This window comes from Notolepis coatsorum, assembly GCF_963971535.1.
Source record: "Notolepis coatsorum genome assembly, chromosome: 9".
Classification (NCBI taxonomy): Eukaryota; Metazoa; Chordata; class Actinopteri; order Aulopiformes; family Paralepididae; genus Notolepis; species Notolepis coatsorum.
In genome coordinates, this window is record NC_140173.1 from 64,298,592 (window position 1) to 64,359,539 (window position 60,948).

A 60,948-nucleotide genomic window follows, 5' to 3' on the forward strand; every position below is an offset into this window, starting at 1 on the left:
GTAAGCTAAGCAGCTATCACCTGAACTTGTACACAATGATATAACACTCACCCAGACAGGCCGCCGTTCTGAAACCCTCCTCACTTTTTAAGAGAAAAGAGAAACAAGATGTTAACACAGTTTTACAACGGTGATTTTACCAACACCCGACGGAGCCAGCACAATACCCAACTGGCCTGTGTAGCTGACTTTGAACACAGATCTTCCGCTAAAGAACATCTATGCCCATATCTCCTCGTGAGGGAATACTCTCATTTGGCTATGAAAGATGGGGCCTTAACACGGTGACAGAGAGATATCCACTCGTCCAGAAAACACAGGGATCACCAGTGTTAATGGTCGTGGCCCACTAGTCAAACTATAATGGGCTTCAGATCAAGGTCTTCCGCTGCTGCCCAAGAGGCTGAACCAAAAGACCTTAAACTGGGGCCGGTGTTCGTAAACATTGTCAGTTAGCCCCCATAGCACTAACAGACAAGTGGAGCCGCAAGCAAACAGTACTCACCCAACCTGAAACCCACCGCTTCTCACAACAGCGGCGCGTCCTACAGTTCAGCTGTGTCCTGAAAGGTTTCACCCCAACCAACACAGCAAGGAACTGCAGTTGAGAGGCATGCAGCGGCGTGCTCCCAATACGAAAACCGGTGGAGGATTTTTAGAATGATCACCATCTTCCAGACACTCCAGTGACGAAGACAATATCGCCGTATTTTCTCGAAAATAGTGAGAGAGAAAATAAAGATATGATGTCAACGTATCTCCTTGTTCTTCCTTTCCTCGTAAACATTGCTTTTCCAGCTAATATTTTTCTCCACGTCAAGTGGGCATATAGCAACACGTTGCTTGTGATGAAATTTGAGAAGAAGATGAGTGTGTGGCACCACCCCTGCTTATATAGGTAAGCGGATGGGGGTGTGGCCAGATGAATGCTGGCATTTAAAGGTACATTTTGAAATTTATTCAGTGTATATATGCTGAAGCGAGATATATGCATGAGACGCTGAGCATGAGCTAGTGTGATACAGAACGTTAGTTCGGCCAGAGAAACATATATACGAATTAAAATAGTTGGACCTGCAAGATTTGTACTTTGTAGGTCTGCATTTTAAATGTAAGGAGTAAAAAGTATGTTTTTTTTCTATGAAATGTAATTGAGTAAAAGTACAAGTATACAAACCTAATAATACTTTAGTTAAGTACAAACCCCCCAAAACAGTACATAAGTAATAATAATAATACAATTTATAGTGCACTCTACATTTGGAAACCAAATCTCAGAGTGCTTAACGTGTTGTAACGAAGTACAATTACTCAAGCACTTTACACCTGTTGAAGTTAGATGTTATGTATGATTGCATGTAACTGTCTAACTGTTTCCACAAGAGGGCGCTATAGGCGGAGCTATTAATGCTGGCGCCAGGTAAGAGGTATAAAAGGAGATGTTAACTCCCCCTCTGTCTCTTCCTCCGTCGCTCTCACAAGAGTAGGACTCTCATGTACTGTTGGGTGCAATGTGATAATAAACCACACCGTTTAATGGCTAAGTGAGAAGACCTTGTCGCCATGACCAACTTATTGTCGCCCCATAAGTGACTCTGTCAACAGGTTATGGGCCCAGATCACGCAGGGGCGAAATAATAAGGGTAGCAAGTTTAGCTGAAGTATAGGCTAGGTTAGCACCGGGAGCACCGCGTGGCTAAAGGCTAGGCCAACAGGAGCTAAAGCTACGCCTACCGTCAAAAAGAGGATGGCGACTAAAGGAAAGAGCAAATGGCCCTCGTTCAACGGAAGAGCAGAGGACTATGAGCTCTGGGAAGAGCGCATGTTGTGCTGCATGCACGGTGTGGGACTGAAGACGGAGCTGGCGTGTTGGCGATGCAGAGAAAAAGGGCATCGGAAAGATAACTGCACAAAGACTGTTTGGTGTAGCTTCTGCAAATCCACGGGGCACACAGACAAAGTGTGCAGAAAGAAACACGACCAGAGCGCACGGTACGCGCATGGACAAGATGGCGGCTGTGGACAAGATGGCGACGACGGTGGGCGTGAGACGAGTCGAGACGACGCCCGGAGAGTAGCGGGACAAGAGGACTTCATCTTCGGGGCGCAGACAGCGTACGTCACCCGGCCAACGCAGCTGCAGCAGGCCCAAAGGAAGGGACTGATCGTGGACACAGGTGCGTCGTCCCACGTCATCAACGACAGGAATCGATTCAAGAACTTTGACAACACCTTCGACCCGGAGAGACACAGCATGGAGCTGGCAGACGGGAAGCGCACCTACGGGTTGGCGCAAGGGAGAGGAGACACACAGGTATGCCTCACGCCACGCTTCCGTGAGTCTGCCTCAGGGCAGCTCTGGCTGCAATTGTAGCTTACCACCACCGGTATGACTGTGTATATGAACGAATAATGGACTCTGTAAGCGCTCTGGGGTCTCTGGGGTGTCACAAAGAGCGCTATATAAATCCAATCCATTATTATTATTATTATTATAGACAGTGAGGGGCGCCGGTGTACAGTGACGTTAAAGAATGCTCTCTACATACCCTCGTTCCCACAATAACTATTCTCTATAAAATCTGCTACTGCGAACGGTGCCAAAGTGTTCTTCAATGAAGGTAAACATTTTCTTGTAGAGCCTGACGGTACGCGATTTAACATAGAGGTGTACAAGAGAATGTATTATCTACAAACAGAGTGTAATGACAACGACAAGTGTAATAATAATGATATGTGTAATGTGACTGTCAGTCACGAATCACGATATTCAGACATGGCATGAGATCATGGGTCATTGTAATTACGAGGATTTACTGAAACTGCAAGCAGTGACAGAAGGCATGCAAATTGAAGGTGAAAAGCGTAGACCTGACAAAGAATGTGTAGTGTGCATAAAGGGGAAGTTCACTCAATCGAGAAACAGAAATCCCACAGAAAAAGTAAAGGTACCACTTGCGCTAGTTAACACAGATCTAGCCGGTCCAGTAAGCAACGAGTCCATAGGAGGCTTTAGAGATAAAAGGAGATGTTAACTCCCCCTCTGTCTCTTCCTCCGTCACTCTCACAAGAGTAGGACTCTCATGTACTGTTGGGTGCAATGTGATAATAAACCACACCGTTTAATGGCTAAGTGAGAAGACCTTGTCGTCATGACCAACTTATTGTCGCCCCATAAGTGACTCTGTCAACAACACCCCTGAGCATTAGTCATATAAAGGTCAAATAAAAAAAGTTGATAAGTATAAAAAATAATCACTATGTACATATATACTGTGGTGTATAGTGTCCACCAGGAGAGGTCCTCTGTGATGTGTAGTGTCCAGGAGAGGTCCTCCGTGATGTGTGTAGTAGGAGAGGTCCTCTGTGATGTGTAGTGTCCAGGAGAGGTCCTCGTGATGTGTAGTGTCCAGGAGGCGTAAAGATTTTCCCTAACGCACTTTCAGTTCCACGTTCGGGTTCCGCGATCTGATTGGCCACTGACGTTTCTCTCAGTGCCAATTGCGTTACGCCTAGTTCTGGCTCTAACAGCCTGCTAGCTAGCTAACGCCTAGTTCTATCACTGGTTAAGCTTGGCGACTCTTTCGAAGTTGGTTATGGTTAGAGTTTGGAATCAGGGCTGGTGGTCTATCGCCCTGCTCTAAACTCTAACCTTAACCAATTTCGAAAGAGTCGCCAAGCTTAACCAGTGATAGAACTAGGCTTAACGCAATTGGCGCTGAGAGAAACGTCAGTGGCCAATCAGATTGCGGAACCCGAACGTGGAACTGAAAGTGCATTAGGGAAAATCTTTACGCGTCCAGGAGGCGTCTATTCGAATACCAACCGTTTTGTGCGTTTTGCTAATCTGATTGGCCACTGACGTTTCTGGTCATGTGACATGTGCGCCCAATCGCGTGACGAGCTGTATCTTTGCCCATTTCCGCATCGAACAGCCTGCAAACTACCTAACGCCTAGTTTATCACTGGTTAAGCTTAGGCGACTCTTTCGAAGTTGGTTAAGGTTAGAGTTTGGAATCAGGGCTGGCGTTCTATCGCCATGCTCTAAGCCAAACTCTAAACTTAACCAATTTCGAAAGAGTGCCTAAGCTTAACCTTCGAAAGAACTTGCCATCACACGATTGGTGCACATGTCACATGACCAGAAACGTCAGTGGCCAATCAGATTCGCAAAACGCACAAAACGGTTGGTATTCGAATATAGGCGTCCAGGAGAGGTCCTCTGTGATGTGCACACAGAGGAACTTGAAGCTGCTGACCCTTTCGACCTCAGCCTCACCAATGTAGATGGGGAGGTGTCCACCGCCCCCTGCTGTCTCCTAGTCCACGATCATCTCTTTAGTTTTACATGATGTTGAGAGAGAGCTTGTTGTCCTGGTACCAGCTGGTTAGTGTCTTCACCTCATCTCATCATTGTCCGTGAACTTGTACCAAAAAATATCTGGTTAATACTGTGGGTGATGATATTCAACAAAGGTACAAAGAAAGACTGATTTGTCCCCTCACTTTATCTAAATATTGGCATATTGACATATACTCAATATTTTCTACTGTACTATAATTGTATCTGTATTATGACTTCTACTATTACCATGTACCTGTACCACCCCCCCCCCCCCCCCCACCCCCCACCCCCCCACACTGCTATGATACCTGAATTTCCCCAAGGGGATCAATAAAGGAATATTATCTTATCTTATATACAATTCAGTATTATGAATAGACCACATCCACCTCTGTCTGTTTATATCTTGTATGCTGTGTTATTGTGTTTTGCTTTTTATCTGCAAGGCAAATAATAATCATGAACTGTACTCTATATACAGCAAGTGTGTGTGTGTGTGTGTGTGTGTGTGTGTGTGTGTGTGTGTGTGTGTGTGTGTGTGTGTGTGTGTGTGTGTGTGTGTGTGTGTGTGTGTGTGTGTGTGTGTGTGTGTGTGTGTGTGTGTGTGTGTGTGTGTGTGTGTGTGTGTGTGTGTGCGTGTGTGTGTGTGCGTGTGTGTGTGCGTGCGATGACCTCGCGAGATTGTGTCCAGGTCGACGAGATAAACGTACTACGTGAGTGTTCGCGACGGTGCTCGAGGAAACATGGATGATGATGATGATGATGACTATGACTGCTATGATCCTTTTCCGAGGTCGGGAGCCAGAAGTAGGAGTAGGAGTGAACGAAGTATGGCGCCATTTTCGGGCCCTAGTTCCCCCCAGGGTTCGACGTCGGGAGCCAGGCGCGGTGGAGCAAGTGGTGGCCGTGATGAAGGAGAGGGGATGGATAGTGATATGGAGTGTAGAGTAGGTGAGGAAAACGGGGGAGAGGTGTGGGAAAAGGTGGGGAAAAAGAGCAGGGAAAGTGGGGGGAAGGGGAGTAAGAGGAAGAAAGAGGGGGGTGATAGCTTGAGTGGGTCAGAGGATGAGGGTAGAGAGAAGGATTTTTTTTTTTTTTTTTTTTTTTTATTGCAAAACAAAATGATTAAAAGTCAGTACTCAACACATAATGCATAATGAAACTAACAGTCAAGGTGGTTAAAATTACATGCAAGTACAGAAACAAGACAAAAAAAAAGTCTATAATAATATTTTACCGTATACAGTGTATATCCAGCGAAATTAACAATTATACAAATGCTTATATAGGACATACCCCTAATACCTATTTTAAAACCCTACACACATATGCTCCAGCTCGAACCCCCCCCTCCCGGACCCCTCCTTGGATAGTACCTCTATTATCCCTCACTCCTAACCAGACACTACCATTATAAGCTAGCTTTTATTCTCTCCACCACTTCTACCCACATTGACATTTTGGATTCGTTGAGACCCAGAATTCTTGCTGTAGATATTTCTTGATATATCACATCGAGATATGTAAGAGACCAAACTTCCCGGCAAATTTTTTCCGGTTGAAACCAGCGTGATGCGATCAGTTTTTTAGCTACTGTGATACCCGATAAAACCAATCTCTTTAGCTGTGGATTTACTGCAAACTCAAAAACATCATTCAAAAGCAATACAGAGGGGTGTACTGGTATATTCCAAGATACGAGTTTTGATAATTGATGGGTCACATCTTTCCAGAATGCCTTAACTGGTGGGCAGTCCCAATACATGTGCATAAATGTCCCTTCGTCTCCATTTGTACATTGGGAGCATTTTGAGTCTTGTTTCAGGCCCATTCTGTTCAGTCTTATAGGAGTCAAGTATGTCCTGTGAATATAGTTCTGTATCGTTAGTGGCTTAGCTTGGCATCACACTGCACTATCTCGCGTACGTGCACGCGTACTGAATAAACCACAAATGTACCTCTAATACCAGTATTAGTCTGACCACACCCCTCATCAGCTTACCTTCATAAGCAGGTGTGTGGTCACCTGCTCTCCTCCTTCTCGCTTTCACCACAAGGAAGAAGTGCCTCGGTAGATCCCCACACTTGACACCATGATGGAAGAAATTGGATTAGGAACAGCTTTGGGAAACAAGGATACGTTGACATCATATCTTTATTTTCTCTCTCACTATTTTTCGAGAAAATACGGCGATATTGTCTTCGTACTGGAGTGTCTAGAAGATGATGATCATTCTAAAAACCCTCCACCGGTTTTCGTATTGGGAGCACGCCGCTGCATGCTTCTCAACTGCAGTTCCTTGCTGTGTTTGTTGGGGTGAAACCTGTCAGGCCACAGCTGAACTGTCGGACATGCCGCTGTTGTGAGGAGCGGTGCGTTCCAGGTTGGGTGAGTAGTGTTTGCTGGCGGGCTCCACTTGTCTGTTAGTGCTATGGGGGCTACTTGACAAAGTTTATGGAAACCGGCCCCAGGCTAGGGTCCTTTGTTCAGCCACCTAGGCGACAGAAGGCCTTGGTCTGGAGACCATTATAGTTTTAACTAGTGGGCCGCAACCATTGACACTGGTGATCCCTGTGTGTTCTGGACGAGTGGATTCTCTCTGTCACCGTGTTAAGGCCCCATCTTTCATATCCAAATGAGAGTATTCCTTCACGAGGGGATATGTGCATGTAATGTGCGATAGCGGCAGATTCATGTTCAAAGTCAGCTACACAGGCCAGTTGGTACTGTGCTGATTTCCGTCGGATGTGGTAAAGTCACCGTTGTGAAGCGGTGTTGACATCTTGTTTTCTCTTTTCTCTTAAAAAGTGAGGAGAGGTTCAGAACGGCGGCCTGTCTGGGTGAGTGTTATGTCATTGTTTACATGTTCATAGCTTACGGTTAGCCAGTCAGCTGTTAACTGCTGCGTTAGCCTGCTGGATCGCTGCATGGCCTGCTTAGGGCCTACCATTAGCCAGTCAGCTGTTAGCTGCGGGGCTAGCATGTCGTGGTCGCTAGGTAACGTTAGCTTGCTGCTATGGCCATGGCCTGGCGCGGGGTAGCTTAGCTTCTCGCGCGCCGTCGTGAGCTCGCTTCTGATCGTTAGCTTGATGATATTCTGTTGAACGTGCTTTGATTTTAACATGTTTTACACTCTTGACCACGACGTCATCCTTGACAGGGGATGTTTTCGTCGACCCTGCCCTGAGCCAGGACGGCAAGGATTGCATCAACAAAGGGACCGTTGCGACGGGTAGAGCGGCGACGCTGCCCGGATCGAACAACACAGGACGGCTGTGTTTCTACGGTGTCTTGAGACTGCACTTCGCTGATCTGCGTTCCGGGTAGGAACGGGGTTGACCAGACCTCATAACACGTCTTCTGGTTTTACTTTGCTAAATGTATTGTGAATAACGGTGTTTTTCCCAAAACGTGTGTTGCTACAATGCATTTAGGATACGTTGCGGGTTATGTGTGAGCTGTTTTTGTCACTGGCAGTTAGCTTCTCCGTGCAAACGGGATGTAATGATCTGGTTGTTGTGTGAGAAACACGGCCGTGTACTCACAACTAAGGTAACTAACCTATGAAGCTATGCTTGGTGACAAGTGAGTAAGAGAATGTTCTTTCTCAGACTGTAATGACAATGAACAGTGTGTTCACACATTAACAGGTTTTCCTGTTTTAACTGGCCGTATTGAGGGTAAAATAGGAGGATTGTGTTTTCCCCCCCGGTTCCCTGGGGACTTTATCACCTCCTATCAGACATGTTGTGCATTAATTGTGTCTTTTGTGTGGTAGGGATACGATGTAACTCTTAGCTTGATTGCTGAGGTTGTGCTAAATCTGCTGGAGAAACTTATTTCCTAAAGGGAAATTGGTTTGGTTGCTGTCATGTGTGCTTAGCAAGGCCTGTGGTCGATACTAATCAAGAATGATGTATTCTCTCATTGTGAAAAAAACGGCGTTCCTCTGTTGAGTGTTTTTGCCATTTTTTGTAGGTGATGATGGGTTGTGTGTGTCATGTGACCTACAACTGGGTTGTACTGGCCACAGAAGCACATGTGTATGTTGGACCGGGGTTCTTAGAGCCCTCTCTATTCTGTGTTTTTCCTTAGTAAAAATCAGATAGCAGGTTAGCTCATGCGCTGTGTGGAGCTGTGAAACGCTTCATGGAGCTGACTATGACTGTGTCATATTCTCTTTTTGTCGTTACGTCGTATCATGGGTGTGGGGTCGTAAAGGGGTGAACTGGTAACCTTTCCTCTCCCCATTGTTCTGTCGGTCAGGGGTACACCCCCTGTCCTTCAAGGTTCCCGTCACGTGGCGGTTCGGCACGTTACGGGGGGGGGGGGGGGGGGGGAGGGAGTTCCTGGTCCCACGGCCTGGTATATTGGGCGTGTGCACCGCAGGAATTCCCCCGCCATAGAGTACGTCACCGGGGGGATGAGGACTTCCGTGTGCTGTTCAGGTCCATGTGATGGATCTGTTTTCAGGGGGGGTGGTCAGGGCTCCTCCTCACCAAGCGCCTATTCAGGCCTTCTGTGAGTTCGGACTCCTTCTTCCATGTGAGGAAGCCTCCATCAGAGTACAGAGCCTTCCTCCTCAGATTGTCAAAGTGAGTGGACCCTCTAGAAGGGTCCTTTTCTATTGTATGTATATTCGATTCAATTCGTTTATTGAGTGTGTATGGGTTCAGTGCCTCTTCCCCGGAGGCCCTAAAACCAGTTTTTTACATGGCTCAAGGTGCAATATATTCTTTTCAATCTGTACAGCTCGCGTGGGAAGTCTCTCTGGGGATCCCCGTCTCTTTCCTATGGGAGGGTGGTGGGATGTAAAAATGTGAAAATTTTTTACCCCGGCTGTGTAGACTGGGATACATACTGTTGATGCTTCCTTCTTTCTATTCCAGAAGTGTTGGAGTTAGGGAGTGTCACACCCCTCTTGTCGTTCCCCTGGGCGCCTTGGGGATTCAATGACAGGTCTAAATAGCCTGTTCATTGATGGGGGTGTGTCCCGACGCACGTATAGTGCTAGCTCGCTGTAAACAGGCGATTGACTGGCACGCCTTGGTTGCTTGTGGTTGAAACAGCGTTTTTATAAAGCAACTGAGAGGGGGGTTTTTCCTCTTCCGACGACCACATCCCATGACCTGGGTGGGTTGTCGACGGATTCTCGTTCATGTCTGGGGGATGATGACGGGATGGATCTGAACATATGTGGTGGGGTCTCACGCCCTTGGGGTGGGCCACCAGGCGCGGTTCGTCCGAACGTCTGGGTGGCGCCTTCTTTTCATGTTAAGATCAACACGCATATCTGCCCTTCTCCTGGAGTAGGCATGTCGGCGTGGTTAGGGCACGGGACTGGTTCTGGTCACGCTGGTCCAGATCAGTTGAACCCGTTGTCCGCCGGGGATGCAGATCTGCTGTTCTGGTACCCTGAGGGACTTGGGCTTTTTTCAGGGGGAAAAATGCCAGGTCGGTCTGGGTGTCACAGGGTTAAGCGCTATGGAGACCCTGGTTGGGTATGTTTTTACTCAGCACTGTCGTCATGGCTTACAGCCATGCCATTCTGTACGCGCTCGATCTCGTCGGATCTCGGCCGCTACACAGGTTGGTCCTGGTTAGTACTTGGTTGGGAGACCGCCGGGGAATACCAGGTACGGTGTGCTTAGGGGCTGGTTCTCCATTATTTTTCGCTCCTCTCTTACGCATGGCGAAGAGGGGCCTGTGGGGGTGGTTTTTTGACCTCCTCTGGTGACCCTGTGCTTCCCGTACCGCCAGGCCCGGTCCGAAGTGATGTTTGCGACCCGTAGGCCTGGGTTAACCCTTTTTGGAAACTGAAACACTTGTACTGCGGTATAGCCGGTGTATACCCGCAGGTGTGTTTTGGAGTTTTTTCTTGAGGGGTTATAGGAACAACCACCGCATTGGGTAACACCGAGGTGGTTGATTCCCTGGTGTGTTGGAGCAGTGTCAACTCCCGGGTTCACCGTTTGAGGGTGCCCCTGCACGTTCATGACGTCTGCCAATCGTGTCAGCCTTCTCTGCCTCGACCCCTCTGGGTGGGGGTTTTTAAATGGAGGCTTGGTCATGCAACACCGCCAGCTTACGCTCCTTCCGCCGGGGCGGCTGTGTTCAGCTGTCCCCTCTGGCGCCTGTCTCGTCCGCAGTCTCCAGGCTAGGGTTAACAGCCTGTTGCCTGGTTTTTCCCCGGTGCGCTGCCTGCTTCCGTTGGTTAACCTTTTTTGTGTGCTTACGGCCATGCTGACTGTCTGTTCTGCAGGGTTAGTGTGCCAGGCGGTGTACTGTTGGGGGGACGGGGCCCGCTCGGCTTACGGCCATACCGACCTGAACACGCCCGATCTCGTCCGATCTCGGAAGCTAAGCAGGTTCTGGCCTGGTTAGTACTTGGTTGGGATACCGCCTGGGATTACCAGGTGCAGTAACTGGGGGGCCTTTGTCCGAATACGCTGGCGATGTGGGGGGCGGGGCACTACGTGCCCACCTGGTGGGGTCTTGATGCTGGCATCATGGACTTCTCCGGGCCCCCATTCCAGGGAGTCCAGTCCTTTTGGTGGGTCTGGGTCTTCCTTCACGCTCCGCTGCTACGGCCTTGCCACGGGGTTGGGTTTGCCCTTGACCCCGTGATTCTGGGGGCAGTAACGAGGTTGTTCCTCCGTTCGTTCCCGGGTGGCATGCGGGTTGTGCGTGTGTGTAGTCGTGGGGTCAAGCCACGGTCTGCTCACCCTGTGCGTTAAGTTGCTTGAGTGCCTCTTCGCACGGTCGGGTCCGTCGCCTTCCCGTGAAGCCTCTAATAGGGGGGATACCCTCCATTAGGGGGGGTCGGGGGGGCTCGGCCCTCCCTGTTCTGATGGTTTTGGGGGGCTGTCAGCGGGGTGTATTTGTCAGCCAGTGGCTCCGCTTGGCCTCCCTTGTGCAGTGTGATGCCAAGCTAAGCCACTAACGATACAGAACGATTCTGTTCTGTTAGTTAGGGGCGATGCTTGGCATCAGACGGCCGCTGCAGCCCTTGACCTCACCTTGTGGTGAAAGCTTGGGAAGGAGGAGAGCAGGTGACCACACACCTGCTTATGAAGGTAAGCTGATGAGGGGTGTGGTCAGACTAATACTGGTATTAGAGGTACATTTGTGGTTTATTCAGTACGCGTGCACGTACGCGAGATAGTGCAGTGTGATGCCAAGCATCGCCCCTAACTAACAGAACTTGGTTATAGTCATAACCTATCGTTAAGATTGATTTGTTGATGGTCCGGGTTCCTTGATGTAAGACGGACATTTGCCCATGCTTCTTGCCAATCAAAGTCACTTTCCAGGTCTGGAATATCCCTCCTCCAGACAGTGTCTAGTTGAAGGGTTTCATACGAGGACGTTAGTAATTGATAATAAAAACCTGATACAAAACCTCCCAATGTTTCTCTTTCATAGAAGAATTTGTGGTATCTGTGGTGTTCAACTGGTATGTCTAATGGAACACCGTGAGACCTCAAACATAGGCGTAACTGTAACTGAGGGGTACAATTCCCTGACTGTATTGTTAGATATGATACTTACTACCACTACCTCTTGTACTTTAGACTCTGGCCACCCAGTACTAGGTATAAATAATTATGATAAACACTCCCACCTGATGAAACGGATCCAACACAAATGTACCAAGTCGAAAGTCTGCGTTTATTAATAATACATAGCAAAAGGTATGTACAACGATCACTTAATTACATTTATGATTTGAAATAGTATGCACTTTTATGGCAAATGAGTATTCGTAGGTAGATCAATATCGAATGTCCAATCTCTGATTGCGCAGGAAGCAAATATACAACCTGGAATATTTAGGGAACAATAGCAATGATACTTGAATGATTATATAGCTGGATACACTAGGGGGAGGTTCCGACTGCTTGTAGGACAGCTGGAGGGGGGGGGGGGGGTAGAGTCTGGCTGTATCCCGTCTGGCCGAGGGTATCCTGGGAGAGCCCACAGTCGTGCGACCCGGTGCCCAGCGATCCTCGATCCACAGATGAAAGCAGTTGGACTCTCTGTGGCCGGCGTCCTCCGGTCCACGATGGAGAGACGTGAGGCGACCTCGTCGTGTAGAGCGTCTTCTCACCTGTCGTCCTCTCCGGGGGGGGTATTTCCAACACACCGCAGTGTTGGCCTTTATCCATAGAATAATCAAAGTACTCAAAGCATAATCCAAGCCGGGGAAGGCTAGCCGTCGTCGGTAGAATAATCCAATATACAGGTCCACTCGCTCTTTGGCCTGGAGCTCCTCGGGTGCAGCTTCACGTGGGGTCAACCACCCTGGATAAGCGTCCAGCTGATGCCCGAAACGATGGGGGTGCTGATTACTATAGAACTCTTACCGCACGAGGCACTACATATGAATAGACTATTATTAGCTTAATAGAATACGTCCAACTCGACGATATAGTGCCAAATATGACTATTCAAATATTAATATACACGATGTCTCAATGCCGATACTGGGCCGAATTGGCCTTACTGCCCACACGTGGTTCGCGGGGAGGCTTTTGCGTCTGTCACTCTGTTGGAGGGTAAGGAACTGGACTAAAAGAAAGCTCTACTTTAATAGCGCAGTATATATACGCACTATGAACAAATAGTACCATTAGTGGTGCGGTAGACATATTCCTACGCGGAACTAGGACTTGTCCATACATGTTGAGCGGTACGATTGAACCTGGTCTGAGGGGTATGGCGACCTGGCACCAAGGTCTCGTCCAATGGTAGAATGGAGACTATTATGGGATGTTCAGTAGACTAGAAGGGATATTCAATGCATATTGTACAAGGAATATACAAGGGATATCAGGGGATATACAAATACAATTAAATATATATATATAAATAAATATATATATTCGGTTTAATCTGATCCTTCAGAACAGCCGCCCCCTAATTGGTCCCAACCCAATTAGTTAAGCAGAGACAGATTAACCGCACTGTCTACCACTCAAGGGTTCGCTGTAAGGGTCAGTCAACTCACAAAGTCATAGGGTCATGGTCATCATCGATTGTGTCTGGGAGTCGGGGCAGTTCTATGAGCCTCGCCACAGGACGGGTGTAAATGCGCCCCTGGACGAGTACTTCAGCTGCTCGGACCTTGCCATCGGCACCGGTGATCACTTTGCTTACTCGGCCAGCCGGCCACATAGCTCTGGGTAGTGACTGGTCAATAATCATGACGACTGTTCCTTCCGTCAAATTGTCTCTCTCTTTTACCCACTTCTGGCGGGTCTGTAGAGACGGTAGGTAGTGCAGTAGGGAACTGCTCCAAAACTTGTCGGCTAATACTTGGCTGTACCTCCACATTCGTCGGCCGTTCGCTTCTTCAGGCCGGTACATTGTCTGGGGTAACGCGGGATCTAGCCGCGCCATCAGGAGGGTGTTGGGGGTGACTGGGTCGACATCTGCTACATCACTGGAGACGTAACCGAGGGGCTTTGAGTTCAATACTCCCTCAATCTCCGTGAGGACTGTCATTAGGACTTCTTCCGCCACAGTCTGGGCCCCAAGTACTGCGTACAGGGCTGTCTTTATAGAACGTACTTCTCGTTCCCAAGTTCCACCGAAGTGGGGTGCGTTTGGGGGGTTGAATTGGAAGTCAATCTGGGCTGGAGCGAGGTGGGTCTTAAGTTCTGGGCCCATAGCTTGGAAGCTCTCCCTCAGCTCTCTTTCTCCGCCTTTGAAGTTTGTCCCGTGATCGGACAATAATGTAGACGGTTTTCCTTTCCGTGATGTGAATCTTCGGAAGGCCATAAGGAATGAGTCTGCGCTCATGGTCGGAAGGAGCTCGATATGTATCGCTCTGGTGGTCATGCATTTGAATACAATACCCCACCGCTTCTCGGTGCCTCTTCCCCTCTTTATGTGCAGCGGGCCAAAACAGTCCATGCCTGTTGAGTGGAATGGCTTGTCGCCGAGTCGGAGGCGACATGGAGGTAGGTCAGCCATCCGTGGTATGCTGGGCTGCGCGCGCCACTTTCGGCAGTCTAGACAGGTTCGCTGGAAGCGTCGCACCGCCTCTCTTCCTTGAAGTATCCAGTAACGACGTCTGATTTCCGCGAAGACTCTCTCTGCTCCTGCGTGGTGTACATCCTCGTCGTATTTCTTTATAATCAGCTCTGTGACCTTGTGTCGGCTGTTCAATACGATCGGGTACTTAATGTCATCCGGTAAATTGGGGGCTCTCCGCAGGCGACCACCCACTCTGATGAGGGTATGTGTGTCACTCTCGGGGGCCAGATGAATCAATCTGCTGTCTGATGGGACGGGCTTTCCTCCCTGTAGACAGTCTAGTTCATCGGGGAACGAGTCTCTCTGGGCTCGTTGCAGTAGAAGCAGTTCTGCTTCCTCGTAGTCAGCTGCTGACATATCAGCGGGGGACTTAATCTCTGGGTGGTGCCGCAGGAATGTCCGTTGCTGCGCACTCTCTATGGTAATGCAATCGTCTATGTTGGGGTCTGCGGAGACAACAGTGCTCAATCCACAGAACATGGGTTTCTTATTCTCAGCCTCCTCGTCACTTGCTTCCCTCGGGGTGGGCGTGGGCCATTCTCCTTCCGGGAGCTTGAGGAATGCTGGTCCGTCACTGTAGATGTTATGACGGGTTAAGTCATCTAGGGACATTCCCCGGGTGATGACGTCAGCTGGGTTGTGTTTTGTATCAACATAGCGCCAGTTTGCTTCTCCGGTTAACTCTCCGGTTAACTCTTGAATCTCAGTGACTCTGACTCCCACGAAGACTTTGTATTTGCATGAATCTGATTTGATCCAGGCGAGTACTGTCGTGGAATCTGACCACAGGATTGTTCTATGCACCGGAATGGTGAGCTCACGTTGGATGAGCGTGGCTAGATGCGCTCCTGCGAGGGCTGCGCAGAGCTCTAGACGTGGGATAGACTGTTGCTTGCGTGGGGCTATTCTCGAGCGGGCGAGGATGAATGCTGTGTAGATCTCTCCCCCCTCTTCTTGGGCCCGCAAGTAGGCTACTGATCCGTAGGCGACCTCGGAGGCGTCACTGAAGACGTGTAGATCCATTTTACATGTCTCTGGCCTCACCGTGGGTGGGAAGTAGCTTCGGCGTATATTAACGCCTGGGAGTGAGTGGAGTTCCATCTCCCACTCTCTCCAGGTGGATGCAAGGTGTGCGGGAATGGGGTCGTCCCAGCCCTGGTCCTTGTCCCACAATGCTCGTACAATCATCTTTGCCCTGGTGGTGTACGGTAGTATACATCCTAACGGGTCATATTGTCGGGCGAGTGTTCTGTACACACTCCGTCTGGTGGTCGGCACTGCCGTCGACCTTCCCTGCTCCGTGGTCAGGGGTTTGTGTCTATAGTGGAGCGAATCTGTTTTGAAGCGCCACACTAGTCCTAGTGTCATCTCTTGGGCCTCTCCTGGGATTGTGGCCATCCAGGTCTCGCTGCTCGCTGCCTTGTCCTCGGAGGAGAGGCTGCGCAGTACGTGCGGATCGCTGCTGGCCCACTGCCTGAGATCAAAGCCGCCTTTGATCAGAGAGGCGCGGAGTTTAAGTAGGAGAGCCTCGGCTTCTTCCTGGGTCGAAACGCTTTGTAGACAGTTATCCACGTAGAAGCTGTTCTTCACACTGTGTCGGACCTCTTCGTCCGCTGCTGGGTCCTCTGCGACATGTCTCTGCAGTGCAAATGCAGCACAGCATGGGCTGCATGTAGTTCCGAAAGGGAGGACTTCCCACTGGTAGATGGCTGGGTGCTCATCTCCTGGCCTCTCTCTCCATAGGAACCGCAACAGGGGCTTGTCCTCCTCTACTAATCTCACCTGCAGGAACATCCCTTTGATATCCCCGCTGATAGCCACCTTGTCCTGGCGGAAGCGGAGTAGTACGCCTAGTAGGGAGGGGCCGAGTGTAGGACCGGGCAATAGCTCTTTATTCAGATTTTGGGATCCGATCTGGTAGCTGCAGTTAAACACGATGCGGTCTTTGCCGTTGTGATGAACCTTGTGGTGGGGCACGTACCACGATTCAGTCGTCCGGTCGGCCTCTTTAATGTCAATCTTTGTGACGTGTCCCGCTGTGATGAGCTTCTCAATCTCAGCGCGGTATACACTTTCTTGGGCGGGGTCCTTGGCTAAGCGCCGCTCTGTGTTTAGTAGGTACCGCTCTGTGGCGTCTTTCTTTGCGTGAAAGGTAGGCATCCCTTCCCGCCGCAGGAGTGGCGTGGCGTATCTCAACACGCCGCTGACTGGGACTCTCTTTGTTCCCGTCTCGAGGAGGTTAATGGCGTAGATGTCGTCTTTAGAGCGAATGTCTTTCTTTTCGTTCTTAAAGGGCATTTGTTCTAAGGTCCATAGCCTCTCTACATGCTGCAGGAGTGCGGTGTCTCCCTCTGTGACTCGGGAGTGGAGACAGCTAGTGGCTGTGGTTCGGTTGAGAGATTTGGCAAGTGGGCCTTGGAGAGTCCATCCTAGGCGGGTCTCGACTGCTGCAGGACAGCCTCTGGGTCCGGTATGAACCCGGTCTATCGGGACAATGAGGTCTGCATGGTCGGAGCCTATCAACAGTGTCGGGGTAGCACCGTCTATGAGTGGGATCGGTAGCTTGCGTAGATGTACATATTTCTCCATCAGCTTGGCTACGGGGTATGTGTACCGCGAGAGTCCTATTTCTTGGCTGGTGAAAGCGTCTGTAATCCTGTACCGTCGCTCGGGCTGGCCGCTTGCTGCGATAGAGAATGAGACATTCTCGCCCTTTATCGTTTTCAAATCTCTTCTTATTGTCCGAATTGTCATTTGGTTTTCGCTCCCCCGCAGCCCTAGCTGGGCCGCAGCGGACGCGAGCAGAAGGGTCTTCTCTGACCCGTCATCAAGGACGGCGTAAGTGTCCATGACTTTATTCTGGTAGCTCAATGTCACACGGACTACCTTTAAGAGCACTCTGGCTCCGCTGCTGCTGGCGGGGTCGATGTACATGACGCTTGCTTTGCTGCTGGATGGTGCGGGTGGAGGCCGCCGTCTGTTACTGTCGTGGAGTATGTCCAGATGGGCTCCATCGCACCGACTGCACTTTTTCTTTAAGCGGCATTCGGCTGCCATGTGTGATCGCGCACAGCGAAAACAGCGTCTGTTGGACTTTATCCATTGACTCGCTTCCTCCGCATTCATCTTGGGGAATGAGTCACATTGTGACAGCCAGTGTTCTTTCTCACAGTAGGGGCACACTATCTTCCACTTCTCCTTTCTTGAGGGGGTACTGTGGCTCCTACTGCTTGGCACTGACTCCGATTGGTGCATGACAGTCACCGATCTTCTTCCATCATTTAGTCTCCTGGTTCCTTCTCTGGAGCCAGGGGTGCTCCGTCCGAATGTATCTAGCCGTAAGCTGCTGACTTCTCTCGCCAGGAAGTCGGCTAGATCGAGGAGGTTCGGTTCGGGGCCATTAGGGTCTCGGTGGTCTCTCTGCCGCCTAAAGCGCTCCTGTCGGGCGGGCGGTAGCTTCTCCAAGATCCTCTCTACATTTGAGTTGGCGTATAGTTCATGCCTACCCTTTTCCCTCTGCGCTCCCAGCATCCCTACTAGGGACTGCACTCTGATGGACAGGTCGTCCAGTGCTCGATTGTCTGTTGCTGGGGGTAGGCGGTCGATGTGCCTGATCTCCTGGATCACGTAATCCCATATACGTCCATATCTCTGGTCCAACGCTACCAGCGCTGCGGTGTATGGGGTCGTGGAAGTGGCGTAGGCGAGCGCTATGTTGTGCGCGCGGGGTACCTTTAAATGCTTCAATAGTATCGCGTATTTATGGCGTTCATCAATGACATCCACCAACATTGTCTCCAGACACATGCGGAGCTCCGTATACTGGGCCCGGTTCTCCTGGGTGAAGTCTGGTACCATAGGTGTGCCAATGTATGACGCGGATTGTTGATACATCGGCGAGCGTTGGGGGAGAGGCCTCCTAGGCGAGTCTCCTCCTGCTCCTTGGCGTGGGCTGGTACCGGCTGTGTACCATGGCCCGCTGGTCCAGGTGCTGTTCCTCGGTGCGGGTCGTGCGTCGTGCTCACCCGTGAATAGCGTCGGGGATCTGTAGCGCAGCTCCGCGGGGTATAGCCTGGGCTGTACTGGACCTCCTGGTCCGGTAGAGTACTGTGCTGTCGTCGGGCGTGGTTCTCCTCCTCTTCCTCTTCGTCTTCCGTTAGGTCATCCAGGGCTTGTAGTCTCTGATTTAGCCTCTCCGCAGTGTATGCTGCTCCTTCCCGGTGGCTGGGTCTCGCTTGGACCGGTTGGGGAAGGGGGTCTGCGGGGGGTATAAACCTCGTCTGTTGGTCAAGTTCAGGGTCGCTTACTCGGCTAGGGGATGCCGCCCTGGAGTGATGTCTAGACGAGTTCCTGGAGCCTCTGGTGGAGGGAGGGGGTGTTGTCCTTCTGATCAGCTGTTCTATTAGTTGCGCTTGTGCTCTGTCGCGCTCGGCTTCGCGCTTGGTGAGATCCGATTCTCTCTGGGCACCGGTGGCGGCGCGCTGGGCGTCGGCCCGGTCTCTTGCCATATTCTCTTCCATCTGAATGCATCTTATTTCCAGGCGTATGTGCTCTTCTTCGCTCCGTTGCTGTATCTGCAATCGATCGCGTTCACCCTGGAGTCTATCGCGTTCAGTAGAGGCTTTCAGGCTGACGAGGAATGCCTGCTGTAGTGTCCTCTCTGCCTCGCTGGGAGAAGACGGTTGTATAGGGGAGCCGTCCCTTGGGGTACTCCGTGCGGAGTCTTGGAGCTCTATCTCCACGGTGCTCTCCTCATCTTCTTCCGTGCCGAGTTCTCTCTCGGTAGTGTTGTCTTCCTCCCGGGACTCGTCGGGGACTACTTTTTCGGTATTGGCGGGGTGTAAAGTCATGTCTGGTTCCCCCTGGTCCCCACCGTGAGCTGGGTCAGTTACGTTAGAACCCATAGGGGCCTCTATGGTCGGGGTAGCCTGGTCGTTAGGGTTAGACATAATTTTACTTTCTAGTTTTACCGCGTTTACTGTTGGTAGAAGACTAGGTTGTTGACTGACAGCGTAAGCCTCTAGGTACTGAGGGAGCTGTCGTTTGCGCCGCGGGCGTTGTTGGTTAGGAGGATCGTTTCGTGGAGTGTTCATCATAGGCCATTTTAATATTAATAACACTATATTAATATTACACTGATTACCCTCCGGCTCGAAGGACCAATTGTAACTGAGGGGTACAATTCCCTGACTGTATTGTTAGATATGATACTTACTACCACTACCTCTTGTACTTTAGACTCTGGCCACCCAGTACTAGGTATAAATAATTATGATAAACACTCCCACCTGATGAAACGGATCCAACACAAATGTACCAAGTCGAAAGTCTGCGTTTATTAATAATACATAGCAAAAGGTATGTACAACGATCACTTAATTACATTTATGATTTGAAATAGTATGCACTTTTATGGCAAATGAGTATTCGTAGGTAGATCAATATCGAATGTCCAATCTCTGATTGCGCAGGAAGCAAATATACAACCTGGAATATTTAGGGAACAATAGCAATGATACTTGAATGATTATATAGCTGGATACACTAGGGGGAGGTTCCGACTGCTTGTAGGACAGCTGGAGGGGGGGGGGGTAGAGTCTGGCTGTATCCCGTCTGGCCGAGGGTATCCTGGGAGAGCCCACAGTCGTGCGACCCGGTGCCCAGCGATCCTCGATCCACAGATGAAAGCAGTTGGACTCTCTGTGGCCGGCGTCCTCCGGTCCACGATGGAGAGACGTGAGGCGACCTCGTCGTGTAGAGCGTCTTCTCACCTGTCGTCCTCTCCGGGGGGGGTATTTCCAACACACCGCAGTGTTGGCCTTTATCCATAGAATAATCAAAGTACTCAAAGCATAATCCAAGCCGGGGAAGGCTAGCCGTCGTCGGTAGAATAATCCAATATACAGGTCCACTCGCTCTTTGGCCTGGAGCTCCTCGGGTGCAGCTTCACGTGGGGTCAACCACCCTGGATAAGCGTCCAGCTGATGCCCGAAACGATGGGGGTGCTGATTACTATAGAACTCTTACCGCACGAGGCACTACATATGAATAGACTATTATTAGCTTAATAGAATACGTCCAACTCGACGATATAGTGCCAAATATGACTATTCAAATATTAATATACACGATGTCTCAATGCCGATACTGGGCCGAATTGGCCTTACTGCCCACACGTGGTTCGCGGGGAGGCTTTTGCGTCTGTCACTCTGTTGGAGGGTAAGGAACTGGACTAAAAGAAAGCTCTACTTTAATAGCGCAGTATATATACGCACTATGAACAAATAGTACCATTAGTGGTGCGGTAGACATATTCCTACGCGGAACTAGGACTTGTCCATACATGTTGAGCGGTACGATTGAACCTGGTCTGAGGGGTATGGCGACCTGGCACCAAGGTCTCGTCCAATGGTAGAATGGAGACTATTATGGGATGTTCAGTAGACTAGAAGGGATATTCAATGCATATTGTACAAGGAATATACAAGGGATATCAGGGGATATACAAATACAATTAAATATATATATATAAATAAATATATATATTCGGTTTAATCTGATCCTTCAGAACAGTAACTGTATGTAAAAAAAGCCATGTGGACTCGGTGAGGTTAAACTTTGTGCATATTTCTCCATAACTACAAAAGCCCTGGTTATTAAAAATATCCCCTAATGAGTGTATGCCTTGCTCTTCCCATATAGGGAATCTTATAGGACGTTTTTCCATTAAGAGTGCATTGTTATTGAATATGGGAGTGTGGTTATGCCATTTTTGAGGGTTAGGATATTTTTTTTGTGTTTCCCGCCATGTTCGGATTGCATGGGTAATTATGGGGCCAAATTTCCGCTCACAGTGCTTGATTGGAAGTTTAGTGTGTGCTATGTCCTTCAGTCTCTGTGAGGCTACTATGTTTTCTTCCAATTATCTCCAAGATACCAAAGCCTGGGGATCAAACCATATTGTCAATGGTCTTAATGTGTAAGCCTTAAAATATTGGAAAAAATCTGGAACTGCCATGCCACCGTCTGCTTTATTTCTCTGTGCGGTGGATCTTTTTATGCAAGGTGGTTTGTTATTCCAAATAAATGTGTATGTGGAGGAGTGTAATCTTTTCCAGTAGCCCTCTGGAGGGGGTAACGGTAGCATTGAGCTGATGAAGTTGATTCTTGGTAGTACATCCATCTTAACTATTGATACCCTTGCCTGTACTGAGTTTTTAAGTTTTGCCCACCTGTCCAGGTCGTCTTTGATTTTGTTCTGTATTTTTGTGTAATTGTGCTTCACCGTTTGTCTTATGGTGGGAAATATTTCCACACCCAAGCATCTAAAATGTTTTACCATGGGTATCGCACCTGGGAGGGTTGTGTCTTTTTTTGCATGGGTGTTAAGTGGAAGGAAAGCCGACTTCGGCCAATTTATTTTAAATCCCGATAAATCACCAAAGTTCTCTATCAACTTGAGTAGATGAGGCAATGTGGTGTTAGGGCTTTGCATGAACAATATTACGTTGTCCGCATATAAACTAATTTTGTGTTGTGTGCCCTTGATTACGATTGGTTCTATGTATTGGGATTGTCTTATATATTGTGCTAAAGGCTCTAATGATAGATCGAATAGTCCGGGACTAAGAGGGCAACCCTGTCTGGCTGAGCGTGATACCGGAAAGATTTCGGAGATGAATGTGCCTGTTGTAATCATGGCCGATGGGTCCTTGTATAATACTTTAATCATATCAATGAATCCTTTTCCTAACCCCATCCTTTCTAATACTGCCCATAGAAACGACCATTCCAGCCTGTCAAATGCTTTCATAGCATCCAGGGACAGCATCGCCTTAGGTGTGGTGTCCTCTTTGTCTGCATCTAGTACGTGCAGTATTCGTCTTATGTTATCATTGATCAGGCGACCTCTTATGAAGCCAGTCTGGTCCGGATGAACTAAAGACGTCATATGCTTTTGCAATCTGATGGCTAATACCTTAGAGTACAGTTTGACATCGGTTCCGAGGAGGCTTAAAGGTCTGTAACTACCGCACTCGGTGGGGTCTTTGTCTTTTTTGAGAAGGACTGAAATGAGTGCAATATTGTCGTGTTTATGGAAGCTCCCCTCCTTGACTGAGTATAAGATCATATTTAGTAATAAGGGTCCAAATATGTCCCAACAAGAAAGGTACATTTCTGATGGGATACCGTCTCTTCCAGGAGCCTTACCATTTTTCATTTCGGATATGGCCTTCTTGAGTTCCTCTAATGTGATCGGTGCTTCTAACTGTTTAGCGTCGTCCTCCGAAAGTTTAGGGAGAATAATTTGATTAAGATATGTGTCCAATTTGTTTTGATCAAAGGTCGTTTCTGAATTATATAAGTCGGAGTAGAATTCTTTGAATGTATCGTTTATTATTTTGGGGTCTGTTACAAGTACTTGTTGTTTTCTAATGGCAGTTATATCTGCAAATTTTGCATTAATTCTTAATCGCATGGCTAATAGGTGACTAGGTTTAGAACCTTGGAAGTACTGCTGTTGTCTTGTGCTGCGTATTTGCATTTCCGATTTTTGTCTGTATATTGCATTGATCTCTGTTTTTAGTACGTTAACTTGATTTTCTAGTCTAGTTGAGTTGTTGTATTTTAAAGAATTAAATAACGTTGAGTAAAGCGTTTCCAGTTCAGACAGTTTTGTGCATTGATTTTTGCGCAATATGGAGGAAAATCTATCTGTGAAATCCTTGATCATACCCTTTACCGACATCCATATTATTCTGGGGTCTTGCACCGCGTTTGCATTCTCCCGTAGGAATACTGTGAGAGCTTCTTTGAGTTGTGTTATGAATTCCTTGTTGTTAAGCAGCATAGTATTAAAACGCCATCTTGGGGCCCGGGAAGATCGTATACCAAATGTTGCTTTTAGGAGTAAATAACAGTGATCTGAAAGCGCATTGGGTATCATTTCCACTTCATATTTATCAAATAGTCTCGGGGATGCAAAGACATAATCAATTCTGGATAATGTGTTATGTCTCGCCGATCGACAGGAGTACTTTCGGGTCGTGGGATTAAGTGAACGCCATAAATCATTTACCCCTGTAGTCTTTGACCAATCTTTTAATGCTTTAGATGAATTTTTTTGTTCGCTGGAAAAGGCGAGGTAAGATTTGTCCATCCTTGGATTCCAAATGGCATTAAAATCCGCACCTCTTATAAATGAGTACTCGGGATGGTTTAACATTTCATCGGTTAGTGAAGTGAAGAAACCCTCTTCGTACAAATTTGGGGCATATACCGCTGCCAACGCTATTTTCCTGTTATTGTGTACAATCCTAGCTATAGTTATACGCCCCTCAGCATCCGACCATACCCCTTTTAATTCGATATTTAATTTACGTCTGACGACTATGGCTACACCTCGAGTTCTCGTACCAAAAGAAGAGTGACTAATATTATGGTATGTGTTATCCGCTAACGTATCTATGTCTTCCTCTAAAATGTGCGTTTCGCTTAGTAGAGCCACGTCCACATGTTCTTTTTTCATCAGTGTGAGCACGCTTTTGCGTTTGTGTTGTTTGTTTATCCCACCAGTGTTCCATATCATTATATTCAAACTAGCCATAATCTATGCATGTTTTTGTGTAGTTTTTGGTAATGCTTCTGGAGTGCGAAGCTACAATAGATGTACATCCAATTATTGAGGTCCCGTTGAGAGCCGAGCTTAAAAACATATATATATACAAATAAAAATCCACTATTTTCCCCTCACCCAGAGAGTCGTGCAGGCCTGTGTTCCAAAAACACATCCTCCGCGTATGACTCTCTCCCTTAGGCCACCGGATTGCCCAAACTGAGCATTGTAATCCTAATCTTCCTATGCTAATTGCCATAGGATCTAACATTTTCATTCTAATGCAATAGAATGTCGCTTTTGGTCTTGCACCTTCCCTTACTGTAATGAAATATTGTGAAAAATGAAAAAAAAGAGAATAAACTTTCATCGACATATTCATTTGAACCCTCTACTAACATATGTAGGAAACATCAGGAAAAAGGAAAAGATTGTAGAGAAATATTAACACCTTAATGTGAAGAACAATGGAAAAGAACAATGTAAGATAAAAGAGAGAGAAAAAAATAATAATAATAAAAAAAAGATAAAGATAAGGAGTGAGAGATAGAATAATACTCAACGTGGAGAAGCCACTAGAACCGAATTGAGTGATTAGATAAAATAGAAAAACAGAGCCTTTTAGAGCTACAATGTGCCAATCTCTTCATCAGTGGAGTGATTACTTAAATTGTTAGAATAACCTTGTTGTGTTCATACGTTTAGGTGTGGTTGATTTTTTAAAGTTTTATTAAGGCCTGATTAAACTTCAGTCAATTGATCATATGCTATGTTTATACACACCGGATGTTTAATGTTAGAGTTGCAAGCCTTCGTTGTCATGGTGCATTATATTCTAGAAGGTTGTAGAATACACTAGTACTAATAGACTGTTGTTGTGTTCCAGAATGATCTAAGTGACCCAGAGCAGTCGAGCGATAAACCCAGAATCTTCCAGATTGTTCTTATTGCCAATGATATGTTCTTGTCTCCACGGAGACCAGAGGTCTGAAATTATAATGTATTACGAATCGTATTATACACAATACGCATTGGTGTAGACGGCCTGCATATCATCTGCTACTTTTGATGAACACAATAAAAGTAATTCTAATACTGATATACACAGAGAAAGAGAGAGATGAAACGGCTTATCTGTTTTCAGACAGTGTTTCGTTCTGCCTTGGGGGATCTGCTCCATATCGATTCCAATATTCCTCAGCTTCTTTAGGTGTGTGTAATCCAATCCTACGGCCGTCCCTGCCCACGATCGATAACAGCGCCGGGTATGTTAGCCTTGGTCTGAGGCCAGACATGAACAATTTTTGCATCACCTCCTTGTAGGGTAGACGTCGAGCGATGGCGTCTTTGCTTAGATCCTCATAGATAAATATTGAATGATCACCATGTTTCAGCTTCCCACGTTGGATGCGAGCAATTTTGATGATGTCATCTCTTATTGACGTCTTCCGCAGAGTAACAATGATGACTCTTGGCCCGTTGTTTCTTTGCTCCCGAGAACCGATTCTGTAAGCTTGGTCCACTTTCGGCACTGTGTTTAGAAAGTTGTTACCCAAAATCACTGATAGCACTGTTGGAAAGTTGTCATCTGCGCAATTGACTGCTTCATCAAGTCCTACAATGCGGATGTTATTTCGCCTGTGGTAGCGTTGGGTTTCGAGTAGCCTCTCCATCGCTTCATCTTTTACCTCTTGTATTTTCCTCCGGCATGCTTCTTCCACCCTTTCTATCTCTTTTGTCACCTCTGTCATGCCAATGCAGATGGTGTTCTCGTTCACTTTGACTGCCCGTGTAATATCTGTCACCATATTCTCCACTGTCGTGAATGTGATTCGCTCGGACTGTACAGCGACCGCTCTCATAACCTCTTCGAGTTTAGCATCGACGTGTGCTTTGAATTCATCTTTGAGTTCCTCAATGTGTAATTTGAAAGCGACCATCTGTTCTTTCATCAGGTTAGTCAATGAGTTGAAATCGGGTGGTGTGATTGTACTGCTTGTGTCAGTTGGTGGTATAGGTGCAGTGACAATGCCGATGGATTTGTCTGCTATTACATTGGCATGTGAGAGAAGGAGTTTGTAGGGTTGAATGTAGTGGTACGATTTGAGGGAGTAGACGGAGTTAGGAACATAGAGCCGAGTCAGCTGTCAAAACTCATTCGAGCACAGTTAGGAGAGGTAAGGTACGGAAAGGTGTTAGATGATGGGAACTTGTTTATAGGGTGTGTAAGTGTAGTGCAGGTTGAGAAGGCAAGGGAAATGAAGAGCATTGGCAAAGTGAAGGTCTGTAGAGTAGTGATAGTAGGGGAGAGAAGGGATGGTGGGTGCAAGGGGGTGATTAGTGGAATTCCAATTAAGGTTAGTATGGAGCAGCTGTTAGAAGAGTTGAGGAGTGACAAACGTAATGGGAAAGTTAAGAGTGTAGATAGGATGAAGAGAGGTGTAGAGAAGGAGGTGACAGGGACGATAGTTATTCAGTTTGAGGGTGAGGTTAGTCAGAGAGTATTTTTAGGGTTTTTGGCATATAGGGTTAGGGAGTTTGTGCCGAAACCATTGAGGTGTTACAGGTGCCAGGAGTTTGGACATATAGCTAGGTCATGTAGGAAGGGACAGAGATGTGGTAGATGTAGTGGGGAGCATGAGTATGGGGATTGTGACCAGGGAGTGGAGCCGAGGTGTTGTAGTTGTGGTGGGAAGCATAGTGTAGCGTATTGGGGTTGTGAGGCAATGAAGCGAGAGGTAGTGGTACAGCAGGTGAGAAGGGAGGATAGGATTTCGTATGCAGAGGCAGTTAGGAAGGTAGGACAGGGAAAGCAAGATAAGGAAGGAGAAGGGCATTTGGCAGTAAGGGTAGTGCAGGAGGATCAGGGGAAGCAAGGTGAGGATAAGGGGTTTAGAAAAGGGCATTTGTCAGTAGAGGAAGTACAGGAGGAGAAAGAAAGGGTGTGGGGGGAGAAGTTGGAGATAGTGGCATTTGTGACAAGAGTAGTGAATACAATAGTGATGGTTAGCAGTAGGACAGAGAGGTTAAAGTTAGTAGTTGAAGCAGCAGTACTAGACATGGGTATGAAGGGGTTGACAATGGGGCAAGTATCAAGGGAGTTAGGGAAGTTAGGGAAGAAGGTTGTTGTGAGTGATCAAGTAAGAGAGTTAGGGAAGGTTTGATTGATTGATTGATTGATTGATTGATTGAAAAGTTTATTAACAGATTGCAGAATGGGTACAGTACAGTACAGCTCAATACATACAATTGTTAAGAGGATGCAGACCTGAGAAAGACTTTCGTCTTGTTTCCATCAGGGTCCCCCATTTTCAATTCATCATATGACACACATGACATACAGATAGACAGTACTGCTACATCTATACATTTATGACATACCAGATTTTCAAATACAGTACTGTTTGTGATACTAAAAAAAATCCAGAAGAAGAGTATATACATTTGACATAGAAACTGTGCATTGGGGGAGGTTGGGTAGGTGGGGTGGGGCTGTACATTGGAGGTGGGGGGGGGGGGGGGGGACACTGTACATTGGAATACTGACATACATTTGACATAGAAACTGTACATTGGAGGAGGTTGGGTAGGTGGGGTGGGGTTGGGTGGGGCTGTACATTGGAATACTGACAAAGCCATGCTTGGTCTTTATTGTACAACTGGGTTAGGACATTTGTAGGGGCCAGTTTTGAATTGCAGTCTCCCGTAGGTGTTCTTTGAGAGTGTTTTTGAAGGTGGGTAGTGATTTACATTCCTTTACAGCTTTGGGTAGGGCATTCCACATTGTTGTGGCATAATTGCGAAACGTGTTTAGTCCCTTGTTTGAGCCGAATCTGGGTTTTACATGATTTGTGGAGCTCCCTCTGGTGTTGTGATCGTGGTATTCACTGACCTTTGGGAAGTATTTTGACATGTACATGGGTACCTTGGTCGTGTAGTGTATCTTGTAGACCAGGCCCATTGCAAGTTGCTGTACTCTGTTGTCTACTCTAAGCCATCCTAGGTTGGCAAAGTGTGCAGGGGTGAGGTGGGTTCTAGGAGTCAGGTCAAGCAGTAGTCTGACTAGTTTGTTTTGAGATGTTTGTAATTTGGTTTTTAGTGCCTTTGAGGTGCTTTGGTACCATGAGGTGCAAGCATAGTCGTAGTACCCTTGAATGAGTGCTCCTGCCAGAGTCTTCAGGGTATTCTTGTTTACCAGGGAGGAGATCCGGTACAAGAATCGAGTTCGTTGATTGACTTTTTTTTATTAGATTGGATGCCATTTTGTCACAGGAAAGATTAGCCTCTAGGATGGAACCCAGGTAGGTAATTTCATCTTTCCTTGTGACAATATTGTCACCCACTGTAACTGAGAAGCCGTCTGTTTTGCTGAGTTTGTTATTTGAACCGAAGAGAATGGACTCTGTTTTGCCCATGTGTAATGATAGTTTGTTGTCGGCGAGCCATATGCAGATTTTGCCTAGTTCCGAGCTGAGGGTTTTTTCAACCTGTAACTTGTTCTTGTCAGAGACCAGCAGGGCTGAGTCGTCCGCAAACAGGAACAAGTTGCAGTCACAAGCTGACGACATGTTGTGGTGAGTGTTCAAAAAAAGCCAGAGTCAGCCCACAGGAGGCAATGAATGACTCATAGATTAGGTTTGGATAGGGTGGTGATGTTAGGGATGGGGTTTTGTTTTGTGTGTTATGGGGTTGAATGGATTGTACAGTATGTGGCGGTATGCGCCTTTTGTGGTCGCGATCTGCCATTAATCATGGAAGAAGAAGAAGAAGAAACGTACTACGTCACTGTACGTCCTCCTGCGTGAATCTGACGCAGCTGAACAACAGATGTGTATTGGAATCTTGGGGAAGGAGTAGCTAGTTAGCTAAACATTTCTAGCTATATTTTGCGTCCCGTTTAGATATGATTGGCGACAAAGTAGTCGATTAAACGATCAACGGGGTAGTTTATTTGTTAGTGTAAGGAATACACTCGTCAAGATGTCTGCACCGGGTGGAAATGGAAACAAAAACACGAACACGGAACCGTGGGGCGGCTTCGATGACAACATCACCCAGGTAATGATGTTAGCTAGCTGCTAGACTACAGTATATTATATAAGATGATCTGCTGTCGCTTACTGATGTAAACTTGCTATTTAACGAATATCGGTAACGTCAGCGAGACTACATGGTTTTGCAAGTTAAGTTTGTAGAATGGAGGACGTGTCGTTGTGATAATAACTCATGACTAAAATGCTATTGCTACTACAGTTTGATTGATTGATTGAAAATGTTATTTAACAGATTGCAGAATGGATACAGTACAGTACAGCTCAATACACACTGGGGATGCAGACCAGAGAAAGACTTTCGTCTTGTTTACATCAGGGTCCCCCATTTTCAATTCATCATAACAGATATATGACATACATGACATACAGATAGACAGTACTGCTACATCTATACATTTATGACATATCAGATCTACAAATACAGTACTGTTTGTGATACAAAAAGAGTATATACATTTGATGAAGAAACTACATTGGAGTAGGTGGGGGGGGGGGTAACTGTACATTGGATTATCCACGAAACCTTACTTGGACCCAAGAAGAGGGTCTCGTGTATTATTGGGTTAGGACATAAACTGTATATTGGAGGGGGTTGGGTTAGGACATTTTACAGGGGCCAGTAGTTTCGAATTGCAGTCTCCCGTAGGTGCTCTTTGAGAGTGGTTTTGAAGGTGGGTAGTGATTCGCATTCCACATTGATGTGGCATAATTGCGAAACGTGTTTAGTCCCTTGTTTGAGCCGAATCTGGGTTTAACATGATTTGTGGAGCTCCCTCTGGTGTTGTGGTCGTGGTATTCACTGACCTTTGGGAAGTATTTTGACATGTACATGGGTATCTTAGTGGTGTAGTGTATCTTGTAGACCAGGCCCATTGCAAGTTGCTGTACTCTGTCGTCTACTCTAAGCCATCCTAGGTTGTCAAAGTGGGCAGGGGTGAGGTGGGTTTTACAAGTTAGGTTAAGCAGTAGTCTAACCAGTTTGTTTTGTGAAGTTTGTAATCTTGTTTTTAGTGCCTTTTGTCAAGGTGCTGCTTGGTACCACGAGGTGCAAGCATAGTTGTAGTACCCTTGAATGAGTGCTCTGTTAGTCAGGGTATTCTTGTTTACCAGAGAGGAGATCCGGTACACAAATCTCGTTCGTTGGTTGACTTTTTTTATTACATTGGTTGCCATTTTGTCACAGGAAAGATTTGCCTCTAGGATGGAACCCAGGTATGTAATTTCCTTTCCTTGTGACAATATTGTCAGTGTCACCCACTGTAACAGAGAAGCCGTTGGTCTTGCTGAGTTTGTTATTTGATCTGAAGAGAATGGACTCTGTTTTGCCCAGGTGTAATGATAGTTTGGTGCAGATTCTGCCGAGTTCAGAGCTGGGTTTTTTTTCAACCTGCAACAGCAACCTGTCCCTGTCAGAGACCAGCAGGGCTGAGTCGTCCGCGAACAGGAACAGGTTGCAGTCACAAGCTGATGACATGTCATTTGCATAAATTAGGAACAGTAACGGTCCTAAAATGCTTCCTTGTGGAACACTGCAGCTCACTGGGAGGGGGGGGGGGTAGTGTACCGTTTACCTCCACCATCTGTTCTCTCCCCTCCAGGTAGGAATGCATCCAGCTCACTGATAAACTCAAATCAAAACCAATTGCTTTTAGCTTGTCAATCAGAATGGAGTGATTGACAGTGTGAAGGCCTTTTGTAGGTCCAGCATGACCATGCCGCAGTATTTGCCTGCGTCCACCTCTTGTTTGATGTGGTCGTTCAAATAGAGAAGGCATGTGTCAGTGGAGTACCCAAAAAATCCAAGCCTGCTTGCCTCAACGACTAAATCAAATCAAATCAAATTTATTTATAGGGCCCGACAACACACGTTAATGTCCCCATGGGCCGTACAGGTCTTCTTTAAACAAGTCAAGAAGAAAACATAACAATAAGTCAAGAACAGAACAAGAACACCATAAGGTCCAAACATTTTTAGATGAATGCAAATAAATGAAATAATGCAAGCACTCCCAGACATACCCCACGCGAAGGTAAGGAAAAACTCACTAAAACCTAACAATAGGGAAAAAAGCTCCACAGGCAGTGTGGAGGAGAGAAACCTTAGAAGGGCCATTCAAGGGGGGATCTCCCTTCTTAGATGTTGGTGATAGTAGTGCTGCAGACGGACAGTTGGTAAGCATGCACTCATGTGTGTGGTGAAACACAGATGAGTGCATGCAATAGCAACTGTACATTTTGAAAGATTAAAGATAGAGCTAATAGCGATAGCAACTGAACATTTTGAAAGATTAAAGATAGAGTTGATAGCGGATCTATTTGAGGCACAGGGGCGGCGCAAAGAGGGTCCTGTAGCTCTCACCTCCATAGCCATGAAGTGCTTTGAGAAGCTAGTAAAGGGCTACATCTGCTCCTCCCTCCCCATCAACATGGACCCCCTGCAATTTGCATACCGCCCCAACAGGTCCACGGAGGACGCCATAGCCCATGTGCTGCACACAGCAGCATCACACCTGGACAAGAGGAAGGGGAACTATGTGAGAATGCTATTCATCGACTACAGCTCGGCATTCAATACCATAGTCCCCTGCAAACTCATAGCCAAGCTCAGGGACCTGGGCTTGAACTATGACCTCTGCCAGTGGGTCTTGGACTTCCTGACGGGCAGACCCCAGGTGGTGAGAGCAGGCAACTGCACCTCCTCATCCATCACCCTCAACATAGGGGCCCCCCAGGGCTGTGTTCTGAGTCCCCTCCTCTACTCCCTGTACACACACGACTGTGTGGCTCAGCGGAGTAGCAACACAATCATCAAATTTGCTGATGACACAGTGGTGGTGGGCCTGATCTCTGCCAACGACGAGAGGGCCTACCTGGAAGAGGTCAAGGTCCTGGCGGGATGGTGCCAGGAAAACAGCTTCTCCCTGAACGTCAGCAAAACAAAGGAGATGATTGTGGACTTCAGGAGGTCGGGGGTCAAGGACTACAGCCCCCTCAGCATCGACGGGGCACCGGTTGAGAGAGTCAACAGCTTTAAGTACCTCGGAGCTAGGGCTGGGCGATATGGCCTAAATATGATATCACGATATTTTCTGACCTTTCGGCGATACACGATACACATCACGATGTTTTTCTTTTTTACCCCAAACGATTCATTATGAGGCTTACCAAGACAGTATTTGAGTTTGCAAGCTAACATTAAAGACAAAATAAAATACCCATGCATTTAGCATTTTTATATTATATATTAGATTTAGATTATTGGATTATTAGATTATAATATATTGCATATATTTAGCAATGAGATATTATATGATTTAGATATGAAATATGATGAATTGAAAATGGGGGACCCTGATGTAAACAAGACAAAAGTCTTTCTCTGGTCTGCATCCCCTTAACAATTGTATGTATTGAGCTGTACTGTACCCATTGATGTTAATAAAGTTTTAAATCAATCAATCAATCAATCAATCAATCAATCAATCAATCAATCAATAGCATTTTAGCATTTTTATGAAACTACTGTATATTTGTATGTCTCTAACTGTTTTGATGTATTGAAAATGGAGGACCCTTATGTAAAAAAGCCGAAAGTCTTTTTCTGGTCTTCATCCTCCTGTACTGTATTGTACCCATTCTGCAATATGTTAATAAAGTTTTCATTCATTCATTCTGACGGACAACAGAATAATTTTGATTGACAGTCGAGTCTGCCAATTACGTCACACCGCTTGCACCCCGCCCTGCTGTTCTTAGCACCAATCGGCAAGCACTATTAGTTTTTGACTTCCTGAATGTCCTGTGTGCTGCCATCAACAAAGCTACTAACATTAGCTCCCCACGACCGACTAGTAGGAGAGCAGTGCTCCACAGGATGACTAAATGAGCCATAATGATTTTACCTCAACGAATGTTATAATAAAAGCCTTTCCATACATCTGTCTGATTGAAAACTTTATTAACAGACCGCGGAATGGGCATATCTCAACACGGGCTGAGATATGAACGAGTAACATGTGGACCAGATTGACGCGACACAATCCTATTGGGCAAAACATCACGATATCCACGATACGTTGAAAAAGTGTATCGTTAATGAACTGTACCCGATATTTATATAATATCGTCATATCGCCCAGCCCTACTCGGAGCCTACATATCCGAGGACTTGACATGGACCACACACATTGACAGTGTTGTGAAGAAGGCACGACAACGCCTCTACTTCCTCAGGCGCCTAAGGAAGTTCCAAGTCAGTCAGAAGATCCTCAAGAACTTCTACTCATGTACAATAGAGAGCATCCTGACTGGCAACATCACCTCCTGGTTTGGGAATAGCACTGCACAAGACCGAAGCAGACTACAAAGAGTGACACGTTCAGCCGAACGCACAATCGGAGGGGGGCTCCCCACCCTCCAGAACATTTACAACAAGCGGTGCAGGGGCAAGGCTAAGAGAATCATTAAAGACTCCAGTCACCCGAACAACTGCCTCTTTGAACTGCTGCGGTCAGGCAAGCGATACCGGAGTCTCAAGGCGAGCACAGAAAGACTCAGAAGAAGCTTCTATCCCCAGGCCATCAGGCTGCTTAACGAACAATGAACACTACACAACAACAACCATCAAACGCACATAGCACACACATCCACACGCACACACTCACTTTAAACAAACACACTGTAGCACCCACTCCCCACACTTTGTAGCACACACTCACTTTAAACAAACACACTGTAGCACCCACTCCCCACACTTTATATTTATTGATGAAGGATTGCACTACAACTCGTACACCTTACTGTAAATTGTACCTAAATTGTACCTCATCCCATTTCTGCTTTGCACTATATAATATTGTACATTAGTACACTGCATAGTATTGTATATTATATGGTAACTCAGTTACGTCTATTCTGCATCGAACATTGTACATATGTCTATACTGAACACTGTGACCTCATTTTCTACTTCTAATTTACATGCTATACTATGTTATTTGATACTATCTTGTCTAGCACAGTCTCTGGAGCGTAACAGTAAGAAGCATTTTGTATGAAAGTATTCTGTACTTCTGTATGACAACTATTAAAGAAACTTGAAAAACTTGAGTGGGATGTTCTGAAGCCAGATTGGAATTCGTAAATTAGATTTTTTTTCCCGCAAGGTACTTTTCGACCTGTTCGTATACTCTTTTTTTCCCCCCATGACTTTCGAGATGGAGGTAATAATATAAACAGGGCGGTAGTTGCCTGGGTCCAATTTGCTGCCCTTTTTGTGCGGGGGGGGGATACTCTCGCAATTTTGAAGTCTTTGGGTACGTGTCCCTGTTTTATGGAGAGGTTTATTATGTGTGTGATGACTGATGACTGGGGTGATGGCGGCTGCTGAGTCTCTGAGGAATTTGGAGGGGATATTGTCATGGCCAGTGGCCTTGTTAGGTTGGAGGGCGCTCACTTTTTTGTGTACCTCAGCTGTTGTTACGATTTCCAGTTTGAAGTCGTCTTTGCGGACCCCTAGGTTATTGTAGTAGGCTACTATCTGTTCTACCCCATAATGCCCTGAGTGGGAGGGTCGTTTATTTACCAGTGTTGTGGCTATGTTTGTAAAGAAAATGTTTAAGATGAGCGTGTTTTCTGTCTTTATGTTTATGTTTGAAAATCTGGTTCAGTAATGGTCTTGCATAGTTCTAATGTCTAACGTCTATACCTGACAACTATTAGTTAACTGTAATTATAGCATATAAAGATACATGACGTGATGCCACGATGGATTACGCTATATATATAAATAACTTATACAAGAGATGCATATCATTTTTACATACAGTATCTGTATACTATATCTGTACATCCCCTACATACTCGTACTAGTTACACTGCTGGCTAGTACGACTTACTACCATAGTGTCTTTATACCTTTATCACTGTACTGTACATTAATACTACAACTCTGTACATACATCTGATTAACACTATTACTCAGTAGTACTCGTTTATATATTTTATACCCAGTTTAATCACCTGTACATTGTATATTACTATTGCACTTTACTGTTACATTTGCACTCTGGTTGGGTGCCAGACTTCTTTTTGTTGTACTACTTGTGCTGTATGATGACAATACATTTGAATTAGGGATGTCCGATATTATTATTATTTAAAAAAAAAAATACATTTCTATAACCTTTATTTACCCAGGCAAGCAAGTAAGAACAAATTCTGATTTTATTTATTGTCAAAAGTATGCATAATGTTGTGTTAATTACACAACAAGAGATGTAATGTTAATTACCTGAAATTATTCCGTTTTTTGGGGGGGGGAAACCCTGCATATATCGATATCGGTATTGGAAATTAAGAGTTGGACAATATCGGTATATCTGTATCGGTAAAAAAGCCAATATCGAGCATCCCTAATTTGAATCTAATCTAATGTGACAAAAAAACAAAGGTGATTTAACTTTGGGGTTCCTGATTTCAGAGGCAGGTTTAGTTAATTGTCGTATCATCGATGTCCTCCCTCCTTCAGGGCACCGGCTCGGCTGTGATCGACATGGAGAACATGGACGACACCTCGGGCTCCAGCTTCGAGGACATGGGGGAGATGCACCAGCGCATGAAGGAGGAGGAGGAGGTGTCCGAGGAGGCCGCGGCGACGGAGGAGGAGACCGGGGATGACGGCGAGTTTCTGGGCATGAAGGGGATCAAAGGTCAACTGGGCAGACAGGTGGCTGACGAGGTATGTAGCAGTGTTGCTTCCTCAAGTACTCCACAGTGGGGCGTAGCAGTGTTGATACCGCAAGTACTCCACAGTGGGGCGTAGCAGTGTTGATAGCTCAAGTACTCCACAGTGGGGTGTAGCAGTGTTGATACCCCAAGTTAGGGCTGCGCGATTAATCGGAAAAAAAATCACGATCTCGATTCATAGACCTATGCAATCTCATTTCTAAATGACGACGATTCTGATGCATTTGTGTCAAATGGAGATACATTGCAGTAAAACACTCGCTCCTATTCCCCTATGCATTCACGTCACGCTGCATTCACGTGTTGACTTATTTGCTTCGGAACAATCCCAGTTGCGAAGCAAAACATGCTATTAATTTAACATTCACGTCATACATCAGTGTTCTCCCATCTATCTTCCTTACAGCGCTCACTGCCGCTGCCCTCCCCATTCCCACAATGCGTATACAGTCCCTGTTACTATAGTAACCCAGACTACTCTTTTAGGATAAACAGTTCACACAACACGGCACTTGTCGAACGAGCAGGAAGGAGGCAGAAACAGATTAGCCTACTTGGAGCCTAGACAGAAAGTTTTCAAGCAAAAGAAGAAGAAAGAAAAAAGTGAGCGACACTGAGGACAATCCTGGTTCTTCCCTGCAGAAAAAATGTGTGCATCACTACAGACAGTGGCTCAAACATCATAAAAGCATCCGCACTAAATCACTGGACAAGGCTTCAGTGTTTTGGCCACAGGCTACATCTGGCTATATAGGCTGTAAGGTGAAGGCTGAGAAGTGGCTAGAAAACGATTCTCGTTCCCACCTCGGCGGACTACACAATTTTCATTCTGGGCTAAAGATCTATTGGTGTAGATTTAGGAATAAAAAGTTCTCCATTTACAATCCTGCCCATTTTGCGCAATCATAATTTTAAAGTCGGGACTAGATCTTTCCTCGCGAACGGATACTAGTCACTAGGGGTGTAAAGGTACACGTATCCGTACCGAACCGTTTCAGTGTGTTACCGTACCGAACAGCTGTGTACCGAACGAATACAACGGTATGTTAACCACTGACGAGTGACAACTGCCCACCGGGGGCTGTTTTTTCACAATCTAATATAATTATTATTATTTTATTTTTTTACAACCGATTTATTAATTTCATATATAGAATATTCGTTGACAGTAGAGCTGCCGCGATTACCGCATTACCGCGGTATCGCTGTTACATCACGGCCACCGCAGAGTAGGCTGAATACCGCGTCACCGCTGTTTTTTATAATAATAATAATAAATTACCCTCCTCTGGTTGGGCTTGCGGCTCTGCAGATATACCCTACTCATCTATCGAGGTTCCAAGCGACCCTATTGGGTACCAGAAAAGTCACGTGAAACATTGCAGACCACTGATTGGTCAGAAGAGAGACGCGTCACACGTTGTAGCGTCATGCAGTGTGTTACCACCAATCGGCAAGCGCGTATTAGGTTTTTACTTCCTGAATGTCAGATCATCACAACACGGCTAATAACGTTAGCTTTAACTCTCCGCCGGAGTGGACTACGATCGCTCCTAAGGAGTACTAAACGAGACATAATGATTTTACTGTCTGCAACGAATGTTATAATAAAAGCCCTTCGTTCTATACACTTGTCTGATTGAAAACTTTATTAACAGACCGCAGAATGGGACAACTCAGCACGCTCTGAGCAAAGAAAGGAACTGAGATATGAATAGAGTATTGCTTGCCTTGCTATTGTCCGGTAAATACGCTGATGTTATTGAACGTATAACTATATAATGTTAATGCCACAAAACGAATGCCTTTATTATAAAGTAGTAACTTTATAGTAATAATAATAAGAAAGGGTCGGGGGGGTTAGGGGTAACCACCCCTGCCCGCGAGGCCGCGACACAGAGTGAACGGCGCACGACCAGAGGGTAAACTTCGAATCCGTGTTTCACTTTCAATAACTAATGCGTGCTTGCCGAATCCCAAACAATATTCATGCTGCAAAGTCATCCTCTAAAAATAGACATTTAGACTAGAGGCAGGCTATATGCTATAAAGAGTAGACTACTACTAAAAAAAAAATGCATTCAAACTTTTATTTTTTTTATTTTTTGTGTGCATGCGGTAATAACCGCAGCGGTAGGAAATATTTTGCAAATTTGTGCGGTAAGGAAATAATCAATACCGCGGCAGCTCTAGTTGACAGCCCTACAAGTACAATTAGTTACTGCACACTACATCACCCCTGAGTGGAACATGGAAAGCCAAACTTTCCCCCACTGTACCGAAAACCCGTACCGAACCTTGACTTCAAAACCGAGGTACGTACCGTGGTTTTTGTGTACCGTTACACCCCTATTAGTCACGCATAGTTTTATTTGACGTAATTGGTGCGAGTTCTGTCACGTATCTTGCACTCGACCAATAGCAGCTCTCTTTGTTGCCAAGTTACAGACCACAATAAATTTGTGTAAACAGTAACGTGATGTTAGCATGTCATTAGTGATGCACCGATGTGAAAATTGTGGCCGATACCGATAACCGATATTAATATTGCTGTTCTGGTCGATACCGATATTTACCGATGTCGATATCTCTGTATAGAAAACACTTTTTTATGATAATCAAATAAAGAGCTATTTTCCAAAACGCATAACTTTTTTACTTTTGTAACTTATTTTCAGAAATGACTGATATTTTGAAACTATTTAAGGCCAAAACATGTAAAAAGAAAAAAAAAAAAAAAAACATTTTTTTATTTTTTTTTATATATCGGCCCTATCTTGATATCGGGCCGATACCGATGGGAAAAAAAACGGCCATATCGGCCGATATTATATCGGCGGCCGATATATCGTGCATCACTACATGTCATCCACGGAGTACATCTCGACAAATGGACAAAAAACACATTCTAACGTTCGCAAAATAGGTTTCTAAACAATTTTATATGCATATACGCTACTTGCTATAGGCAAGCGATTGGATACAGCTCAGAAACAGGCCACAACGTACGTGTTATTAACCATACATTTAAATTAGGGATGTCCGATATTATCGGCCTACCGATATTATCGGCCGATATCGGCATTAAAATGTGATATCGGAAAATATCGGTATTGGTTTTCAAATTATTATTATTATTATTTTTTTTTACATTTTTATAACCTTTATTTACCCAGGCAAGCAAGTAAGAACAAATTCTGATTTTATTTATTGTCAAAAGTATGCATAATCTTGTGTTAATTCCACAACAAGAGATATGTAATGTTAATTAAAAGGGGGGGGGACCCTGCATATATCGGTTGATATCGGTATCGGAAATTAAGAGTTGGACAATATTGGTATATCTGTATCGGTAAAAAAGCCAATATCGAGCATCCCTAATTTAAATCCTATCCCCTTCTCTCTACACCAACAACACAGCATTGCACACGCTGTGAAAACGTCTAGAATGTTTCAAAATGTTGTTAAAAAAACATCTGGGAAATTATTCGATAAACCTCCATACACACAATCCGTGATGCATGCAGCAAATTTGTATCAAAAACACTTTACCTTGTGATTCCAAACCTGCAATATTAAAGATGCTGGTACAATTTTCTAAAGATTGAGGTTGTACACAAAGCAGTTCAGTGGATAGTATAATGAGAAAAATAATAGACCCACACACTTTTGATCAAGATAGTTAATCAATCAAAACACTACACCATCCCCTTAATTTAGAATAATGTCAAAAAATGTACAAATCAATAAGTTACTCATTAACTCATTCCGGGGCCAACGGTGCCCTCTGCTGATGGCCCTTTCCGTGCCAGCGCTTTAGTCAATGGGAGGACGGGATATTTGCGAACGCTTAAACTATATCTTAAATTATGGCTATGGGTCTAATACACCCGTCGCTTATCAATGACTTGCTTGCAGTCAACATGTACGAAACGGATAGTTTTTTCATCAGTACATTTCCGTTTGATACCATTTTGAATACGAGTATAGTTTGAGATTTCTAGTAATTCCAGAGAAATCTGCGATAATAGCCCTTTAGTGGAATACACAAAACACGTTTTTTCCGGCTGATTTATGAATAGTTTTCAAATAAACGCTAGATTATCGATAGTATATGTGTCCTCATGTACTAAGAGAAGCGGGGTTTGAAAAATTGCTTCTAAGTACTTTGGTCGGCGCGAACCTCACACACACACACACACACTCCGATGGCTGTGATAGGAACATCTGATTACCCAGGGCTGTACGTTAACTTTTTTTGCACATAGCACTGGTGCTACAGAGGTTGATAGTTTTGTAGCCAAAATCTTGTAGCACAAGTATAAAACGTGTTATATTTGTAACAGTCACAAATGTGCCTATTGTATTTGTGTTATTTAGTTGCAGTCAGGGAACAAACTTAACTTTTTGACTTACCAGCCATTTGGCTGGTAGATTTAAAAAAGGCAGATTTTTTTACCAGCCAAAAATTTATAGCTTTTTAGTATATCGCCATGTGTTATTATTACTATAATACTCTCATATGCTATTTTCAATTAATATCATAAACAACATAAGGAATATTAGCATAATTTTGAGTGGACTGAAGGAATGAGTCCGCGTTAATAGTTTTAAATGCAAATAATTTATTGAAACATAGAAGTGGGGTCGGTTGGGACACACACACACACAATGGGGGACCCTGATGTAAACAAGACGAAAGTCTTTCTCTGGTCTGCATCCCCTTAACAATTGTGTGTATTGAGCCGTACTGTATTGTACCCATTCTGCAATCTGTTAAATTAAGTTTTCATTCATTCACACTGTTTCAACTCACCACCCCCGCATCATATTGTAGTCTAGTCTGTCTTCAAACTTCCACTCCTCTCGAAACTTTTTTATATTTGAATATCAACATTATCTGTCCATCCTCATTAATCCTCAGTTTACTATAATATACTCCTGACTGACTTCATCGTCTTTCCAAACACGCACACACCCTTTCCCCAGTCCACACTGTCTGCTGTTCTCTGGCTTTGCCTCTGATCAGGATTAGCTTGTTAGCTTACGCTAATGTAACGTTCATTTCGGGCGATGTGGGCATAAAGGAATGGCGACGATGCAAAGCGTGTTAGATGCATTTGACCCGTTGTGAGAGAAAAAAAACACCACAGACTTATTTCGGATCGCAAAATAGCCGCACTGCTGTGTAGCGCTGCTCCTCTGCTTGACCGCCCTGCGCCGCAGACAATAGCACAGACTGGGCGGATATGACTTGTTGAGTTGTCAGAGTTTTTTCAAAATAAGAGTATCATATGAACCTGAACGTTGCTAGCTGCCGGAGCCATAGTTATTATAGCTGGAGCTGCGCTTAGGCGGAAATGAGACCCGCGACAGGATTTTCAAAATAAGAGTATCGATATGAACCGAATGCCTATCGCACCAGTGCTACTGAAGTAAATCCATTCATCGCACAGACCGCTGTTGCTGTAGCACGTGCGATATATATGTCTCACTGTACAGCCCTGGATTACCCCAAGATTTGTAACATAAAGGCCTTACCTCACATCTGATGTCATGCAAAAAGATTAATCCAATTCCTGATCACCATTCCAAATATCGATTGCGTCCATTGATCCAACGTTATAGTCCAAAACACAATGATCCACGATGCTCCACGAGACTCTTACCCCGAAAATGCGATCGTTACAAAAAGCACGGTTTAGGTCTGGTAAAATACGACACTGTGATCGGTACAGAAACATGTTTCAGGTTCGATAAAATAGACATAGAATGTCCCTTACCTTACCCAGAAGGTACTCTAAAAAGAATAATCCCAGTGATCCCATGGGCGATCGCGATTACTCGTTTATTATGTGTATACGGGAAACTATAGTTTTTGAGGCGAGAAAATCTCAGAGCGATTGCTCTGCAAGAACTCCTCCCCCTCAGAGCGAGTCAGGACAGAGAGGGATCAGGACAGACACTGTCTAAACTAAACTATCAGAGTTTAAAAGGTAGACGATACTGCCACCTGGTGAGATTCGATCATCATTGCAATTCCAACGTAGGCAGATGAGCCAGGGAGACCTAGGGAGCTCCGGCTGAGTGTATAGAACGGGGATCAAAGGAAAAGGATCAAAGGATCAAAACCCAGAGAATTCTCAGGTATGGTGCTCAACGCATGGCGGCGAAACCCGACTTTTCTCGGGTTTGGCGCAGAAAGTGTTAAGTAATGTTGCGTTTCTTTTTCAAATGTAGCCAAGAGTAAAGACCCTAACCCTATCAAAGCGGCAGTCAAAGTGTATATTTTCAGCACTACGTTTGTTTACCAATGATTTTAAATGTTATTAGCGAAATATGAGCTTATAAAAATCTCTGTGCATTGCATTGGCAACCGGATGATTTAGATGTGAGGAAATGACGCCGTCATGAAATCATGAAATGAAGTCATAAGAAAGAGGAGACCCAGGGCTCCTTCCATTTACTTGAGCATGTACTTTTAGGTGAATTTTCTGAAAATATGACTAGGGCTTAAGAGGTTAAGAAACATAAGATAAGATATTCCTTTATTGATCCCCTTGGGGAAATTCAGGAATCAAACATCAATGAATACGAGAATGGTAACAATAAGTAGTAATAAGATCAAATAAAATGAGGTAAGATAAAATAGTCAATTATTTACAGAAAGTGTCTTGCGTGTAGTGTTAACTCTTTCTGCGCCAAAAACGAGTATTCTCGTGTTTCAAATCCAACCGCTCAGCGCCAAAAACGAGTTTTCCTCGTTTTTAGATCCTTTGATATTTCTTTTTGATTTCCCCATTCTAAACACTCACGCAGACCTGCCTGTGTCTCCCTGGCACCGCTGCCTACGTAAAAATTGCAATGATGATCGAATCCCGCCAGGTGGCAGTATCGCCTACCTTTTGAACTGGGTCTCTCTCTCTCTCTCTGTGCATCTGGCTGCAGGAACCCCTCCCCCTCTTAGTGAATAGGAACACAGCAATCTGTCGGAGATTTGATCGCCTTAAACCTATTGTTTCCCAATGGACATGAGTAATTGCGATCACGATGGAACGACTGGGATTATTCATTTTGGAGTACCTTCTGACTAATTAGCCATACTATTGTATCCATAGTTATAATACAGAACACACGATGGGTCCGCAAACATCGTGAAAATGGTCAATAACGCTGGCGCCATTGAGTAAAGATGGGAAAACAGAGTGGCGCTCAATGAGTTAAAGGTGCAGGGTGCGTGTGTGTGTGTGTGTGTCCAATAACAATAATATATATTATTACATGGCATTATATGTTAACTCACATTTCTTGACCCCTGTCACTTTAACCTCAGGTGTGGCAAGCAGGGAAGAGACAAGCGTCCAAGGCCTTCAGCCTGTACGCCAACATCGACATTCTGCGGCCATACTTTGATGTGGAACCGGCTCAAGTCAGAAACAGGTGAGAGAGTTGTTGATTGACCTATCTCAAATCCTGCCCTTTTACATTTAGTCATTTAGCTGAACGCTTTTATCAAAAGCAATTTACAAGTTCTGTACAACAGGTCAGCAGGAAGGGTACAACTCTCGCAGCTAAGGGTCAGTAACAGTTTGTTTAGTGTTGTTGTTCAGTGTTGAACTTGAGTACTACAGTCTTGAGTGCATAGTAGTATAGCCATATTAACATAGTAGGTAGGTAGTAATATAGGCAAGGAAGATTACTTAGTAGCAAAGTACATAATAGTAAAAGACAGTATGAAGATTAGTCGTTTTTTTCTCTCACGGACCGACAGTTGTGATTGGAGGATCAAGAAAAGAGGGCTGGGTTTGAGATATCTATTCTCAGACTAAAGAATGTTTTGAAAATGAAACGTTTGAATTTGGATTTTGACATGGAAACCCTTCTTCTACAGGCTGATGGAGTCAATGATACCAGTCAGAATGATCAACTTTCCACAGGTAGGTGTAAATTACAATGTTTCCTTGCCATGACATCTGTACATACCTGCATATAATTATTTTTACATATGATCTGTAGATACTATATCTATTTATCTGTATATCCCTTACCTACTCTTACTAGTTATGCTGCTGGCCAGTATGACTTACTAACTAGTAACTACCATAGTGTCTTTATACCTGTATCACTGTACATATTAATACAACAACTATGTACATACATCTGATTAGCACTATTACTCAGTAGTACTAATTCATATATTTTATACCCAGTTTAATCACCTGTACATTGTATATTACTGTTGCACTTTACTGTTACATGTGCACTCTGGTTGGATGCCAAACTTATTTTTGTTGTACTGTACTTGTTGTGCTGTATAATGACAATACATTTTAAATTAATCTAATCTAGCACTAATTTTACTAATCTAATCTAATGTAAAACTGTTATCATTGTTATTCTAGAAACAAGTAGCATGAATGAAAATATAAAACCACATGAACATTGATTTCACATGGTTAGAAGATGTATGTATTTTGATGTACAAAGTCCAGATGAAACTCTGTTACTGATAGAGTTGTACCCTTCCTGCTGTCTTGTTGTACAAAACTTGTAAGTCGCGTTGGATAAAAGCGTCCGCTAAATGACTAAATGTCAATGTAAATGTACTGGCTTAGCGTAGGATGCAACTGAAGATAACTTGGATGTTTTTTCTAACCTCAGAAAATCGCTGGAGAGCTGTACGGGCCGTTGATGCTGGTCTTCACCCTGGTGGCCATTCTGCTGCATGGCATGAAGACGTCGGGGACTGTCATCGTAAGAACAGCTGTTTCCACAGCTCTTTGTTTTACAAGCTGAGCCTTTCCTTCACATTGATGCTTCTTGAACGCTGCCCTCCTCATCCCTCCTCACACCTGCTGTGTGAGACCACTGCTCTCAGACTGTTCACTGTATTCTCATTCACACGGTGGCCATTTTGCTCTTATGCTCAGGTTGGGATTTCTTTACACCCTGTCCCTACTTAAGATTCTGCTCTCATATGATAAGGTGTAAGAGAAAAATGGCCACCATGTGAATATGGTAAATTACATGAAAATAGGGGAATGCACTCCATGAAGATGAATTCTATACCGAATTCTATGGCTGATTTAATTGACTCTGATAAATTTTGAACAGATTCATTGTATGATAGGCTAAAAATCACATAGTAAAATGAATCTGTAGGGGCTGTGGGCATAAAGAAATGCATGACGAAAATGGTTAGAAAGTAATCATGAGTACTTATCGTTGGGAAAGTAATCATGAGTACTTATCGTTAGGGAAAGTAATCATGAGTACTTATCGTTAGGGAAAGTAATCATGAGTACTTATTGTTAGGGAAAGTAAGGGAAAGTAATCATGAGTACTTATTGTTAGGGAAAGTAATCATGAGTACTTACTCATGAGTGTTCAGTAACGCTGAATGGTGATCATCTTGTGAATTAATTAGTTCTCTGATGTAACACTGTCTTTGACAGACAAAAGCGCTTGTGGAAAAAAAGGGTTATTCAATTAATTTTAAGTTTTCAAAGAATTTAAAAAAAATGCCAGGATAATATTGACAGGCCTGCTGAATACTTTCCTGCTGAATACTTATTTTATTCCTATTATACACACAAGTCACGGATGAAAGTCGGGGCTGAAAATACTGTGTCTCTCATGGGAATAAAACCCAAGTATCCTGTAAACAGTAAATGGTGCATTTATATAACAGCTTTTATCCAAAGCGCTTTACAATTTGTTCTTCCCATTTTACCCATTCACTCACACACAGACGGCGGAGGCAACCATGCAAGGTGCCAACCTCATCAGGAGCAATTATGGGTTAACCTCTTAACACTTTCATTGCCAGCCAATGCAGTGCGCCTTACCCCCCTTGAATGCCACCACCCACTTCAATGATAGCGCTCTCATATTTGCAAACGCATAAACGATGTCTTAAATTATGGCTATGGGTCTAATACACCCGTCGCTTATCAATGACTTGCTTGCAGTCAACATGTACGAAACGGATTGTTTTTTAATCGGTTCATTTCCGTTTTATACCATTTTGAAAAACGCTATTTTTTTTTTAAGTTTCAGGAAAATATAAAGATTCTGTGATAATCGCCCTTTACTGGAATATTCTGGAATACACAAAAAACGTTGTCATTTTTCTGCCTATTTATGAATTGTTTTCAAATAAACGCTAGATTATCGATAGTATATGTGTACTTATGCACGCTATAGAAGCGAGCTGAAAAATCGATTCTCATTTCCTGATCAGCACACACACACATAGGGCCCACGTTGATATCTCTGTGAAAAAAGCTCTGATTATCCTAAGACTGGTAAAATAGATTCCTTACCTCAGATCAGATGTTCTCCAAAAAGATTATTCCAATTCCTGATCGCCATTCCAAATATCGATCGCGTTTATTGATCCAGCGCTGGGTACTGGAAATATGTATTTCACGCTGTTTTGGGGCTCTGCAATGAATCCGATCCTCTCGGGTGACTTGCCCGAGAAGTAAAATGAGGAAGCAGGATTTTTTCCCCCCCATGTGTTTCATTCAATCCATTCCAAAGGGGTGCAGTACCACAGGGAGAGACGATAGGGGGCGGTATTTCCCCAATAGAGCTCAGAGAGAGTTTGTAGCACTGACGTGAGACTAGATTGATGAAATATGAATTCAAATCGCTAATAAAAAAATAAGAGATCTCTCGTCGTTGGCAATGAAAGGTTGCATGAGCTTAGAGCCATATGAAATCCGTTTAATTTTTTTCCAATGAACAAACGAGATATCTCGTTGTTGGCATTGAAAGTGATAATAGGCACGCAGAAACGTTTTTTTTTGCAAAGCTTAGCTTTATACTTTATACTTATAGCACATGCATGAGCCTGGTCTCTTTTGAAAGATAACATTCTGAAGTTACTAATGGAAAAAAGGAAAATACATTTGAGTGCTAATGAAATAGAGTAACTTGAACTTCTGTACAATATTTCCTCTGTAGTGGTTGCAAGATTCCATATTCCAGCATAGAGGTATAAGCTGGAAAACACAGCGGTTCCATAGCCTGAAGTCTTATGTAGTACAGGTCCAAATTTGATTAGAATCCGTTCAGAAAGGGCTCTTAAATTGAGAGACGTCCGAGTAAAATCAACGACAAAAATAAAAAGCTTTCCAAAATCCATTTCCTCATCCACCGGCGTGTGTGGCTCAGGAGGTAGAGCGGTCGTCTGGTAATCAGAAGCTTAGACAGTGGGTCAGGGGGTAGAGCGTCGTCTGGTAATCAGAAGGTTACGGTTAGACAGTGGCTCAGGAGGTGGAGCGGTCGTCTGGTAATCAGAAAGTTAGGGTTAGACAGTGGATCAGGAGGTGGAGCGGTCATCTGGTAATCAGAAAGTTAGGGTTAGACAGTGGCTCAGGAGGTAGAGCGTTGTCTGGTAATCAGAAGGTTAGGGTTAGACGGTATAACAGGAGGTAGAGTGTCAAAGTGTCCTTGAGCAAGACACCTAACCCCTAACTGCTCCCGACGAGCAGGTTGGCACCTTGCATGGTCGCCTCCACCGTCGCTGTGTGAGTGAATGTGAGTCATACGTTTGGATAAAAGCCCTATATAAATGCGGTTCATTTTATGACATCATCTGTGGCCCAGATATGCGCCAGCAAGCAGGATGGCTGTTGGGGCTAATTCTCCTTTAGATGTGTCAAGGGGACGAGGGCCGTGAAACATGTTAAAAGGTTCCACATATGACAGATTCTCTGCAGAAGATGTTAACTTGGAAAGGAATAATGAGCCAATTCCAGTGTGCTCGAGTTATTCTGTTTCAAGAAGGGAATGACTTAATGAACTGAAACACTATAGATCAAAGCGCCTTAACATGTGGGAACCGTAGCATGTGGATGTTAACCAGTAGACTTTTTGTATTTTATTTTTTTATTATTTTTTAAACAAACACATAAACAAACATGACAACACACGATAAGATATACAAGCATTAGTTGACAGTGCACATCCAATGAAATCACATTTTAGTTAATTGTCTTATATAGGATATACCCTTAATACCTGTTATCTAAAAACCTACACACATGCTCCAGCTCGTACCCCCCCCTCCCGGACCCCCCATTGGATAATCCATCCATTTTCCCTCGCTCCTAACCAGATATTACCATTATATGCTAGCTTTTATTTTCTCCACCACTTCTAACCACAATGTCATTTTGGATTCATTGAGACCCAAAATTCTTGCTGTAGATATTTCTTGATAGATCACATCGAGATATGTAATAATCCAGACCTTTCGGCAATTTTTTTCCGGTTGGAACCATCGTGATGCTATCAGATTTTTAGCCACTGTGATACCCGATAAAACCAATCTCTTTAGCTGTGGATGTACTGCACACTCAAAAACATCATTCAGCAGTAATACAGAGGGGTGTACAGGTATATTCCAAGTTAAGAGATTTGATAATTGCTGGGTCACCTCTTAACCAGTAGACTGTCGATTTTTGCCTGACCTAATTTTTGTATTTTAGCATTTTAAAAAGTTAGCATTTTGTAATTCATTGTTTGCATCTTGTACTTCATTTTGTACTTTAGTTTGTATGTTGTATATTGTATATTTTGCATAGTGTTACTGTTTGGACTTTATTCTTATTACTTTTTTACTGTGTGAAGCACATTCTCGGGGCGGGGGCTCATACAAAACCATGCATTTCACTGTAATGTACCTTATGTGACGAATAAAACAACCTGAACTTGACTCCAGAGGGGGGGGGGGTACTCTGATGGGAACTGTAGCATGTGGATGTTAACCAGTAGACTGTTGATTCTAGGGCTGCAACGATTAGTCGACATAATCGACGACGTCGATTATAAAAAATCGTCGACGAGAAATTGTTGCGTCGATTAGTAATTTAAAAAAAAAAAAAACGTTTTTTTTTTTTTTTTTTTTTTTTTGTACTACCTATCTTTGTGAGAGTGGCTTCTCAGGGTTCCAGACAACATCATAACATGATGATCCCATAGCAAATTTTGGACATTGAAAACATTGTTCCCCTGCAGGAGATGATGATCAGACTAGACACACAATACATTACACACGTACTCCTCTCACTCACACACAGCGATCAGAGTAAGACACACACATACACACTCCTCTCACTCACACACAGCGATCAGAGTAAGACACACACACATACACACTCCTCTCACTCACACACAGCGATCAGAGTAAGACACACACACATTCACACTCCTCTCTCTCACACACAGCGATCAGAGTAAGACACACGCACATTCACACTCCTCTCACTCACACACAGCGATCAGAGTAAGACACACACACATACACAAATTACACAGTACACACCTCTCACTCACACAGCGATCAGAGTAAGACACACACACAAATTACACAGTACACACTCCTCTCACTCACACAGCGATCAGAGTAAGACACACACACATACACACTCCTCTCACTCACACACAGCGATCAGAGTAAGACACACACACATACACACTCCTCTCACTCACACACAGCGATCAGAGTAAGACACACACACATTCACACTCCTCTCTCTCACACACAGCGATCAGAGTAAGACACACACACATTCACACTCCTCTCACTCACACACAGCGATCAGAGTAAGACACACACACATACACAAATTACACAGTACACACCTCTCACTCACACAGCGATCAGAGTAAGACACACACACAAATTACACAGTACACACTCCTCTCACTCACACAGCGATCAGAGTAAGACACACACACATACACACTCCTCTCACTCACACACAGCGATCAGAGTAAGACACACACACATACACACTCCTCTCACTCACACACAGCGATCAGAGTAAGACACACACACATTCACACTCCTCTCTCTCACACACAGCGATCAGAGTAAGACACACACACATTCACACTCCTCTCACTCACACACAGCGATCAGAGTAAGACACACACACATACACAAATTACACAGTACACACCTCTCACTCACACAGCGATCAGAGTAAGACACACACACAAATTACACAGTACACACTCCTCTCACTCACACAGCGATCAGAGTAAGACACACACACATACACACACACACGGACTCCTCTCACACACAGCAAACAAAAGTTATTTAAAGTACACTTCCACTTTAATTTGTATTATTTAATTTATTTATCTTGTTATGAGTGATTGCTGTATTGTTCTTCAAATACATTTTCATTTAAAGTGGCTTAAAGATCCAAATTCAAATGTTTCATGAGTCATTATTTTAATTTGCTATGGGATCATCATGTTATGATGTTGTTGTTTGGTCCTGACAAGAGTCTCAAAGTCTGGGGTGATGGTAGACAAGCAACTCTGAGGTCATGCTCAATGTCCAATCTGTTCCTCTGCTCTGTCTTCAGCTGGACCAGAGCTGAGAAGCCACTTTCACAAAGATAGGTAATTTAAAAAAAAAATCTTTTTTTTTTGGTTTGTTGTTGTTTACATTGGTTTTCGATTAGTCGACTAATCGAAAAAATAATCGGCAGATTAGTCGACTACTAAATTAGTCATTAGTTGCAGCCCTAGTTGATTCCAGAGGGAGGGTACTCTGATGGGAACTGTAGCATGTGGATGTTAACCAGTAGACTGTTGATTCCAGAGGGAGGGCACTCTGATGGGAACAGCGATCGGGACGTGCTTTGGCTACTGGCTGGGCGTCTCCTCCTTCATCTACTTCCTGGCCTACCTGTGCAACGCCCAGGTCACCATGCTCCAGATGCTCTCCCTGCTGGTGAGTGAGTCCTGCTCCCCGTAATCCAGATCTGAAAAGTCCGTGTCGCGTTCGAAGTGGAAACCTGCAAGGTGGATGTCCATGACACGCCTCGTTGGCTTCCGTCAATTACATTTCTTCATTTTCATTAAGCAAGTGAAGACATTGAAGCATGTTGATGAGTTTTGCTCATTGACTTCCATTCGACTGTTTTTCCTGCGTTTGCAAAACACCGCTAAATGTAGCAGCCGCTCTTTTATTGTACCGAGTGAAGAACGTGTTCAAGTCGTCCGTTTTTCACTTCTGGGTCGTCCATACTGATCCATCACATGGCTAGATAATGTGAAGGGTGTTGTGAACCCAGAACCATTAAGGAACTGTAATGCAATGAATAAACAAACCTTTTCAAAACAAGACGAGACAAGGTATGAATCAACTAATAAACAACAACTTCAATCAACTAAATAAATGAAAACCAAGAGAAGATGAATAGGTGAATATAGCACCATATCAACTATAATATTAATTAATAAGATCTTACTTATACTAACCTAATGTTTTACATGGTATGAATGAGATAACTTGCCTATACTAACCTAATGTTTTACATGGTATGACTGAATGAGATAACTTGCCTATACTAACCTAATGTTTAACATTGTATGAATGAGATAACTTACCTATACTAACCTAATGTTTAACACTTTAACTGCCGGAAACGTGTTTAGGCGTCTTTCCTAGCCATGCTTAAGTTGCCTAGGACGCCGTAACTCGTCTTTGATATCAATATTTCAAAAATCTGTGATCGAAATCATATTTCCCCTCCGCAGCCTTGACACACAGTGCTGATCTCCTCTCAACCCTCTAGCGGTTCAAGAGCGCCATCTGGTGGCCGATCGGCAGATCGAAACCGGATGTCAACCTTTAACCCGGCAGGACTCACTCCATATGGGGTCCGGGCACTCGCTAATATTAGAGAGACTCCGTCTTCACACAGTGAACATCGATCGGTGGAAATAACAAGAAAAAACAACATGATTTGGACGTATATACTATTATACAACCTGGAAATAGATCCGGCATTTCAACATCCCATAATTGAAAACTGTCTACTCCACGCTGATCGCCCAACGGCCCGAGGAGACTGGGGTGAGTTTTAGCGTGTAGTATTACCGTGTTCGATACTAACTGCTATGATGAACATATGACCCACATTAGATGAATGGTATAACGTTGCCCACGGAATTATAAACGCCCCCTCGCCCCCACGGGGCAACATCAGATGACGTGTAGTAAATTCTAGAAGTACGTCCAATTGAAATTTTTGATCTCGCACAGATTCCTACCAAACTGTATTTTATCATCAATATAATGCATTTGGGGCTATAAATCACGTTCTGGAGAAAGCTGCAGAAAGAGATGAAAACATACTTATACTTTAGACCATATTTTAGTATGAATATGTGAATGAAAAAGTTTAACGTTGCTACACCATGAACAATACATATAGGACCTTGAATGGGCCCTAATAATGGCAATCTAGCAATAGAATTATATTTATATTATTATATATTATATTATAGCCCTGCAAAGAAGGGGAACTTCAAAGAAGGGGAACTTCTCCATGTTAAATAGAGCTGGCAAGGGATGGTATATCATGAATTTAACCTTGGGCAGTTAAAGTGTTAACATTGTATGAATGAGATAACTTACATATACTAACCTAATGTTTTACATGCTATGAATGATATAACTTACCTATACTAACTAGGGATGTCCGATATTATCGGCCTACCGATATTATCGGCCGATATCGGAAAATATCTGTACTTTTTTTTTTTTTTTTTTTTTAAACATTTCTATAACCTTTATTTACCCAGGCAAGCAAGTAAGAACAAATTCAGATTTTATTTATTGTCAAAAGTATGCATAATGTTGTGTTAATTCCACAACAAGAGATATGTAAGGGATAATGTATGTGTACGAGGTCATTGTCGCAAAATAATTGACCGACACGGAGTTTAAAATACCGAGCCGCCTCGGCGAGGTGTTTTAAACGTCAGTGAATGTCAATTATTTTGCGACAATGACAGAGTATAGCTATACATTATCCCGCTTATTACATGGCTAACTTACTAACAATATACCTAATTCATTTTACAAAATCGACAAGACGAGATCAAATGCAGACGCAGTTGTTCTGTGGCTCTGTCAGCCCAAATAAAGTGATTATTATTATCGCCGGCAGCCCGGCAGGTGTGTCTAATTGCACTGAAACACTGTGTGTCAGTGGGGCTTGATTACTCCAGCTGCGAAAAACAATAATCACCGGTGGTTATCGAAAAATAATTCACCGCTGTCGGGGGCTATTGACCAATCACAATCAAGCATTTCGGCGAATGTTAAAACGCCATGTAATAAGTAATGTTAATTACCTGAAATTCTTCCGTTTTTTGGGGGGGAGGGGGGGGGACCCTGCATATATCGGTATTGGTTGATATCGGAAATTAAGAGTTGGACAATATCGGTATATCGGTATCGGTAAAAAAGCCAATATCGAGCATCCCTAATACTAACCTAATGTTTAACATTGTATGAATGAGATAACTTACATAATTACTAACCTAATGTTTTACATGGTATGAATGTTACAATAAATGTAACAAATAACAACAATAATAAGGATTAACCTACCTATGTAACAAAAACAGATGGAAGGTATTGCTGTCCAACAAACTGGAAAATAGTTAAACAGAGACATAGGCAGACAGCCCAAACGGTGTGGCCGGCCCCTTAAACTCCCCTCGCCGTAATCGTGCATAATGCCCTTCACTGACACTATTTGAAAACTATCAATGCAAAGTAATTATGATGTTTAATGACGAAACGGGTGACACAAGTTTCCTCGTATTTATTAGTAAAACAAGAATAGGCTCTTTTCACAGCAGCCATTTTGACTTGTCATAGATGGGTAAACAAAGGTGTAACCATGTACAAGAATATCCATTACTCTGTAACCACAGATGTGGAATATTGATTATTTGTGTCCAAACAGGGTTACGGTCTCTTCGGACACTGCATGGTCCTCTTCGTCACTTACAACGTCCACTTCCACTCCCTCTTCTACATCCTGTGGCTTGTTGTCGGAGGACTCTCTACGCTCCGCATGGTAAGAAGAGAGCAGTGCTTCTCACACTATGGGACGGGGTCCACTGGTGTGGTCCCAGCAGGGCTCAGGTGGGTCGCAGAATAAGGACAAAAATGTAACGTACTGAACGTTGCATGAGCTAAGTAGCCTTACATCCTTTACTGAAGGTTGCATGAGCTTAGAGCCATATGAAATCCGTAATTTCTTTTTTCCAATTTCCGTTTTTTTTCTCCGTTTTAATATTTCAGAATTCAGTATTTTGCTTTTTACGCTCATTTTACCATCATAAATAGTGTCTAATAAGTGGGAATGAATAAATGTCCACAATTTTATAAGATATAACAGTCCATTTAATGTTTTTAAGTGCTGCAACTCAGAAATACAGTTCAATTTTACACAATCTTTTTCAAATAATATCGTGACAATAAAAATGCACACAAAATAAAAATACGCATTTCAAGTGTAAACAATAGATACAGCTAGCTACTACTGACATTGTCACAATGTCAATAGCCTAGCTATATCTATTCTATTGTGATGAAATATAGTAATGCATAATTTATGCACCTTTAGTTAATTTCGTTTATAAAGGACAGTGTGTACTGACAATCATCGGTAAACAAATAGATGGGTGCACCAGATTTAGCAAGAAGTCAAATCAAATCAAATCAAATTAATTTGTAAGGCCCGACAACACACGTTAATGTCCCCATGGGCCGTACACTTCTTCTTTAAACAAGTCAAGAAGAAACATCACAATAATTCAAGAACTCAATGGGGAGCGACGACGCCTCCCTTGCGGACCAGCTCAACACCTTCTATGCGCGGTTTGGTGCAAACAGTGGCACTGCTAGCTCAACGGCTAGTGACGTCACTGGTGCGCCGGCTGTTGTGGAGGGGGGGGGCATCCGCGGGGGGGCGGGGGGGCTCTCTCATTGACGGTACACAGTGTGAGAAGAGCATTTATGCAGGTGAACACCAGGAAGGCGGCTGGCCCAGATGGAATAACAGGACACATACTCAAGTCCTGTGCTAACCAGCTAGCCCATGTGTTCACCACCATATTTAATCGATCCCTGAAGGAGTCAGTGGTCCCTGCCTGCTTCAAGATGTCTACCATTATCCCGGTACCAAAGAAACCCTCCCCAACAGGTCTCAATGACTACAGACCGGTGGCACTCACCTCTGTGGCCATGAAATGTTTCGAGAGGCTGGTCAAGGATCACATTTGTGCCTCCCTCCCCAGCGATATGGACCCTATGCAATTTGCATACAGGCCAAACAGGTCCACTGACGATGCGGTCTCCCAAGTACTGCACAGCACCCTCTCTCACCTGGACCGTCAGAAGGGGGGCTATGTGAGACTGTTGTTCATTGACTACAGCTCAGCGTTCAACACCATAGTCCCCACCAGACTGGTGGACAAGCTGATCGAGCTGGGTCTGAGCTCCGCTCTGAGCGCCTGGGTACTGGACTTTCTGAGTGAAAGACCCCAGGCGGTCAGGGTGGGGGGTCAGACCTCCAACACCATCACCCTGAGCATCGGGTCCCCCCAGGGCTGTGTTCTGAGCCCCCTGCTGTACTCACTATACACACACGACTGTGTGGCCAAGTTCAGCTCCAACTCCATAGTGAAGTTCGCAGACGACACGGTGGTGGTGGGGCTGATCTCGGACAACGACGAGAAGGCCTACCGGGAGGAGGTTGAGGTACTGGAACGCTGGTGCCAGGACAACAGCCTGCTCCTGAACATTGGTAAAACCAAGGAGCTGATCGTGGATTATAGGAGAGGACAGCAGGAGACACACACACCACTGAGGATAAACGGGGCCACCGTGGACAGGGTGAGCAGCTTTAAGTACCTGGGGGTCCACATCTCAGAGGATCTGACATGGTCAACACACATAGACACAGTTGTAAAAAAGGCGAAGCAGCGCCTCTACCACCTGAGACAGTTAAGGAAGTTCAGAGTATCGGGGAAGATACTCCAGTCCTTCTACTCCGGAGCTGTAGAGAGCATCTTGACTGGAAACATCACTGCCTGGTATGGTAACAGCACGGCACAGGACAAGAAGGCCCTACAGAGGGTGGTGCGTTCTGCCGAGCGTACCACGGGTATTGCACTACCTCCCCTGCAGGTTCTATACAACAAGAGGTGCAAATCCAGAGCCTGCAGAATAATGAAAGACCCTCACCACCCCAATAACAGCCTGTTCCAGCTGCTGAGGTCAGGCAGACGCCTGCGAACACCAGCTACTAGGACAGAGAGGCTTCGGCTCAGCTTCTTCCCCCAGGCCATCAGAGCCTTGAACAATGAACACTGAGGGTTCAAGTTCAAGTTTCTTTTATTGCCACACGGCCAGGCCGGTGGAATTTGAGCACGGTGCAGGTGGTAGCTGCGACAATACACCACATGGATGATGGAACACAACATAACATCAACAACAACATAACATAACATGCATAACATAACATAACAGCAGGGGGTGAAATTAGGATGAGTTGGAGTTGAGTAATTGTATGGCCTTGGGGAAGAAACTGTTGTTGAACCTAACCGTGCGACTACCTAGTGACCTAAACCTTCTACCAGAGGGGAGGAGTTGGAAGAGGTGATGAGCTGGGTGCAGGGGGTCACTGATGATTTTGTGTGCGCGTGTGATGGTGTGATGTTTGTGTATGGAGTCCAGGGTGGGGAGTGTGCAGTTGATGATTTTGGATGCCCTAATGATGAACACAGAACACTGAACCCTACACACACAAGCACACATTAGCACACACACGACACACACGCTGTGCACGCTCGCACACAAGCAGCCTCTTTAACATGAGAAAGCACTCACTCATGCTGCACACGCCCACACTTATGGCCACAAAGAAAGGTCACTTTAAAAATAGTATAGTAACAGTGTATTGCACTACCAAGGGACCTAGCATGTCCTTCATGCTCTGTAAATAACTATGTACAAATACCGTGATGTCCCACTATGTTACCTGTTTATTGCACAATGTTGTCTATTGGATTCTATTATATGTTGTACTACTGTATTGCACATCTTTGCTGGCAAGACCACCCGCATTTCATTGTATACTTGTATGCCGTGACAAATAAAACTCTTGACTTGACTTGACTTGAACAAAACAAGGACACCATAAGGTCTATACATTTTTTAAATAAATGCAAAATAAATAAATGCAACATTCCCAGACATACCCCACGCGAAGGTAAGGAAAAACTCACTAAAACCTAGCAATAGGAAAAAATGCACCACAGGCAATGTGGAGGAGAGAAACCTTAGAAGGGCCATTCAAGGGGGGGATCTCCCTTCTTGTTGGTGATAGTAGTGTTGCAGTAAAAACAGGCGAACAGTTGGTAAGCATGCACTCGTGTGTAGTGAAACACAGATGAGTGCATGCGATAGCAACTGAACATCTATAGTGCTATGTACTGTAACGTTACATAGCTATTTAATCACAATAGTGTCAGTGATTAGCAGGAATTCTAGGCTTAAATATGATTTTCATATGTCTTAAAATTACGTTTGAAGTAGGATGTTACCTCTATATTGCGATAACTTCTATCATTTAAATTAGTTCTGGGGGGAAACATCTGGGCTGCAAAGTAAGCAGTATGGTATAGTAGTATATAGTAAGTAGTATAATAGTCTTATCAGTTCCCCAACAAGTCATATGGAATTACTTCTTTCACAGTAATTTTCCTTCACCCCCCCCCCCCCCCCCCCCACCCAGTATGGCCATGAAATAAGTATACAATTATATTCAAAGTGGTCTTAAATAGTCTTGAATTGAACTTGTTGAAACCTGCAGGAACCCTGAGCAGAGAGGGTTGTCCGGTCTCTTGGTCTGTCGGTCTGTCCTCTGACTCTCTTGGTCTGTCGGTCTGTTCTCTGACTCTCTTGGTCTGTCCTCTGACTCTCTTGGTCTGTCGGTCTGTTCTCTGACTCTCTTGGTCTGTCCTCTGACTCTCTTGGTCTGTCGGTCTGTCCTCTGACTCTCTTGGTCTGTCCTCTGACTCCCTTCTCTCCTCCAGGTGGCTGCTCTCATCTCCAGGACGGTTGGCCAGACACCCCGTCTCCTTATTTGTGGAACCTTGGCAGCTCTGCACATGCTGTTTCTACTCTACCTGCACTTTGCGTACCACAAAATAGTCGAGGGTAAGCTTCTTAACAACTAAGCCAGACTTATTTTGGCTTTTCACCCATAAACGTATTTTTAACCATTATTATGGATTATGGATTCATAAATGGGTTTGGGAAAGAACAAGGCATGATTTGTACCAAGTGTACTCAGCAAAACAACATGGTAAGAAGTATGTTTTGTTATGGTTAAAGATCTCACCCACAGGCCATTTTATATATTTATATATATATATATATATATATATATATATATATATATATATATATATATATATATATTAATATAAATATATACTATAAATAAATGTATCATATCATATGGTCTCTTGTAGACCCATTTTATCATTGATTAATTCCAACAAAAGCAAACAAGATGACCTTTTACAATTGGGTGCAACCCTGCTTGGCCAATTCTAGACTAAATTGAATTGCTTCTATTAAAATACCCTCTGTGTTGTAAACTGGGTTTTAAACACATTAGAATCAGAAAGGTCTTTATTGCCAAGTAGTTTAAACACATACAAGGAATTTGATTTGGTCATTTTGGTGACCATTACGGTAGAATAAAATAAAATGTAGAATAAGATCAAATGGAATATAAACTAATATAAATTAAAATGGAAGTATAATATAATTATAAAATAGGCCAGGGCTGTACAATTCTGCACGATGTGGTCGAGTATATACACTAATTAGAATAAAAAGGGTTGTGCAATTGAGCAGTAATGTGCACAATTATTACAATATGATTTAAAATGTGTAAAGAGATCTTGATAACGATGTCTGAATTGTGTCGTTTCTTTTTAGTACTCTTGGTCACCTTGGAAGGACCGAACGTGCTCCCGATCCAGAGGGTGGCCAGAGACGTCCCTGAGTTGGCCACAGCTGTACTGAACGCCACGGTCACGACACTGGGTGTCATTCTACAGTCACACTGAGTCCAAGACATACTCCCAACCCCAATCCCTCCACGGTGGTGGTTGTACAGCTGACCGGAGACCGAACGCGAGTTAAAGACAATGAGGAATTAAAAGTTGACATTATGACACGTCACGTATGTAATTTTTAGCAAACTCACTGCTGTGGCATGAATGTGCTTTCTGTCTCCATGGTGAACCTCATCCTTTCCTACTGATGTGGCTGTTAGATTGTCACGGATCACAACATGTAGAGCCACCAGGTCAAGCTTTTTCGTAAACGATGGGTCAGAATACAAGGCGAGTTGTAGACCTGTTCCAGATGGATGCACACACGACTAGCAATAGGTTTTCATTAGACGGCGACACTAAATTGTGTCATCAGATTGAGGTCCTGGGTGGAAAAGGTTTAAGAGCCCTTGATGAAACGTGTCGTCCATTATCAACAGTTTTCTACCTTTTCACTCTTTGTTACTCCTGAAAGAGGCTTGAGCACACCTCGATTCTCACTTCAAAACCAGCTCATCTCCCCTCAGTCTGTTGGCTTTGGTTTCCCGGGTTTAATTCATGCTCCAGGGAGTTGGTTATATATTTTACCTTGTCTCTAAAACGGAGACACTAATTATTAGTGTCTCACAAATGGCCCCATGGCGTCAGTAATCCGACCCTACGTTGCGTAGAGGTGCGTTCGATTTAGCGGCCGGCGTGGGCCTTTTGATGTGCCAACGCTGGAAAAGCTTGCTCATATCAAAAGCCTTCGTCGCATAGTGGAGTCAAGTGTTCCTTTCATTAGAAACATGGGTAGATGTTTGAGGTTTGATATGTTCGTGGTGGGAGGGAGATCATTCTATGGGTGGCTTTGTTTCTGAAGAAGGATTTGATTTATCGTGTTTATGTATGATAATAGCATTTGTGGTTTTCATTCCTCCTTTTTAAAGGTCATATTTGGGTTGGCATTTGAAATGTGTAAAGCCTCTGTCATGTATGAAGTCAACAACAATGTTCTAAACAGCTTTCAAGTCATTGAGTTTTTTTATTTTATTTTTACATTCTTGGTTTTATCGGTTTTGTCTTATATTTTGTTTTTGGAATAACTGTTCTTTACCATGTTAAACTTGTATTTATATAGAATCATTGTACAAAAAGATTGAACGTACAATAAAATGTATGGATCTTGAGTTTATTTATTCTTGCCAATTTATACATTTCTCAGATGTCATTGCAGACGTTTCAATTCTGCTACTTTTTTGTCACCGATTTGCCAATTTATTAAATCCAATGAAGCTTTAAGCTTTATTTCAATTGATTGATGAAGTATTTCAGGCAGCCGCCTCATTCATGTACTATTTCACAACAAAGGTGGCTTTTTATTACACTGTTCAGTAAAGTGCATTAGTAATATACAACTGGGTATGAAATATATAAATTATTACTACTCAGTAATAGTGCTAATCAGATGTATGTACAGAGTTGTAGTATTAATATGTACAGTGATACAGGTAATAAAGACACTATGGTAGTAAGTCATACTGGCCAGCAGCGTAACTAGTAAGAGTAGGTAAGGGATATGTACAGATATAGATATAGTATCTACAGATATGTACAGACACGTATACAGTATTATTGTGCGCTATCATACAGAGTTATATGCAGGTGTATAAGTAAGATAAGATAAGATATTCCTTTATTGATCCCCTTGGGGAAATTCAGGCATCATAGCAGCATGGGGGGGAGGGGTACAGGTAGTAAAACAACACAGTATACAGGTAGTAAAAGACAACACAGGCAGTGTAAACAATTTGGAGTATATGGATATAGATATGGAGTATATTCAGACTAGGGCTGTCCCCGACTAAGGATTTGGATGGTCGACTAGGATTGGCCAAAATTTGCCGTTAGTCGACTTAAAAAAAAAAAAAAAAAAAAAAAAAAAGTATAATATTTTTAATATATATATATATATTTTTGTTATCATTCCATTTGGGCTGTGGGGGGTGCTTAATGTCTGAAGGAGTCGACTGAAGGCTTCTTGTCCTCTGCAAAAGCATGCAATTGGTCCACTGATGGATACATCTTGATATTTGTCTAGTCTAGTGTGTTCATTAGATGGGTGAAATCCTCTTTCGTGCCTCTGTGCCTGTTTTCGTAGGCAGTTAGCCTCTGGTATGCGTGCCATTAG

The 60,948-nt window shown here is 44.3% G+C and overlaps 1 protein-coding gene across 1 annotated transcript; it reads left to right on the forward strand.

Annotated features, from left to right (window-relative positions):
- The first annotated feature begins 28,820 nt into the window (after positions 1 to 28,820).
- yipf3 (Yip1 domain family, member 3) lies at positions 28,821 to 59,947 on the forward strand. The gene is made up of 9 exons (XM_084321348.1): positions 28,821 to 29,061; positions 35,587 to 35,796; positions 43,138 to 43,244; positions 43,696 to 43,741; positions 44,466 to 44,558; positions 50,437 to 50,568; positions 53,603 to 53,716; positions 57,744 to 57,867; positions 58,660 to 59,947. Exons 1-9 carry the CDS (start codon positions 28,984 to 28,986, stop codon positions 58,788 to 58,790), a joined length of 1,035 nt encoding a protein of 344 aa, XP_084177474.1. The 5' UTR covers positions 28,821 to 28,983; the 3' UTR covers positions 58,791 to 59,947.
- The last annotated feature ends 1,001 nt before the right edge of the window (positions 59,948 to 60,948 follow it).

Excerpts from the sequence above, each read along its gene's own strand:
- yipf3 (XM_084321348.1), top strand. The coding sequence starts at position 28,984 with ATGTCTGCACCGGGTGGAAATGGAAACAAAAACACGAACACGGAACCG. Across the intron at positions 44,559-50,436 it reads AGACGTCGGGGACTGTCATC|AGGGAGGGCACTCTGATGGG; the intron begins GTAAGAACAGCT and ends TGTTGATTCCAG. Across the intron at positions 53,717-57,743 it reads GACTCTCTACGCTCCGCATG|GTGGCTGCTCTCATCTCCAG; the intron begins GTAAGAAGAGAG and ends TCTCTCCTCCAG.